This window comes from Xenopus tropicalis, chromosome 1 (genome assembly GCF_000004195.4).
Source record: "Xenopus tropicalis strain Nigerian chromosome 1, UCB_Xtro_10.0, whole genome shotgun sequence".
Lineage (NCBI taxonomy): Eukaryota > Metazoa > Chordata > Amphibia > Anura > Pipidae > Xenopus > Xenopus tropicalis.
The window spans coordinates 107,072,674-107,144,762 of record NC_030677.2 but is presented as its reverse complement, the minus strand read 5'-3'; the positions used below and the strand labels follow the sequence as shown (position 1 = coordinate 107,144,762).

The 72,089-nt window shown below is 37.8% G+C and overlaps 1 protein-coding gene across 1 annotated transcript; it reads left to right on the top strand.

The window, feature by feature from the left end:
- Window positions 1-23,692: 23,692 nt before the first annotated feature.
- comp (cartilage oligomeric matrix protein) lies at window positions 23,693-71,821 on the top strand. The gene is made up of 19 exons (XM_012965676.3): window positions 23,693-23,816; window positions 33,447-33,529; window positions 37,080-37,131; window positions 39,194-39,381; window positions 41,593-41,730; window positions 42,943-43,017; window positions 45,376-45,516; window positions 48,689-48,793; window positions 49,783-49,890; window positions 50,179-50,335; window positions 51,321-51,439; window positions 51,981-52,033; window positions 53,130-53,323; window positions 63,323-63,501; window positions 64,979-65,027; window positions 66,526-66,722; window positions 68,010-68,182; window positions 69,296-69,435; window positions 70,321-71,821. The coding sequence occupies exons 1-19, from the start codon at window positions 23,747-23,749 to the stop codon at window positions 70,371-70,373; spliced, it is 2,274 nt and encodes a 757-aa protein (XP_012821130.2). The 5' UTR covers window positions 23,693-23,746; the 3' UTR covers window positions 70,374-71,821.
- The last annotated feature ends 268 nt before the right edge of the window (window positions 71,822-72,089 follow it).

Sequence of the window (72,089 nt, the reverse complement as noted above, 5' to 3'; positions counted from 1 at the left end):
AGGGGAATGGTTTTTATTGGTTTATCTACTTTATTATGCTGATAGGATTTGTATTGAAGAAGTTTAACAAAAAGGCCTAATCTTTCTTCTGGCCCAAGAACTTTGGTTGAGAAACTAGGTAATTTTCTTAAGGGGCATTCAGAATTTTGCCTGACACTATAGCAGGCTATTGGTCTTGTGTTGATCATTTGACCCCCAACCATTCCACATATAAACTTCAAATAAACTAACTAGTAATTTTGTTTGATCTTAAGGAATTGGCCGTAATGATATTATCATCGGAAGATGTGGAACAACAAACTTTATGGCCCCAGAAATGTTCACAAAACCCTACTATACCCGAGTAGTGGACTGGTGGGCCTTAGGTGTGATTATTTATGAAATGGCTACTGGAGAGGTAAGTAAATATATCCAGTCTCTAAATCAAATAACAAATCATTCCTTTTGTTGACTGGAACAATGCTTTTCAGGGTTTATTGCTATAGACAAAAAAACATTTGCATCTGGGCACAACATGTCTAATGTCTAAAAATGAAACAATGCAAATTTTATTTAGATTAAGTTTTTCTGCACAAATATTAGCAATCCTGTTTTTCCAATTCTAGTTATCATATAAATTTTTAATTCTTAAAAAAATGCAAAACACCTTGAATTCAAAAACTGATAAATTCCCCTCTCCATGCTTCGATTTGTTTTGGCAGAACACTCGGGTATCATTCAAATCCAGAATCCATGCTAAGGGATGCTGGGAATCAGTCAAATCCTGTATTCTATGCATCCCTAATAATTTTCACTATATATTTATTTATATATGTATATATGTATGTATGTATTAGAGTCTTCTCAGAGAGTCTTGCTTACTAAACAAATATCTCTCTACTATTTCAGTTGCCATTTTACTCAGCAGACAGAAAAATATTGACTGCGAAAATTGTTTTTGAAGAACCATATTATCCTGCATACCTTCATGAGGATACTCGCAGTATAATTGAAGCAGTAAGTATAGACAATCATTATGCCGATATATTCTATTAGCAATATCTGAAACCACAAACAGTTACTGGTACATTATTACACAGACAACTTAACGGCAATCTGTAAAGAATAAAAATCTAATGAAAATGTAAAAAGCAAACAAAGTAAATTAAATCGCAAAACAGCTTATAACACTTTTTACTAAAAACTAAAAAGCTGGTTCATGTGACCAGTTAGAATGATTTTCAAAATAAGTAACTCCACTTTTAACTTTCACTGTGATTATAGATTTGGTGGGGTGTCAGATTAAGCGCTGAATGCAAAACTCCTACACTACATTAAACAGAATATTGTTTTCACTGCTCAAAGAAGTGTTATATATTCTGACAAGTTTAATAAATGTGTCAATTTCACAAAAATCTCCTGAGTCAGAAAAATTTTAGAAACTATGCTGCACTATCCGACTATGCTGAATTATTCTAATTGTATTGTTCATATTTTTGTAGCTCTTGACTAAAGCTGCGCCATCACGTCTTGGATCAAGCAGACGTGGTGCTGAAGATGTAAAATCACATCCTTTCTTTAAGGTATGTGATGAACTTCTGTAATATTATCTTTTTAGGAACAATTTACTTACATAATCCATTGGTTACAAATATTTGTTGTATATTTTGCATACATATGAATACTAATGTCAATCTTCTGTTTTCCAGAACATAAATTGGGAGGCTCTAACAAAAAAACAACTCAGGCCAAAGGTGCCACCCAAGCCTTCTGCAAAACATAATACAGGAAAGCCGATCTTAACAGACAATACAAATAACAAACCAATAGCAGAGGCAATCCAAGGAGTATTTAAAGAATTTGATGAGGCAGAGATTACTTGTGGCAAAGTAAAGAATTGTAAAAAATAAAAGTTTAGCAAGACCAACCTATCCAAAATGAAACTCGTGAAAACAGGAGCCTTACATAACTAAAAAGGTAAGCTTTTGTGATGGGATTTGAAAACTAAATATATAAATATGTTTATTTTTATACACACAGTAGCGCAGTTTCTCTCTATACATCAAACTATATTACTAGTTCTTATTCCTAAAAGATGGTATCACAGGTTGTTTGTTTTTGCACACTGAAATACAGTATGTCTGCCAACTGCAGAAACTGATGCAAATAGTGTACATTGTTGGGTATTCATACAACCCCAATACCTCCTTTTTAATCAAAAATTAAATCTTTAAAGAGCATGTTTACTTGCTCCTATTGCTGAAATGCAAAACATATCTTAGCATTGTGTGAGACATTGTGTAGTACAGCAATCATCCTTGTCACCTTAGGCCATCGCATTCATTCTATAGATGTATGTTAAACATCTAGCCATTTTATGGAGAGGCTAAGGGGCCCATTTACTTACTCACGAACGGGCCGAATGCGTCCGATTGCGTTTTTTTCGTAATGATCGGTATTTTGCGATTTTTTCGGAAAATTATCGCGACTTTTTCGTTACCAATACGATTTTTGCGGAAAAAAGCGAGTTTTTCGTAGCCATTCCGAAAGTTGCGATTTTTTCGTAGTGTTAAAACTTGCGCAAAACGTCGCGCCTTTTAAGTTTTAACGCTACGAAAAAACCGCAACTTTTCGCGCAAGTTTTAACGCTACGAAAAAATCGCAACTTTCGGAATGGCTACGAAAAACTCGCGTTTTTTCGCGCAAATCGTATTGGTAACGAAAAAGTCGCGATAATTTCCAAAAAGTCGTAAAGGCGCCAAAAAATCGCGAAAAAGTCGCAAAATGTTCGTTTTCCAATCGGAATTTTTCCAATTCGGTCGGAATTCGTGTCTTAGTAAATCAGCCCCTAAGACTAAACTGAGCAGTTAGTGACGCTTTTCCTGAGCTACTATTATAACAGTAAAAACTATAAATATATACTTATTCATATGGATATAAATATATAAGACCTGGATTGAGCAGTACATTTTTTTTTTTAGGGAGGGAGGGAGGAGAGCTCCTGTGCTGGCTATGACTGCCGAGGCAGCCGTAAGATAAAAGACGAGGAAGGAGCTAAAGCTAAGAAGTCACTGAAGGGAGAGGTAAGAGATACTGCTCCTTTACGTTTCTCTGCACAAACACTATGGGAGGAATTAATCAAAGTGGAGATAGCCCTTTTTTGGACTAAAAGTGGTGGAAAACACTTTCTCCATATTCACAGAAATCTACCTAAATTCCAACCCAACTGCCACTTTTTTTTACAGGCAGTTTTTTTGAATTTGTCTTTTAATTACATTTTTTACGCCATTTTTTCCTTCCATTTTTAAAATGGAGTAGCCATATCGGTGATCAGCAAGCAGCACATACATAATGGCACGCAAACTGGGATATTGGGGTACTGTGAATTCAAGGTTGGATTGTCCAACAGGGCCCTGGAAAAAAAGCCTATTGTGGTGTAATGCAGGAGGTGGGCCCTTGATTCACTTTTTCCAATGAAGAATGTATTTAGACCCTTAAATCTTGTTATAGAAGTGAAATTACACACAAACTTAGAAAGCCCGGTTTGTCCTGGAAATATATAGTTTTCCTAGACAACATAAAATCACTCTTCAGGAAATGCCCCTAAAGTGAAATGACAGCAAATGAAATGCAAAATCCTTTTGTAAAAATCCTTATACCAAGGCTTATGTTGATGTGGAATGGGGTTTGATGAGACACTGACAGTTTTATTATAAGCTAAAGACATTTTTTTTTTTTAAAAACTGTTGGTAAAATGACATCTAAAAAAAACTGTTTAAAAAACTGTCTGTTTAAAAGAAAAATTCACAAAAGTGGAGATAGAGGTTTGTGAATTAGGCAGAAAATTCAACAAATCTATCTCCACTTTTATTTTGTCTCCATATCACCACTTTTGTGAATTCCCCCTTTGTCATCTGGTGCCTAACAACAATGCAAGCAATGATAGTAACCATTTTACAATGGTTGTAAAAAATATGCATTGTAAATACTAGTTTATATAAAACAAAATACTGGTGTACTTCGTATTTAGTTTAAAACATTTCCTATGTAGGTGGGAGGAAGAGAAGCTCCTGAAAAAGATGCAGGTACAGAAGAAGGAGGATTTTGCCTGCATGTAGCCAGCTGAATGCCACTCACTTACCTAGGCAGCCCGTCATGTAACAGACTTGAATGTTTCAAAACTGACAAGCCGCCATGGGAAGGGTAAGGGATGGTGTTCATCCACACTGCCTATGCTAAGTGCTTTGACACCTATCAAATTCTAGGAAACTCATTGTTAAATAATTTTTTTTCATTTCATTTTTTTTAACTAGTTTTTTTCATTACACTATAGTCGTTTAGAACAGGCTTCGATAACTGCTAAGAACAGCCTTAAATACTTGGTTTTAAGTAGCTTTATACTTTTTAAAGTATAATATGAAGTAATATTTTTTTTTCTTTCAGATCCACTATTCATGGAACAATTGAAGTAACTATCTAGTATAATGGCAATTTTTGTCAGGGCTGCCAAAGTGCCATTGTGATTGGATTAGTGAAAAAGTATATATACTGAGGACTTCCCATACCAGTCAGTTGACCTGAAGAAGCTGCTTGGATAACTAGTGAAACGTCTTCAATTGTTACTTAACAAGTCCAGTTGCTTTAGATTTATTTATACTAGATATACCATGACCTGGATGAAGGAAAATCTTCATAGACAACTAAAGTAACATGTTGAGAATAAGGAATATACATATGAGATCCTAAAGCTCACTGATTTTGTTCAATATTTTTAATAAAAATATAGACTGACAATAAGTTAATTTGTTACATTTTATTGTATAAAACAGAATAAAAAACCTTGTGCCAACACCCTAACCATATAAGTTTGCAAAAAAATGTTATTCCGTATGCAAAAGTGTATAAGATTAATAGGATGCATTTCGGTAAAGCGAAAAAGGATAGATTAACTCATTACTATTATATATATTAATGTCTATATTTATGTAATAGATTTGCAAAATGAGTAGAGGCTTGTATCCCAGATAGCAATTCAATAGTATGGTTATATGTTAAATCATAATCTTTATGTACCTGTGTGCAGTAATTATGGCCACATTAGTGCGAGAGTGTGGGCTAGATACAAAATTAATACACTGCCATGGTCATGTTCCTATCAAAACCATACAACTAACATAATCAAATACATAAACAAAGAAAAGAAAATTGACACAGGAACCAATTCAACATCAAGGAGCAGATTTATCAAAATGTAAGATTAGAGCTTAACATAAAAACTCCCCCACGTTCTTCATACCTTTGGGATTTTTAAATTTTTTAAAATTTAGAACTCCCCATTTCATAAATACTCTTCTAAAAATTCCCATAGGAATGAGCAAAATGTTCACTGTGGTCAGAACTTTCATTGGGTGAGTTTTTATGTATGAAGCTTTAAACTCACATTTTGATAATTCTGCCCCTATGTGTAATTTGACATAATTTGAATGCTGATCAAATAGGACACAAAACCACAACAGATCTCCCCATAACTGCAAAAAAATGGATTTGACCAATGCCGCTGGGCAGTCATTTAGGAAGGGCATTGTTATCTTTGTATCTAGCTGGCACTCTTGCACTGACATGGCCATACTCACTGTACCTGGGTACTTAGAGTTTATGATTTAACATATTACCATATTGTTGAATTGCTTTTGTAATACAGGGATGACTTTGACATAGTCGGCCACAGTAAATATGGACAAACAAACCCAGTTTTGTTTAAAGGGGAGGGTATTTCTTAGTAGCTCAATGCACCAATAAAGACAATAAAAATAAAGAGAATCCAACAACCATGTAGCTGCAGGTATGGCACACACAGGCAGGGTAGGGCAGGCAGAGCATGGCACACACAGGCAACTAAGGGCAGGCAGAGTATGGCCCAAACAGCCAGCATAGGGCAGGCAGAGTATGGCACACACAGGCAGCATAGGGCAGGTAGAGTATGGCACACACAGGAAGGGTAGGGCAGGCAGAGCATGGCACACACAGGCAGCTAAGGGCATTCAGAGTATGGCACACACAGGCAGCATAGGGCAGGTGGAGTATGGCACACACAGGCAGGGTAGGGCAGGCACAGTATGGCACACACAGACAGCATAGGACAGGCAGAGTGTTGCCTGTATGTGCCATACTCTGCTTGCCCTATGCTGCTTGTGGGAGGTGAACCTGGCAGGGGTTTGTTGTGGGAGTTTGTTAGCAGCTGGAAATAGCCATTAAATGGTCCCTAAGGTGTGTAATTATGTACTGGGGGTTGCTGTGCTATCCACAGGGGAGGAGGAGGCATATGGAATTTAAGGGTATATCTTAATATGACATAATATAATTCTTTCACATATGAATGACGGTTGATATCCCCACAGTAAAGACCAAGCATTTGGGATTTTGCTGTGCTACCGCCATTGTGATAAAATAGGTGTGGTTTGAAGTGGGTGTGGTTTCAAAAAGGGGAGTGGTCAAAACTGGCTTCCATTAGCGGCCCTCCACCATGTATGCTAGAGAAATTCTGGCCCTCGGCACCGCAGAAGTTGGACAGCACTGACCTGGGGCATATAGTACAATAAATAATGGGACATATTGCCTAATGTGAATAAAATGAAGAGCAATGTGTGACAAGATATGGCTCACAATGTTCCTTATTTGTAGATCTTTAAAAGGGAGGGAACACTGGAATGCAAGCTGGGTTTCAGATTGTTAAGATGCAGATGGCTACTTCTGGGCATGGCGAGAGAACATTGGCATGTGGCCTATAGTATTCCAAACTCTGATATGCACTTGTTGGGGGATATGGAAATTTGTGACAAGTCATAGCTAACTGGTAATTAAGCAGTTAAAGGGGAAATCCACTCAAACACAATATTTTAACCTTTTCCATTTTGGTCAAAGTGGAACTTGTATTGCCAGACAGTTTTTGAACATTTTGCACTGTTTCACTTTCCTCGGGGGGACTTTTAGTTTACCCAGCGAAACAATACATTGTATTTTTTCAGAACAATCATCATCATACCAGAAACAAAAAGATTTCTCACTTGTATAGGTCAAAAACTCCCAGCAGTACACTTCCAAATTTCCAAAGCACTGCTCCAGAAAGCTGCATACTTTAGATTTCAAAGTCAAAATTCCAAGGACAAAATTCCACTAACAGATGGTTCATCCCAGAAAATTGTACATTTTTGGAAAGAACAGATTCTGGGAATCCAGAATAGGCTCAACTGTCTGTCTACTCCAAACTATCAAGTCGCAGTGCTTTCCTAAAGTTACATAGTTACATAGGGTTGAAAAAAGACCAAAGTCCATCAAGTTCAACCCTTCCAAGTAATCCCAGTACACACAACCTATACTTACCAATCTATACACTCACATACAGTACATAAACTATATATACAAACATTAATACTGACTGTAGATATAAGTATCACAATAACCTTGGATACTATGCTTGTTCAAGAACTCATCCAGGCCCCTCATAAAGGCATTAACAGAATCTGCCATTATAACATCACTAGGAAGGGCATTCCACAACCTCACTGCCCTCACCGTGAAAAACCACCTACGCTGCTTGAAATGGAAGCTCCGTTCCTCTAATCTAAAGGGGTGGCCTCTGGTGCGTTGATCGTTTTTATGGAAAAAAAGACCCCCCCCCCATCTGCCTATAATCCCCACTAATGTACTTGTACAGAGTAATCATGTCCCCTCGCAAGCGCCTCTTTTCCAGAGAAAACAACCCCAACCTCGACAGTCTAACGTCATAACTTAAATCTCCCATCCCCTTTACCAGTTTAGTTGCACGTCTCTGCACTCTCTCCAGCTCATTAATATCCTTCTTAAGGACTGGAGCCCAAAACTGCACTGCATACTCAAGGTGTGGTCTTACCAGGGACCCATACAGAGTCAGTGCCCCTTTTTATACAAGACAGCACCTTATTTGCTTTAGTAGCCACAGAATGACACTGCCTGGAATTAGACAATTTGTTATCTACAAAAACCCCTAGATCCTTCTCCATTAAGGGTACCCCCAACAAACTACCATTTAGTAGATAGTTTGCGTTTATATTATTTCTACCAAAGTGCATAACTTTGCACTTGTCAACATTGAACCTCATTTTCCAGTTTGCTGGCCAGTCATTGGTTTTTATCAAAATTTGTGAAATTTTAAAAAAATCGCTTCAAAGCTTCCAGTCTATAGTACCGTATATACTCGAGTATAAGCCGAGTTTTTCAGCACTAAAAATGTGCTGAAAAAGTATCCCTCGGCTTATACTCGAGCATGTACGGTAAACATCTGTTGCACTCTAACTAGATGCAATTGCGCGCCCCCCATGGACGACCGTAGGATCGTAGGATGCGCGCCAACATCATGAGCGGCGTTGAGTTTGTTGTGTGAACAGCCACTCCAACACCACTCCCCCCCCCCCGTGGGCAACCTTACCATCCGTGCAGACGCGCAGTGTGCACGACATCATGCATGGCGCGAAGCTTGTTCTCATTGCGCGCTTGTTGTGCTCGCTGCCCCCCGTGGCCCACCTTACCATCTGTGCAGACGCGCAGTGTGCACGACATCATGCGCGGCGCGAAGCTTGTTGTGCTCATTAGTGCTGGGCGGTATGACCAAAAATTTATATCTCGGTATTTTTCAAAATTATATCGGTATCATGGTATTTGACGGTATTTTTTTTTCCCCATGCATGATTAGGTGACCACCCCAAACACCCGCCACCCGCACCCCCCCCGCCACCCCAAACACCCCCCCATCCGCACGCAGCCCCCCCACCCCCCCATCCGCACGCACCCCCCCACCCCACCCCAAACACCCCCCCATCCGCACGCACCCCCCCACCCGCACGCACCCCCCCCACCCCAAACACCCCCCCATCCGCACACACCCACCCCACCCCAAACACCCCCCCATCCGCACACACACCCCCACCCCACCCCAAACACCCCCCCATCCGCACACACCCCCCCCACCCCACCCCAAACACCCCCCCATCCCCTTCACATAAATATAACCCCCCACCCCATCCCACCCCCCCCAAACACAACCCCATCCCCTTCACATAAGTATAACCCACCCACCCCCACCCCAAACACCCCCCCATCCCCTTCACATAAAATATAATTACTGGCCAGGCACCCCCCGACAGCTCACATTGGTATCCGACTCTGAATGCGTCCTAGCGATGGCGCTTTTGTAGAGTGTGCGCGCTGACGTCGCGTGCGCGCTGACGTCACGCGCGCACCCGGAAGTATTCACGCACACCGGTATGGGGGTATGTAGAAAATTCATATCAGTTTTAAAAAAAAAACGGTGATCGGTTTTTACCGGTATACCGCCCAGCACTAGTGCTCATTGCGTGCTTCCTGTGCTCGTTACCCTACAATGCGTGCCGACATCATGTGCGACGTTGAGTTTGTTAAGCCCATTGCGCACAGCCACTCGGGAGCAGAGCTGCACCACTGAGGGATGCATGTTGTGCTCGTCGCGCTCAGCACAATCTTACCTTCCCTGCAGACGGCTACTGGTGGGTGTTGATCTCTCTGGGTACTATACACTGGACCACAATAATTGAGAGGCATGGATGCATAAGTGAGTCAGCGTTGTTGCCTCCAAGCATCCCTCTGTCTCTGCCCAATGTGATATCGCTCCTACTAAGCAGTCTCCTGGGATGAAAGGGCATGCAAGGGCACGTAACATTAAAAGGGCATAAACTACCATGACCTTTATAACTAGTCCCTAATTGGGCAATGTAGTTCAAATAAACATTGACCTGAGCGGAGCTGCACCACTGAGGGACGCTTGTTGTGCTCGTTGCGCACAGCACCCCCCGTGGACAACGTTACCTTCCGCGCAGTGCGCAGGACATCATGCTCGGTGCGGCGCTGTACCCTTAAGGGACGCACACAAGCACAGTTAGTGCTTCTGATTAAGGAACCAATGGGACGGGCATCAAGCGCGGCGCCCATTCACTGTCAGTGCTTCTGATATATGTGCATTATTTCTGGCAAACCTGGAAGTTCGAGATGAAGTCACTGCAATAGTTGGGGAAACATGGGAACAACTCTAGATATGATATGTAACGAAGGTAAAGTGTTTGCTTTCTTTCTAATCTGTTATCCTTTAGTCATGCAAAGCACACAGCAGGATGGCAAGTACTTGATAATTAGTATGGAAGCTTCCTTAGCCTTCCCAAACTTGCTTTTGTCTGCTGCTGTAGCATTTTTATTTCCCTAAAGTTATCTATCATTTATTTATATGTTATTTGATTATTGAAACTTAGCAATAGCGGCTGCATTACCCACCCTAGGCTTATACTCGAGTCAATAAGTTTTTCCAGTTTTCTTAGGTAAAATTAGGTACCTCGGCTTATATTCGGATCGGCTTATACTCGAGTATATACGGTATTTTATCTCCTCTAGGTCATAAAGTAACCAAATAAAACACCCTAAATATGAATGCCAGGGGTCCACTGAACAGTTTGATGCCCAATATGTATAGGTTTACCTAAGTATGTGGCATGAAGGGGCCCCAATGTGAACATACCCCCATATGATGTGTCATTTCTGTCATTTCAGCTCCTGCAAAATCAACACATTTACATCATTATATGTATAAAGCTAGTAAAAAGTATGCTCACCCCAGAAAGTCATATATTTTTGGAATGTACACAATCCCCCGAATGGATTTTCTACTCCAAAGTACCAAGCTGCAAAGCTTTTCTAAATTTGCCAATTTTTATGACATTTCCAAAAATCTCCTCAAAGCTTCCAATTTGCAGCATCTTATCTCCTACATTGCATTAGGTATGAAGATAAAACACTCTAAATTTGAACGCCAGGGGTCCACTGAACAGTTTGATGCCCAATATGTATAGGTTTACCTAAATATGTGGCATGTAGGGGCCCCAATGGGAACATACCCCCATATGATCTGTCATTTCAGCTCCAGCAAAATCAACACATTTACATCCTTTATGTGGGATAATGCTACAAAAAAGTACACTCACCCCAGAAAGCCATATATTTTTGGAAAGAACATATTCCCCCAAATAAATAATGGGTATACATTTCTTTTTACTCCAAAGTACCAAGTTGTAAAGCTTTCCTAAGTTTGCAGATTTTTATGACATTTCAGAAAATCGCATAAAAATTATGCAATTTGCCGCATTTATCTCTCACAATTTCTTGATAAAGATCAGATAAAGGCAAATCCCCCCAAATAGGAACACCTAAGGTCTACAGTGATAGATTACAGTGATAGGTATATTAGGGGCTTCTGTGTTGTGTGGGGCTATTTAACAACTTTTGGTTTGGAGGCCAGAGTTGCGTTTTTACAAGGCCAGATTAGGTATTCCTATATATATGGTCCATTAGCAATAGCAATACTTTTGGATAAAAACAATTGATTCAAATGTATAAACCTTTGCAAATTATTACTTGTTAAGCTTATAATAGTGAATAAATGCTTGTTTTCCCCTTTTCTCCTTCTTTACTGGAATTGTGTCTGTTTCCTGGAGCAATGCATTCCAGCTTCTTGTTTTTATCTGAAAATGTTCCGCACACTGTGTCTCTGAATGAGGCCAGGGGATTCGTTATTTTGAGTGAGAAATTATTCTGTTTTAACTTTTATATTGGTCAAGTCAATAGTAATAAAAAAATAAGTGCAGCAAAACACTCCTAACGATTTCAGTATTAGCGTTGTCACTATGTAGCGTTGTCACTATGTAGCCTTTTCATGAGTTTTATGTAATAATATGGGTTGGAGCAGTTACCTAAGCATGGTCTCTAGTTCTCCTGCTGATCTTACTACTTTTAACTTGTTGGCTAGCTGATGTATATTGTGCTGATGTTTATAGGGCAAAACAAAAGGCAGCAGATCAAAAAGTTGCTGGCACAAAGAAGCTACATGTATAATCGACTATACCAACCAATCAGAATAAAAACATTTACGGGTTACATGTTTAATATCATACATCCTATTGGTTGCTATGGGGGGAATTCACAAAAGTGATGATATTGAGACAAAATAAAAGTGGAGATAGATTTGTGGGATTTACCATCTAATTAACAAACCTCTATCTCCACTTTTGTAAATTTGTCTTTTAAGCAGACAGTTTTCAGATTTTGTCATTTTCCCAACATTTTTTTATGAATTTGCCTTTAGCTCTTAGTAAATTTGTTGGTGCCATCAAACCCAGTCCCACATCTACACGAGCCTTGGAATAAGGATTTTACCAGCAGGATTTTGCATTTCATCATTTTTTCAGGACAATCTATAATTTTTTCTATATTTCTGTGTAATTCCACTTCTGTAACAAGATTTAAGGGTATAAATACCTTATTCTCTAGCCCCTACTTATTACTGATCAGCAGCAATCCGGCCCACATGCCATTGCCCGGTGAATAGAGCTCCAACAGGACTAGGGCCCACCGGATTTTTATCCAGTGCCCTGTTGGGGCCAGTCCAACCCTGTACCCCAATATCCCAGTTTGGGTGCCAGTGTGTATGTGCCACCAAGATGGCTGCTGGGAACAGGTTGGGACCAATGCTGTCAGGCAGCTCTGTAGTTCTGGACATTCTATGGGGGCACAGATAAGTTGCGGAAAGTGTCAGTAAAGTGATTAAAGACGGGGCACTGCTGCTGCTAAAACTAAAAATTTGCCTGGGAGGCTTTACTTTTCCTTTAAATAAAAATGTTTACAATATATTCACACAAAATGTTATTATTGCTTCAGTGATTAAGCTAAAATTTGCATAATTATGTAAATGTGAGGTAAAAACTTTTTATATATAAGATATAAATTGAACTTTTTTTAATCAGTGTTTTACTTGTTTATAAAATGTTAATGAGGCTTTTTGCACCTATTGTTCTAGGGTTAGAGAGAAACTTGTCCCCTAACAATAAACTGCTAATCCCCATTAATATGTTAACGATCCCCCCATGGGGCTTTACTCCATTTTGAAAATGTCGGAGAAAAATGTCGGGAAAAATGTCGTTAAAATGTCGTTAAAATGTCGTATAAATGTTGCTTAAACGACAAATTCACAAAAGTGTCTGTAAACTGTCTTTCTTTCACCAAAAACGGAAAAGTGGCGGTTAAGTCGGAATTTAGGCGGATTTCTGTTTGTGAGCCTGGAGAAAGTGTTTTCCACCACTTTTACTCCAAAAAAGGGCTCTCTCCACTTTTGTGAATTCCCCCCTATGAGTTATTACCCTTGGGCAAATGTTGTGCCTTTAATTACAAATGGGGAAATATGCTTAAAACACCAAAGAAAATTTCTGACACATGGCTTTAATAACTTATATGGAACAACAGACGGGAAACCCATTGATTGGATTTTTGCCCTGGGCACCACTTCTAAATTAAAACTACCCCTGCTTGTCTTTAGGTGTGCTTTTTCCTTCTGTAGACTATTATTTATGATAGTGGGGGTGATACAGAACTCTGCTGACCAAAATCCCATTTCACTAGGGAGTGCAAATAGGTAAATCAATCCCTATGTTTTTCCCTGGACCAGTGTTCCTTTCAGGAAAAAAAAATGCATTGGCCTGGAGAGAGTAATGCAGTACCACTATGTTTCTTACCTTCACCTGGCATCCCTTGGTAGACTGGCTTTTGTCCAATGTTTTCCTCTACTGCACACGTGTCTAAGTCAGCTATCGGGACACCTAGGAAAGATAAGAAACATATCAAGTGTTTTATACTCCAAAGGTAAACAATAATTCAACCTATACCTATACTTTCCAAGTCCACAAAATTACAATGTACTAAGAGCATATACACAGAGACAGAAATTAGAAAAACAAACATAATGACAAATGGCTTGCACCAAGCAAATCTTGCCAAAAACCGAGTTTTCAAAATGTAATCTAAATAATACTTTCAGTTATAGAATAAGCCTTCACGATTACAAATTAAAATGCATATTATGTTGATCTTTGCCGAAATAGAGAACACTGGAATGCTGCCTGGCTATTGTACTTTAAGTGTTCGACTGGGATCCATTAAACCAGTTAAACTTTCCCTTTTCTACTGTATGTCAACAACCCACTTAAAACTTGATTCACATAAAATACACATGTGGCATGGATGATTAATCATATAAATGGGGTTTATTACTATTAAATCCTTTATACTGGATGTGGAACATTTAAACTCTGGCATGAATAAAAAATGCATTGGAAAAATTGCCAATTCTACCAAAACTCAGCAGACTGGTAATACTCCAGCATGAGGGAAGGTAGGAGAGAGTGCCAAAGAAAATAATGGATTAAATGATTTCATGTTCTCGGAACAAACTGTTCCCTGTGTGACCCAGAGGAGAAACTATTTTGTCCGTATGTGATATTAACAGTTTTTTAAAAATGCCACAAAGAAAGTATATTTTGCTTTTCCAGTAGGGATGCATTGACAATAAAGAACTTTTTTGTCATTTAACATTTTTCTTGACTGAAAGCATTCAATGCCTTTTCTATTTATTAGAGACCTCCATCTGAGTACTTGCCATTATATTTTCTTATTTTTTTTATAATTCCAAGGGAACAGAGAGACTGGAAAAATTTGGCACCACTCACTTAGTTTGTTTCTGATGGCAGAAATGTTACAATCTTTCCCTTTTAACTTATTATCTAAATCTTGACTCATTACCTGCACATATTGATTAAAAAGAACAGCAATCACTAAGGGGACCAAGAGCTCTCACTGCCCCAGGTCTGTTGGTGCTATGCAGCAGATTAAAAAATCCAGGTCAAAACACAGAGAAGAGATTTGGCTCGAAGGCAGGATTCAAAGTGCGAATTTGCACTTGGTACTCTGCCTTCCAATTCGTAAAGTACATGTCTTCATGTATTTCAACTTTCTTTGTAGTGCCTCTGGATGCCCCACTATTTTAGAAAAGATTATTTTTCGGCCACTAGTCAAGTACATTGATCATTTCCTCTTAACCTTTGGTTCAACAAATGTATTCTTATAGACAAAATATAATATCATTGTTGCACTATGGAAACATTGATTATACCATCTTAAGCAATACTTAGATTTTATATTGTGCTCCTCCCAAATCAACTGCTGGCCATTACCATATTGTAGAGTCCTGCAGTGGGTCGAGTACCCACGGGTTACCCGCAATTATAGATGCAAGCCCGCAGGTCGCAGGTTGGGTTGCAGATCTTTACTTCTTTAAACATTTTTTAACATATTTTTCTATCGTGCTCACTTCTAATGATGTCATTTCCAGTTTGCTGCAACACCACTTCCTGTTTAATGATGGTCAGTGGGTTAGGTAGTGGGTCCAAGTCAGGAGAAATGTGGGTTGCAGGACGCGGGTCGGGTTTCAGAAACTGGCTCCACACAGGGCATCTAGTGAGAAAACATTAATTATCTAGATAGAAGTATAAATCAGCGACCACTGTACAAAAATGGAGACTAACCAAGACAGCTTTATTACGGCTTACCACACCATTGTCTATAGTTGTCCAAGGGGGGCATCTATTCAGTTTTGATGGGTCATTAGGTATAAATGCTACAGGCAAAGAGCAGAACTACAACACTTATCCCTTGCTGAAGTGTTCACCTCGAGGGGCTTAATTAAGTTGACCACTTGCAGAGAGCTTTATATTGCACTCAGGACATGTTGTATGCTCAAAAATACAAAATAATACAGAGATCAAATAACTTATATTTCACAACAGCTACAAGTATATTTTGACATAGGGCTTATTGCCAGCAAAATGAATTTTTAGCTTGACAGACAGAAATAATACTCAGGGATATCCGATGTTTGATCTGATGGAACTAGTGGCACCTGAATTTAACAGGAACAGGCTTTCCCTTGACTTACTTATGTCTATGTTTGTGTATTTCTAAGCACTAGTTCTAACACTATATGAAAGGATCTATGAAACACTTATAAATGTATAAAATGGTTTCCTGTTTTTTGTATTAACTCTTACTTATTTAGATCAACCTTATAAGAGCTCATCACTGTTGAAGTATTCCCATTCACTCTTCTGTACAGAAAATCACAAGCCCACTGAGCAGGGTTCAGTTTCATTCTGATTTTAGAGGAATATACAGAGAATGGTTTAATTCAATATTTTTAGTTATTATCCTAATTCTAATTGCACTTAAGTATCTGTGATATGAGGTTCAATTTGGATTATTTGTAAATTGTAATAATTATTACTATTGAAAGCAGTATCTGTTATTTGTAAATATATTTGCAGGTATGTTTGTGTATTTGTTTATCCCTTGCTGTTCTCTGGTTGTGAGTTCCCCAGGTCTGGAGTAATCACCTGGCTTGCGCATTGTTTTATGCGGTGCAGAGAATGTAAACAGCCAAATACTGTTTTTAGGAGCAGTTGTTTCAAAAATAAAAGTAAAACCACTGAATACCTTCAATTAATTTAGCAATGTATATTTTTTTTGGGTGTTGAATCCCACTAACACATCTAACCCATCTGTTGCCCACCTTGACTTCACACAGGACACAGCAGAAACATATTTATACACATGTATTATGTGGATATTGACCTCTTTAACCACTTAGTGATCAGTCAAGTTGTCATCATTCCAGTTCTACCTATTATCTTTCTTGTCCTCCTTCCGCATCTCCGTCTCTTACACCAAACCTGAAGAGCTCATATCTCTATATTTCCCCTTGGCTGCAAACTATTAATGCGCCCTGTTTCAGACTTACTAATCTCCTCTGTCACAAATCATCTTTTATAGCCTATGAAATTCTATATCTCAGGTGAAGCTATATATACCATATGGGGCCACACTGTGCAGGGCCCAAACATAATTTTAGCAAACAGGGCCTCTAATCTTTATGTGCCAGTATTTTGAAGTTAAAATCAGTTTACATCTGCATGTTGTAAAGCTCAGACCATATATCATTATTAGGGAAAACATGTGTTAAAGGGAATGCTAGAATGTTTGTTAGCAAATTATTAAGATCAATAACCCTATTTATAAATCACTGAGGAAGTAATGTTTACTAATGTGAATTTCCATTTAAATAGGAATTGCTTACACAAAAAAAACCCCAAAAAGTGTTCACTGAATTTGGAGGAACAGCAAAATAGTTGTCAAAACAGTAATGGAAAATCTGTTACAGTAGTAAAATATTATTGCCAAAAAAAGAAGTTCTTTACCCTCCGTTAAGAATTTCAACTGGTCTGAGATGGAGAACACATTTAATAGATATTTAATCAATCATGCCATTATTTCATAAATTATACAAACGTCCTTACAAAATAATAATCACACTCCAACTTTCCTTTTACCCTTCTCCCCTTTCTACCTATCCCACTAACCCTACCTCTTTACCCTAACCCCAATTAACCTACCACCCTACAACCCAATCAACTACAGCCTGACAGAAATGAGCAATAACAAAGAAAAGGAAAATGTACAAAACCATTATGTTATCACTATTAAAGCCCTCACTGCACATAAGAAAGCTGTTTGATTGTATATCAAACCTGTTGATTGTTCTATATTTTTTCTAAAAAATCAATAAAAAAACTTTCAAATTAAAACAAATAATAATCACAGCAGGAGAGAAACATTTCCACTGAAAGGCTTCTGTAGAATTGCTGGATATTATATATATGTGGAAGTATTCTGTGCATAAAATATAAAGAGGGGTCACACACTTCATAACTAGTCCCCAGCCCCTTAATTAATATTGCAACCACATATACAAATAACCCGTCAGAAGCTTGACACATAATCCTGAAGGCACACTGTCCAATATCATGGAGGCACATGTACACATAAAGGCTCATTTACCAACATAAGAACAGGTACGAGGCATAAAATCAGCTGGTGCAAAATCCTATAGCATATTGTTGACTTGTGCTGTGATTTTCTCTATGTTAACTCTGGTACCTTGGCAGAGTATGCTTGTCCACTTTTACAGCCATATATAATGGAAATTATTTTATTTTATTATTTTTTATTATGTCAGGAGACATCACAACCCTAAAAGCAAACCACATGCAGGGCAGGCACTATTCTGTGTGACCTAAAGAAAAAAGGTACAGAAGAGAGAAGGTGCAGAGACTGTAGCAAATGAACAGTTTGGCTTGCAATGAGAGGACAGGTGCTTGATTTTGAAGGATTGTTGGTGTTTTTAAGCAGTGTTTGCCAGAAGTGACACCTCATACACACAACAAACTACATTCCTCACAGGGGGATGCAACACACTCAATCTTGGGCATTATACTACGGGCAAGGCTCATTTTTAATAACACCATGCCCCCGTATTCAATATTTTGCGGCACATTCATTAAAGTACGACAGGTCCGATTGCAAAAAAAAATTATTTTTTCTAAAGTTTACAGATTTTGTGTATTTACTGCAATATTTTCGTTAATTTGCACACCTTTTTTGTACTTTGCGACAATTTGTGCGACAAAATCGTATTTGCTGCAACGAGTGCAAAAGTTTTGGATTCATTCAAGCTTCGGTATAGTGACTTTCCTTGGGCCAGGTTGGAGCTGCAGAGTGCCATTGAGTCCTATGGGAGGCTTCCAAAACCGGATCATACCACAATATTTTTGGACAAGCACAACACAACTTTTCGCAAAATTAACGCACATCAGAAATTTGCGTATTTAATGCGAATTTTTGCAAATCGTACTTGTAATTCGTACTTTGATGAATCTGGCCCTTTATGTGGTCTAGGACCACAGCCTAATCTTCACAGGACCTCCTAGACAATACTTTCCATACATCTTCAGTGGCTGGTCTGGTGCCCAAAGCAGTAGTTGTTATTACTAATTATTTACAATTAAGAAAAATATTGGACAAACAGGTATATACAATAGAAAACAGGAATATGAAAGATCTTAAAAGATCTAATAGAATCCCTAATTGAAAGCGGGCAAGGTTATAGCCTGTTTTTGTGCTTTAAATAAAAAAATGCCCCAGCACAAAATTCAGACTTCTGCACATTGTTATTAAGCACTGAAATGATCTGTACCCTGTAATAAATAACTATGAGCTAGCACTCCCTCTTTTGCTTTTGCAAGGTGTTTAAGGTTTTGTTTTTATATCACCTTATCTCTGTTATTCACACAACATTATAAGCAATTATAATCCCATGATAGTACTAGGACTGTTAATAGGACTGGACTTAGCAGTAATGCGCTTTGCCTTTCAGAGGCATTGTCGGTCTTAGCAAAACATGCAACATGTGCTACATTTGTCAAAAACAAATATGTCTATATGGTGCTGATCCTTAAAGGTTGGCCTTAAGGAACAAGTCATTTGAACGACGAAAACCAGAAATGATGCCAGACACAATTGTGCCTGATTTGCGATGAAACACACACACAGTTGCAGTCATTTTAGCATATTAGACCCAATAGTGGTAGGTATAGCAAAACTGGATCAAGAGACTCACCTATTTGTGACCTCAATGATGCCGGAATTCTTGGAAAAACACTGCATTGTGGGGGAAAAAAACATGTCAATTGCGCTCAAAATTGCACTTTTTTCCCTGCACTTGTGCAGACGTGTGTTTGCAAATCAATAGAGCAATGCTGTTTTTGCAATTGAGTTTATTTTCTACAAATTAACACTTTTTCTGATTTGACTTTTTTTTATAAGTATGTTAGTGATTGAGGTTTGAGTTTAGAAAAAGTTTAAATTAATGAATGAACAAATTGTCCTCACCATGTTAAAGAAGTGTTAAATATGACTGCAATGTATACATGTGGGCCTTTGGAGCAAATCCTTGTATATTTTTATTATTGCTTATTTAGTACACTATAGTGACTTAGGGGCTGATTTACTAAGACACGAATTCGAATCCGAATTGGAAAAATTCCGATTGGAAAACAAACATTTTGCGACTTTTTCGTATTTTTTGCGATTTTTTCGGCGCCTTTACGACTTTTCGGAAATTATCGCAACTTTTTTGTTACCAATACGATTTGCGCGAAAAAAACGTGAGTTTTTCGTAGCCATTACGACTTGCGCGAAAAAACGCGAGTTTTTCGTAGCCATTCCGAAAGTTGCGCAAAATCTGGCGATTTTTTCGTAGCGTTAAAACTTGCGCGAAAAGTCGCGCCTTTTTCTTAGCGTTAAAACTTAAAAGGCGCGAAGTTTCACGCAAGTTTTAACTCTACGAAAAAATCGCGACTTTTCGCGCAAGTTTTAACACTACGAAAAAATCGCCAGATTTTGCGCAACTTTCGGAATGGCTACGAAAAACTCGCGTTTTTTCGCGCAAATCGTATTGGTAACGAAAAAGTCGCGATAATTTCCAAAAAGATCGCAAAATACCGATCATTACGAAAAAAACGCAATCGGACGCATTCGGCCCGTTCGTGGGTTAGTAAATGTGCCCCTTAGTGTATATATACACCAATCAATTTTCCAGTAGGAGTACAAAGACAAAATATTTAATATTTAAAACCCAATAGTCTTAGTTTTAGACTGTTTGTACAGTAGGCCTATGGCAAATACAGTATAATAATTTGGGCTTTTTTGCCTGCCATTATTTTGCCCCCGCTTAATCAGCAGCATCAGGAGTACTACATTTTCTCCCTACATCAGTTTATTGCTAGTAACAATGAAAACACCACCCCTGGCATTTCTCACAATGCAATTCACATCTGAAAACACGTACTATATCAAAATCTCTTTGATTTTTGAAACCAAAACTTTATGTTCTGCCTTTTCCTTTTGGACTGAGCATTGCCAAGTAACTGTGCTGTAGAGTAGGAAAGTGCCAGAAAGCAAGACACGCCTAAATGAGTTGCACTGTAGCTCAGAGAGTAAGTACTCATTGTATGTATGTATGTATAACTTATAAAGCGCCACAAGGGTACGCAGCGCTGTACAATCTTACAGAATACAAAATTACACACAGGGAGGACAAGTGATATAATAAATAAATACAATAAATATATATATATATATATAAGTGCCATGTGGTATGAGACACAGTAGGAAGGAGGTCCCTGCCCCATAGAGCTTATAGTCTAAGTAGAGCTTACATTGTGGTCTAGAGAGCATAGAGCTGTGATCCCCAACCAGTGGCTCAGGAGCAACATGGATGTTGCTTCCAAGGGGTTGGGAGCAACATGTTGCAACAGGTGCTTATTTTTGAATTTCTGACATGGAGGCATAAAATGGAGGAATAAAAACCCTGTGTACAGCCAAACAGTGCCATCTGTAGGCTGCAAGTCCACATTGGGCTACCAAACAACCAATCACAGCCCTTATTTGTCAACTTTTTTTTTTCATGCTTGTGTTGCTCCCCAACTTTTTTTATATTTAAATGTTGCTCACAGGTAAAAAAGGTTGGGGACCCCTGACATAGTGCATAGATGTTCCAAGTAGGGCTGGGCGATATACCGTTTAATACCGAATACCGTTTTTTTTTTAAAACTATATTCATTTTTCAGATACCGCAATACCGGGGTGTCAGGGTACTCACCCGTGCGGTCCGGTCTCGCGCGTCCAGGTGCGCGTGCGTCAAAGCCCACTTACATGTCAAAGCGTGCACGTCCACGACGCGCCGGTTCTGCGCATGCGTGGGGGGTATTTAAAGCTATCAAACGCCTCCTCCTGTGCTATGTTGTCTGTGGCCTTGCCTGGGAAACTACGTCTGCCTGATTTACCTTACGACTTTCTGTTGCCAATCCTTCGCTTGCCTGACTCTGATTTTCAATACTGCAGTAATTATTCTCTAATTTATTAGGAAATGGGGTTAACACCTAATCATGCATGGAAAAAAAAAATACCGTCAAATACCGTGACACCGATATAATTTTGAAAAATACCGTGATATAAATTTTTGGTCATACCGCCCAGCTCTAGTTCCAAGTATGTTATATACAGCTATATCTAGGGGTAAGCAGAATAGAAACACACTGCAACAATAGGGGGTGCTAAGCCTTTACCTCTTCTGTCTGCTTAAAGGGGATGTTCACCTTTAGCATGAATTTAAAGAGCCCTGTCAGAAAAAAAACATATAGATCATATTTATTATTTAAAATAGGCAGTTTTGTAGCTACAGACCAGGACCCGCACTGCTAAAACTCTTTCTCCTTTGCTCTCCTCTCTGTCTGGAAGGGATCACAGACTCCAACTTGCATTCTGCCCACAACAAGAACTTGACACTAAACTGGTTCTACCCATGCCTTCCCTCTCCTGCTTATTTACATATTTTAATACTATTGGCTTGTAAGGTTCAGCCAATCTGATCAATGAGATGCAAATGAAGGAGGAGAGCATGTGCAGTAACCAGTTCAGTATTAACTTCCTGTTTTGGACAGAATACAAGTTGGACTCGGTGAACATCCCCTTTAGTCCAGGCCACTGTCTCACCACCACCACAGGTCACTTTAACTCTATCGTCGGCCACCCCGTGCGTCATCACTGTGTGTGTACGGTGACAGGGAGGGCAAGGCGGCAGGCTGAGTTGCCTAGGGTGCCTGGCCGGCTTGGATGATATATGAGTTCCAAATATGCTGTATGAGTATGTGATTCAGAAGCACAAGAAAAAAAGGTTACTTTCAAGAATTCCCTATGCATAGATGGATCTTTTTCTACCATTTCACTCCAGTTAGATCAGGGGTGGGCAAACTACGGCCCGCGGGCCACATCCGGCCCCTTGGCCTTTTTAATCCGACCCACCGACGACGCCAAGTCTCATCACGCGAGACTTGGTGTCATTGGCGGGCCGGAATTAAAGAGACGAAGGGGGCGTAACGCTGGCCTGGCCATGCCCGCCCTGGCCCGGTCCGGGGGTGAGTAAATGTGGCCCGTGAGCCAAAAAGTTTGCCCACCCCTGAGTTAGATAGATGACCACAAACTATCCATTGAAATTTCTGTTGTGTTTTATCAAAACAAAGTTTGTTTTACACAACTGCTTTTTTAAACAAAATATAAAAAGTTATATTGGGTGCATTTCATCTTGGAAGAGGGCATATTTTCTGAATGCACTACATCATATGCAGGCACCGCCAGTTCCATCGCCTGTTCTAAATAAAAAGTGCCCATGCCACATTCTACAGACATTTCAAACTCCAAAACGTCAAAAATCATTACATTTTCAAAGCTGAGAATGTTATTATCTATTACATCAAGTGATATCAACTGCTAATGTTTAGAATGAAAACAAAATTTAGGGATGCAGAGAATCCACAATTTTGGGTTAAGACAAAATCCAAATCCAAAAAAGATTTAGCTCAAAGCCAAAACAAACTTAAATCATAATTTATATAGTTCTGTTTTTGAGTAAAGTAAAAAAGATATATCATTTGTGAACAAAAAATCAGCAATTCCATTAGTCCAGGGTTATAAAGTCACATGACTTTAAGGGCTCTACTCTACCCAGCTCATCTTTTGATGTACATCTGACATGCAAACCTATTTTGAAGGCCAAAGGCAAGTTATGGACCAAAGCAATCGATGTTTGCACTGAATAAGTTTAATATGAGAACAATCTTTTATTAGCATGTTATTTGTACAGTTTCTACAATTATACAGAGATAAGTTGTTAGAACCCCTGGAGATTATCTCAAACACTTTGGAAAAAGTAATATGAAGGGGAAAGAAAATCAAGGTTGGGTTAGTGTTTTATGTGTTGTAGCCAAAACTTGACTTCCATCCAAGAAATTTCAGCAGTGGAATGAAAGTAACTTCATAAACAGAAGCAAGGAGACTTTGGGCAGGAGTTTCAGTCACAGAGCGAAGAGAACATCACACCATGCTCTCAGTAGCGCTCCTCTCATCTTTCTGTATTTTCTTTGGATCATGCCAGCAGTTATCTGGAAGAGGTATGTGGCATACAATGCATTTAGCTAATAATAAATTGCACATAAAAAGATTACACAATATGACTTAATGAGTGTACAGAGAAGTAGTAATGCAAATGTTTAGATTTGTTGCTTTAATTAAAGTGTCTATAAAGCATATGATGCTTAAATATGTATAATTAAGTGTTAAACCACATTTTCTTTAATATATTTACTTATGTTAAGTAAGGATAAAAGCCTAATTTTGCAAGACTGAATAATATTTCTAAACTCTTTTCACGTCCACATTTATGACACCTTTAAAATGTAGACATAGATGCCATTATTAGCTTCACCACCAACTTTAAATCATGCTTAGCAGGGGATACATCCAAGATGTATAAATATATAAGGGAACAGTACAATATTAATATTCACAAGTAGATATTTCCAGAGGACACCAGGAAATCCCTTCATTAAAAGAAAAGAACAGTACATTTTAAGGTCCAAAGAAATGTTTTTACCCTGTGAATTTTTATTCAATGAAGTGGCTGTACTGGCAAATACATTAGGTAGCTTTGAAAGTCTGAATGCTCTTTAAGCAAATTTAAGACCACACAATTACAGGTATTTGTTCTTATACAAAGTTGATACAGGGGCTGGTCTGATTTTCCCTTTTAAATCATGGAGAAACTTTTCCTCCACTAGACATACTGGAGATGGTTTCAGGGAGGGCTGTTTTCACCTTCTTCCAAATCAGCTGTCAGTTAGGCAGGTAAAGGCTGGTGGACATCTGTCTCGTTTTTTAACTTCATCTGCTATGTAACAGGTTGCCCTCAACCTCAACCCCATAAAGTAATACAAAATCATCAAAAACAGGAAAATATTTGGAATAATAGCATTTTGTATCAAAAGTGAGTCTTTAGAAATGTATATATGTCTTTCTGTCCTGAGTGAACTTTTTGCCCCCTTTATTCTACCAAATACAATTATGAAAAACACAGTTCAGGCTTTTCCTCAGACAAAAAACACACAATTACATATTTCTAGAAAATGTGGCCTTGTGATGTTTGTGAATGCAGAATTAGAATTCAAACAATTTCTTTGTAATGGGTATACACAATAGGTGTATTCAGCCTTCAGTTAAATGTTCATAATACGAGTTCTCGCAGAGAGGGCTTTCCATCCTTAAGTTTCAGTTTGGGTTTTTGTTTGCATTATCTCTTAATCAATGTACTGTACAGCGCTACAAACTGTATTTATGCTTTATAAATGAACTGCAGCAATTCTACTGCCTGCATCAGATAAGGCAGGCACAGGTCAAGGACAATACATGTTAAAGAAGAACATGTTTTGCTATAAACATGGAGCCAAATGGCATGTCTCATAAATAATTGTCAGGTAGACTTTATATACTTTATAGTTTTATGAGATATATTTGATTTATTAGTGTGCTGCTTTAAACATTTAATTTCTTGCTGCAAAACTCCCTGTCATACTACTGGACAATGCACATTAAAGGAATACTGTCATGGGAAAATCAGTTTTTTTTTTTTCAAAATGCATTATTCAATAGAGCTTCTCCAGCAGAATCCTGCATTGAAATCTGCTTTTTAAAAGCACAAACAGGGTTTTCACACAGGGCTAGCCATATTCTTCATTTCTCAGGGTGCAACAGTCATGTGACTTGTGCTCTGAAATAATTCAATCACTCTTTACTATTGCGCTGCATGTTGGAGTGATATCACCCCTTCCTTTTAGTAGAACAATGGGAAGTTAGCAAGATTGCAGCTACCTAACACCTGTATTAGTAAAAGTGGTAGATATCAGAATAGCACTAAATAGTAAAAAATTCAAGTCCGGCTTGGGACTCCTCCAGTTACATAGGGGTAAAAGAAACAATAGGTTACCTGAAAGCAGTTCTAATGTGTAGCACTGGCTCTTTCTGAAAGCTCAGAATCAGGTACAATGCAATGAGATGGCACCAATATTATAACTAAACAAAATCAATGGGTGCAGGAAAGATCAAAATTGGTATGTGTATGGCCACCTTTAGGCATATACCTCAGGTCAGTACATTTTAAAGTAAAGAAAAGCATTGACCTGGGGTCCAGGGCTAAAGATTGTATTCACTGGAGAAGAAGTTTAGCACCCTAGAGTGAACTGCAGTTTCCTTGTGCTTTAATGAACTGCTGGGTTAATATTTCTATGTACAGGATTGCTTTGTAGCACCAGTATTTCATCATCTTTGAAGGCCATGAGATCAAAACATTTGCTTTGGATCCCAGCAATTACTGAATTATGTGTATACATACAAGACTAAATATGCGCTCCCCAACTGTTTGTGGGCACCAGTGTTAAAGGCGACACTGATGGGCACTGTTCTACATTCAAGTGGAAAAAAGCCCCTCATAGTAGACAGTATTTTCAGAAAGCCTACACTGACATTTCATTTGGCTTGGCATGAGATCTGCTTATGTCAGATGTGGCAGTTTAGTGGAAATGTGTAAATATAAAGTAAATATTAGAGGGTGGATTTTTATATAACCACCTTTAATGCTTAGGGTTTATGTTATGACTATGACTGTCCTTTTGAAAATAATTTACACCATCACCACACATTATTGCCAATGTGGGCTCCTGGTTAAAACTTAAATGATAAATAAAAGTCAAAGACTAATGGTTTCCATTAAAACTCCATTCATGGAAAACATTAACCACATTGTTTTTGAATACCCTATCACAAGTCACCTTCAATCATTCAAAAACTGCACTCAGTTTCCACTAAAACATCATGTAATGGCTTTCCAAAGGCATGACATAAGCAGAAAGCATATTTGAAATATATATTCCCTATAACAACTGCAAAAGAATGTCTATAATCAGGTCTTTACATATTTTTACCACATGTGCACCATAACAGGTGGATGCTTGACCTGCTATTTACTGCAGAGACATAAGGCGTTTTTTGGCAAGTCCCCTGCCTAAACTTGGCCTGGCATTAGTCTATACTGGGTTATTTAGAAGCTTCCATTATTTTAAATGGAATGGTATTTGAGTCCATGAAGTAAAGAGCTGACAATTCAGCTGTAACTTTATATTTTGGCCATCATTAAGAATACAAGCCCTTAAAGTGAATAGGAGGTCCATTTACATGTACTTGGCCATATAAGGAGCTAGCACATGGGGTCCTTATACCATTTTTATATGTCATTGTGTATAAGAGACATTATTGCAGTGTTGAAATAGTATACAAAATTCTCCAGAAGTGCCCTGCAGAGTCCTGTCAGTTGAGACATAGGTAATGATTTAGGGCAGGGGTCCCCAACCGCCCTTGTACCATTTTCTACCAAAAAAAAGAGCACCTACTTCAGCTGGGGGGGGGGAGAGGTGAGTGGATTCTTAATGTTACTGCTGTTCTACTACAGGACAGTTTGCAACATGGATTAAAATGTACCAAGCTTCTGTGTAAAACAGGATGAAGAACTAAAGCCTAAAAATAAATGCAGCTGCAAGTGTTTTCTGGAGCAACATTCTCACCTTGCCTCATGGCTAAAATGCCTCATCTTATTATTTTCAGTGTCATGTGATGAAAGCAGTAGAAAAGCAGTAGAAAAAGCGGTTTAGACAATTTGAGAGCTATGCACACTTCCATAATTGCCATGGATTGAGGGTCATGACCTAAAAATGAGCAATAAAACTACAATTACGCTATTCTTTGCATCTCCAGTTCCTATGTTTCCTATTAATTACATTGAAAGGGAGAAAGTACAGAGCTAGACACAATGACAGCTTCATAATAACAGGAGGGCACTTGCTTGAAATTGTGACGCAAATTCAACTGGAGAGTACATACTAAAATAAGATATATTGGGCCTGATTCACTAAAGGGCGATAAAACGTGCGCTATTCTTATTGTGCGCTAAAATTTTTACCGCCGCTTAATTTTGGCGATTTTTCGCACGATTCACTATAAGCATACTCGCGCTTTTTTACGCGCGATATTGCATGCGTTATTTAACTCGCGAAAGACTATTTCAATGCGGTATTTGCCGGTACATGCGCTAAATTACGCAAATAATCGCCGAATATGAATGGTAGCATAGAAATAGTGTATAAAAATTGTCGAAGCATATAAATGGTGTATATAAATATTAGCCACATATAAATAGTAGATGCTTATAAATAGTAGCCACTAGTGATGAGCAAATGTGTTCTGGTTTCTTTAGTGAAAAATTAGCAAATCTTTCGAAAGATCCCCGAAACGGCAAAAATGTTGTGCGGGCAAAAAAATTGTTGCCCGTGACTATTATTTTTTGACACTTGTATCAATTTTTGGATGTGCGGTGAATTTTTTCGTGGCGAATTTTTTCATGCGTTTTGCCATTGGCGGATTGGTTTGCGAAACGCATGAAAAAATCCGCCGCGAAAAAATTCAATGCACGTCCAAAAATTCGCTGCGGATCCATGCCTGGCGAAACATTTCATCACTTGTAGCCAAATAGAAATAGTGCAAATGAACGCACGCCATGTTAGCCATACACGCCAATACTTGCGGAAAATTACTGTATTAAAAATGAACATTTCGCTGCAAACTGGCGGCTGCGTCACTCTGGGGGAAACACAGACTTGAATAAATAACACTGTAAGTCCATATTTTATTGCAAAAAATCATTTACTGTACTTTTGTATAATTTTTCGCCTGCCTGTAGTAGGTGTTAATTTTCGTATAGCCGAATGCGATATTTAGCGCGCAAAAGTTATAGTGAATCATGCGATCGTATTCTTTTCAGCGCGGAAATTAATGCAAAACGGTAAAACTAGTGCGAGAAATACCCCATGCGAAAATGGCGATTTTTCGCATGCGATAATACTATGGTGAATCGCGCGCAAGTTATTTTGCGTTTTTTAACGCGAAAAAGCGTGCGATAATTTTTATCGCCCTTTAGTGAATCAGGCCCATTATGTTAAATAAGGAAAATGGCAAAATTATTACTAAATACATATCATTGGCGAGGCGACACAAACTCCATCAGCCACATAACTCACAACAGCATTTCTTCCTTGGGGGGCAGTCTCTGCTTTTTTACATTTTTAACAAATGTTATGTGTGTTTGCGTTTGGTGTGTTTATATTGTTATACATTTGTAAATAAGTATGGTGAGTACATAGCATGAACAAGTAAAAGGAGGGAAAAAGTGAGGGCCTGCTCAAATGTTGATATATAGGTAATAAAAGAAAAGTATTTTAGAGGTTTTGAATAAGTTCCACTAACATAAAAACATATAAAAAGGCACAAAGTTACCATGAAACTCTTATATAGAAGTTGCATTAAGTCACGTGACAACAGGGACATCACAAAGCACCATATATAACTGATAATATATATATATATATATATATATATATACAGTGGCTTGCAAAAGTATTCGGCCCCCTTGAACTTTTCCACATTTTGTCACATTACAGCCACAAACATGAATCAATTTTATTGGAATTCCACGTGAAAGACCAATACAAAGTGGTGTACACGTGAGAAGTGGAATGAAAATCATACATGATTCCAAACATTTTTTACAAATAAATAACTGCAAAGTGGGGTGTGCTTAATTATTCAGCCCCCTGAGTCAATACTTTGTAGAACCACCTTTTGCTGCAATTACAGCTGCCAGTCTTTTAGGGTATGTCATAACCAGCTTTGCACATCTAGAGACTAAAATCCTTGCCCATTCTTCTTTGCAAAACAGCTCCAGCTCAGTCAGATTAGATGGACAGCGTTTGTGAACAGCAGTTTTCAGATCTTGCCACAGATTCTCGATTGGATTTAGATCTGGACTTTGACTGGGCCATTCTAACACATGGATATGTTTTGTTTTACACCATTCCATTGTTGCCCTGGCTTTATGTTTAGGGTCGTTGTCCTGCTGGAAGGTGAACCTCTGACCCAGTCTCAAGTCTTTTGCAGACTCCAAGAGGTTTTCTTCCAAGATTGCCCTGTATTTGGCTCCATCCATCTTCCCATCAATTCTGACCAGCTTCCCTGTCCCTGCTGAAAAGAAGCACCCCCAGAGCATGATGCTGCCACCACCATATTTGACAGTGGGGATGGTGTGTTCAGAGTGATGTGCAGTGTTAGTTTTCCGCCACACATAGCGTTTTGCATTTTGGCCAAAAAGTTCCATTTTGGTCTCATCTGACCAGAGCACCTTCTTCCACATGTTTGCTGTGTCCCCCACATGGCTTGTGGCAAACTGCAAACGGGACTTCTTATGGTTTTCTGTTAACAATGGCTTTCTTCTTGCCACTCTTTGTGCAGTGCACGACTAATAGTTGTCCTATGCTGTAGATCTCTGCAGCTCGTCCAGAGTCACCATAGGCCTCTTGGCTGCATATATATATATATATATATAGAAATAAGCAGTGTCGGCACTCACAGGATTTCACAATAATATTCACGAAGGGACTCATGGATAGATGCAAACGGTGAGGTTTATTAATCCTACGTTTCGGTACCGTACTGGCACCTTCGTCCCTGACGAAGGTGCCAGTACGGTACCGAAACGTAGGATTAATAAACCTCACCGTTTGCATCTATCCATGAGTCCCTTCGTGAATATTATTGTGAAATCCTGTGAGTGCCGACACTGCTTATTTCTATGTCGCTATCCTGCTCTGGCACCCAGGTATTGAAAAGAACATTTTGGTGTGCTCTCCCCTCTGTACTCTATATATATATATATATATATAATATATAAAATGTTATTCATCGTTCTTGTGAATTATAAATTTGATGGGTAAATTCTATCAGTATTGCAGAAAATCTTTTGAAGTGAAAACTTTAAAAAACTTTTAAATCCTTTAAAACCCCATGGAATAAAAAAAAATATATATTTTCCTTTTACCGAGGGCTCAAAATTACAGTTTTCATCTTAATGCTAACGGCAGCTGATACAGAAGTCAATTGCACAGATGTACAAAAACAACAGTTTGCAGAACTATCCAGCCTTTCTAGCTACTTTCTTATTTACTAATGGCTGCAGCAGCAAGTTTAACAACAGAAGAGTGTTTCCTAACCTTAGGAATCATGCTGGAGTAGCAATTATGTTGATAACTAAATAACAGGTTGAAATTGCCATATTGCATGAAATTACTGCCTGTTTGAAAGCACTCTCAGTAGATTATCAGCAACATGTCATTATTCACTCTTAGCTAACAGGCTGGAGGCGAGTGTAAGGGGAAGAATGGTAGATGATGACCTTAGGGCTGTCAGTTAAGGCAAGGATTTGTTGATACCTGCTTTCATATTTATCCAAGAAGACTCAACAAAATGGCTGAAAGTCACCAGGTAGTAGAGCTTATGGAAAATATATGCTTGTGTCTATGTGTGGGCCTTTATGTGCTGTACATATTGGGCAATCTGCCACGCCTGCTACCTGTAGTGAATTTTAAAATAACAAAATGTTGTACAATCTTGTATATTTATTTATTTATAATTAATAATCAACCCACAAAAAATAATTTGCTGTGATGTCTCCCTAACTTCCATGTTCATCCCTACTGCAATTATTGTGGTAGATGCAGGGAAGTATTAAAATCACTTTAGATCTTATGGTCTGGTCATCCCATCCAGGAATAGGAAAAGTCATGAAACCTCACTTGCAATACTAGGTGCATGAAGATGAATAATAAGATAACAGAAAATGCTGATTCTCTCTTACTTTTCAGCAAGCAGCTGAAGCTTGATTCTTGTTTTTTTAATCTTTCTTTCCATACAGAGACAGGTTCACCCCCAGTGTGGTCACACAATAGTGTGAGAAAGAGCAGCGGTGATAAAAGTCCCACAGTGGGTCACATAACCATGCATGTATTTAGCTTTTTTTTACTGTTTTATTATCTCCCCCTGTCCTCAGATATTAGGGTTGATTCACTAAAGTGCGATAAAACGAGCGCTATTTATAGCATGCGTTAAAAAATTGATTGCGTCTTATTTTTCACATCATAACGCACGATTCACTAAAAGGATACTTGCGCTAATTTAGACACGATGCTGTTTGCATGGCGTCGCAAAGACTATTTTTGTGGGGTATTTGACGCAACGCGCACTAACTCTGCACGCTAATTAACGCAATGCGTTAAAATTAAAGCATTCGGTTGCACGCTATTTAACGCACGCTATATGCGATTTAACGCATGCAATAATAATTTAGCGAATCATGCCCTTTTTCGCGTCAATTTTAACGCAAAAAAGCAAGCGATAATGCTTATCGCACTTTAGTGAATCAACCCTAATGTCTTTTTGTCTATGGTAATATTACTTACAGCTTTGTGGTGGCCGGTGTACATATGCAGACAAAGCTGTTGGTCAGCTTGAGTAGCCAGTCTGGAAGGGGATGAAGGCCACTGGTTGGGTGTAGGTGTGGGTCTACCCATTTAGACCAGATTAGGTCTTTAGTGTGTGTGAGACTGGTTATGCTTCATTGTGGGTGTGAAAGGCTGAATCTTCTTGTGTTTATGCTTTGGGTCAATTTCCCTAACGTCTATTAAAAAAATTCTATATATTAAAAATAGTGTCTAGCCAGCCTTTTCCATGTACTTTTTCATAAAACCAATATAGTGGCCTTATTATATATTCCACCTGTAGAGCGATAAAAAGGTACACATACACATACTATGAAACACATACTAGTGTAACACCGTTTATTTAAAGTAAAAACCCTGTACAATGCAGGATACTCACAATTGCCGGCACATATGAAGCTATAGTTTGATATGACTGCTTAGGACTTTGTACAATTGTGAGTAGCCTGGATTGTACAGGGTTTTTACTTTACACTATGTTGTGCTCCCTTTTATCTCTCTACATCACTGCTTGGGTTGGACAACCTCAACAGACCTTGGCCATAAAGGCATTTATTGTTTGGCGTTTGCTACTTTGGGTCTGGTGGGTGCATATACTTACCATATTGTGTTGGTGGAGGATTTTGTCAGCACATTGCACTTTATATTCTTATTTATTGTAATTGCACTTAGTGTATTACTTGTTTAAACTGTTATACTGTTTTAATACTACTAAGTCTGGCAAGTTTCATACTGTCAGCTTGGTTGTACCTGCAGGCCCAGATTTAAGGCGAGGCTACAAAGGCCAGGGCCTAGGGCGGCACAAATTTATAGGAGGCATGCTGCCCAAGCTGCACTGAAATTTTGCTCACATACGGAGCAATGGGGACCTCTCCCCACTGCTCCATATGTAAGTTTAAATAACCGCATGGGGAAGTGTGTTCAGGAATGCCCATGAGCGGGGGGGGGGGCTGAATGGGGGCAGCCTTGGGCGTCCGGATTAAAAATCCAGCGCTGTGGACCTTAAGTACAGGTTTCAAAAAGTTTACAAACAATATACATATCATTTCTGATGGTATAGTATCTGGACAAATGGCTCTGTTGACTTTTTTTCTAATAATGTCATTGTGTCTCAGTCTCACCACATTTAACAGTCTAAAATCCTATATTACTGTCATAACTAAAAGCAGAAAAAAGTTTTTTAACTTTATATTTAAATTGATATTTATATTGGCTGGATAAATTGTCTGCATGACAAAAACCTACACAATGTTATTTAACAGAGTACAGTATTTAATTTAAATACTTATAAATTCATTTTTATGATTATTTTAGGAGATGTTGGACCACAGTTGCTTACAGAGATGAAGGAAACAAATTCAGTGCTACGAGAAGTTCGAGAGCTTCTAAAGCGACAGGTAAAATTACTCCTAAAGAAATTATTTCTTAACACTGGACACAAACACCAGTGATGTTGCCCATGGCAACCGATCAGATATTTGCTTTTGTTTTCTAACTTGTAGGTTACCATTCAACTGGTTGGTTGTTGATGTTATGGGCGTTATGTTTGTCTCTAATGTTAATAAACACTCCACTCATGCATGCAAAACGTGTAGTATGGGACCTGCAAGTGACATCACAAAGGGAGAAAAGGCCATGCCACTGACTTTACTAAGTGGGAAGGGCTTTAATGGAACACTATACCCCCAAACAGTGTAGGCGTCTATAAAAATATATTGCATAAACAAACTCATAAGTAAAACCCTTCTTCATCAAACCTCTGTTGTAAAATATACTTTGTTAGTAGAATGTGCCATTGGGTAATCTTAAATTGTGATTTTAAGTACTAAGGTCAACCCCCTGGGATCGTATGATTCAAGGTGCACAAACAAACCAAGGGGATACATACATGCTAGGTCACATTAGCAGGGTCTGAGCTCTGCCTTTTACTCCCACACTTCTTCCTGTTACAGTCAGAGCTGCATTATTTCCTTTCAGGTGATCTCTGAGGGAGCACACAGACCATCACAAAATGGTGGCTAAATGTAAAAGATGTAAAAGGGCAATATGTACTGAGCTATATATATTCCATTCTGGTAACATTCTTTAATAGGTCACTAAAAATGATATAAACTATCTGTTGGTTAAGTATTCATTCATATAGTTTTCCCTTAAGGCCAAGGCAGGTGCAAGAGCTATGGGGCCATTTCTTACATATGGTTAATTAATAGTTTATTAAAGTGTTATCAAGCAGCTGAAGTCTGCTATTAGTAGATATCACAACACCAACCCCTATGACACACTTGCAAAACAAAGTAGAGATAGACAAATCTAGCAATATCCTGTGAATCATCAGTCCCATCTGGGACCAAAACGTCTTATTTTTTGTTTTTCACCATGTTGTAATAAATACACACTTTTTCATATCCATATGCAATCAATTATACATATTTTTTAATCAAGCACCTCACAGAACACGGTTAATAGAGTGCTGGCATACTGGGACTACCATTATACAGTATATATAATTTCTCTAAGCCTTCCATATTTTATCCTGTCTGTCCAAGAAATGCAAAAAAATAAATATAACTCTACCTGGCAAGGCATAACTGAAATCCAAATAGGAACTTCTTTGAGATTATATATTTCCTAAGTGTGACTTAATAATCATCCTACAAAATAACATGAAATCTATCATTTTAACATCTGTGACCAAATAGCTGAAAACATGTACCAGCCTAACATTCCCAACACAGCTATGTCTACAGGAATGTTTGAAAAGGGGAAAATTAGGTAAATATGACTCATCATGTAACATTTACTTTTACTCCAGGACATTATTCATTAATTCCTCAATTCCCGCACATTTGTAGACAGAACGGGAAGCTTGGAACTCTGGAAAACCATTTAGAATAATATCCTGATTCATTACCTAGTTTCATCATTCACATCTGATCATAAAATTGAGTAAGCAGATAGAAACTTACAAATGGCTCTGGGTAATGTGAATTAACTACCTTTCCTCTTTAAACAAGTATAACAAGCAAATAATTTTGTTTTTATAAATATTTGTCAACTTGCTTAATAAGTGATGATAGGAATGAAAGGCCCAATTTACTAAAGAGTTAAAAAGTGAAAATAAAATTGCAATTCACCTTGTTTTTGCCCACATTGTTTCATGTTTTTTTAGAATTGAAGTGCAATTGCAAATAACAGGAAATTATATCAGAGGCAAAAAGATTAGCAAATTGTGTGTGAATGTGTGCAACTTTGCTAGCAAGGGAAAGGGCATAATGCTAGTGTGACATGGCTATACATAAGCAAGGTCTTCAACGGCTTGTAATTCAGCTGGCACAACACTTATAGGCACAACACATAGACTCCTGTACTTACCATCTGCTTAATGCAGGTGTTAAGGTGGCGTTACATGGTAAGATTCTCCAGTTTGGAGACGTAAAAAAGATAAAAAGTCTTTCCTAAATGTATCAATTCATTAAAAACCTTTTCTGCCAGTTGGAAAATTGATAATAACTTTTTCAACTGTTAGAACAGTGGTTCTCAACCTTCCTAATGCCGCCACCCTTCAATACAGTTCCTCATGTTGTGGTGACCCCCAACCATAAAATTATTCCTAAGACCATCGGAAATATGTGTTTTCCGATGGTCTTAGGCGACCCCTGTGAAAGGGTCGTTCGACCCCCAAAGGGGTCCCGACCCACAGGTTGAGAACCACTGTGTTAGAAAATGGAACCTGAACATTTTGACTTTTTTTGTGAAGTATAGGGGGATCGCAATCTATCAGGAAGGAGGAAGTGATCGCTGCTACCCCAGGCTGGTGCTGTTCTCTCTGTACAGGGGCACCAGCCCGGGGTATTTATCTATTATTATCGTAATAACTCCGTTTGTATTAATGTATTCTACTGTACAGCGTACAGTACATAAGTAGCGCTTTATAAATAAAGATATACATACATACATTTATGTCTGCGTGGTACTCCAGTTTCCTTATACACTTTAATGATGGTTTTCAGAAGGGCTGGTTAAAAACTGCCTGTCTGGATTTCCAAATTAGGAAATCTGGACAGGGCTTTAAACTCAGTCATTGTCATGGGCCCACCCCTAATGCCATCTGCCCCGCGCCCTGCCGGACTCCCAAATGGCAAGAGGTAGCAACCCTACTTATACCAGATGACACCTATGGGCTTATTCATCAGTTTTCAAGTTTGTGAATTCAAGTTTATTTATGCCTAGGACAAGTCCTATTGACTTCTATATAAAGTTGCAAGCTTTTAGATGGCATTTTTACATTGGAGTTTTTGGGGTTTTTTTGCACTTAATAAATATCAAACATTTGAGTTTTTAATTCATAATTCAAATTTTTAACGCCAAAAAACTCAAATCGTGAAAAAAAAATCAAACTCAAACGTTGATAATTCATTCCTGTAATCTCTTTACACCAATTTAATATTTACTATTATATATTATAATATTGTCCCCCCTTTGTGTACTTTTCTATATTCTATATAAATAAAGTTATACATACATTTTACATACATACATACATGCCCTAGTTTGTGTGATAGGAGACTCCACTGGGGCAGGAACTGATGTGAATAATGTACAGTATAATCTCTGGAAAGTGCTGCAAAAAAAGTGTAGAAAAAAACCCCAAAATATTCTAGAGCTGTGGGAATTTATATGTGATTTTATACTGAACATTGCAATTGAAAAGGAACACTGTACTGTCATTATTTGACATCACCTTAGACCTGGTGTGATAGTGGCTGCTGTTCTTTAATACTGTGCTTTATAGTCACTTAAAAGTAATGTATAGCTTTCTAAACAGGCCAGGGTTTACAGATCTGTGCCCTACCTACCCACACAGGGAAATAAGCGCTGAACTGCTACCATTGGGCTAACAGCAGCTGAAAAGCCTTGTGTAGACTCATTTTTCCTTTGTTTTTGTAGATTGAAGAAATAACATTTTTGAAAAACACGGTTATGGAGTGTGATGCTTGTGGTAAGTAGCATACTCTGTACTATGCTAAAACATCTGCTTATTCCAGTCTCATCCTGCTAATTTATGAAGTGGTTTTGTTATTTTTTTACTTTTATTTAAAAGTTTTAATAACATTAATATTATTATCCCCTTTTAATACCCTTGTGGGTGTGTAATTGCTCCTTATTGTATTTGTTGAAAATGTCATTAACATGCTTTAGAATAAATACTTGTTATACTGTTATGACTCATTTGCAATGGAATGAGGTAGGGTGGTATCACTCACCCTGCTGGATGAGCGTGAAGAGTAACATCAGCTTGATGTGGAATATGGGCATCATTCCATCAGTTTGGAGAATGTTATTACTGGAAAATAAAGAGAGACTGTATAATCAGAGGAGACAGCAAACAGGAAATGAGACATGCAATTGAATAAAACCTCCAACCTTATGTATGTCCAGCTTACAGTTCTCTTTTGGTAAAAGGCTGCTGTACACTGGCAAAACAGATTTGCTGTCTTGCAGTCCTGCACATCATTTGCTTTCATTTTACCACTAGAGGTGCCAAAACAAAGTCACATAAACACACCCCTATTCAAAAACAATCTTCTGCCAATGCGAACTATGAATAACATTTTCTGTCCCTTGATACCAATATTCCAAAAAGACATGTGGAGAATAGTTTTACTGAATAAGTCATAACTTGTTATTACGCAGCATAGAGAGAATTGGCAATTCCATGAAACAGGAATTAAGTGTAGGATCAGCTATCAAAAAATGTTTATATTTTTTGTAATTCCATCTACGGGAACACTTCGATAAGCCTTACGGAAATTAAGCATTTCTGCAATTAGTTGTCTATTGTATTCCCTGGAGTGCTAAGATCCTGTTATGCAACTAGCTCTGTCTGTGTAGCCTTTCTACTGTACTGTACCCTTTCAGTCATAATATGAATGCTCGCTTGTTAAAGGTGTGGCTTTAACTTTATCTGTGCTCTCAGCTTAGCAATTACAGTGCTTAATCCAAGCATAACTTTTTTTTATCTGTGTAAGCCTGCATTCTTCAGTGCATGAGCTTTTCATCTTCATTCACTGAAGATGTGTGAGAGGGAAAATGGGCACCGGGTGAAAGCTGCTATTTGTTTTAGAAAAATGTGATGGTGCTGGCGAATGGAGGGGAAAAAGGCAATATAAATGGTGTGGTTTGGGTGGGGGAGATGTGCCAAACTTATATACATGGTAAGAAATGTAGGGTTTACATGTCCTTTAATTTAATAAGCATTCATTTTACAAAGCTTGGGTTTTGTTAACAAGGTCAAGAGGTTTATGAGGTTGAAATGATCTTACGTCTACAAGATATGTACCTTTTGAAGCCCTTTATAACACATTTGGCATTAAAAAAGTTCAAACATTGTAATTTTAACTAGTAAATGTTAAGCGTTTCACAGTGCCATCAAAAATTAAGAAAACTGATTTTTTTTACCACCCTATATTTTTTTTATATGTCTTTTGTTCTTGTTGTTTAATGAATTGAGAGGAAGCATAGTTGTATTTTTTATTAATAAGCCAAGTGCCCAAAAATGCTGTGATGCCACATGCCTATAACAAAAACAGAAGATCTGCAGGACTAAAAATCCTAAAAATGTTGGTGAAAGGCAGGTAAATAGGCCATACTAAGCAATATGTAACTAGAGCTGAGGGTACAGTTTGATGCTTGGTTTGACCACTTAGATTTCAGCTAGCTATAAGTAGTCACGTAAATATTGCACAGGAGTGTGTAAATGGAGTGACTTGGCTAAGCCAGTATGGGTGACATCCCCAGGGCATGTTGTACTACAATACAAAAAGACATTATCAGTACAGCTAAGGTATAGTTACAAAATGAAACACAAAGAGCAATTTTGTGTGCACCATTAAACTACTTTATGCTTCTGTATGTTTACAAAAATACAACATAGCTGCTAATAAAACTGTTCTTCCTATCCAGGGTGTGATAAGTTAAAGTAGAAAATATAGAGTACTTTGTTCCTGGATTGTGTTTTTAATAATTGTCACTACTGTTCTCTTCTGTGACGCTTATGCAAGGTCTGCACGGTTCCACAGGCCAACATTTCAGTGGGCCAGGAATTACTGTGACATCTTTCGGAAACAAATGCAACCCAAATCCCTGTTTCTCTGGTGTTACATGCATAGAGACAAGCTCTGGGTTTCAGTGTGGATCTTGTCCGGTGGGCTATTTGGGAAATGGAACTCACTGCACCGACATTAATGAGGTATGAAAAGAACTTTGATGTGGAAAATATCCAAGCATTCTAGAAAAATAAACACTCTAACTATACAAGTTTGTAAAGGTCCAAAAAGGTTTTGGTAATTTGTGATGTAACTGCAGAGACCCCACTGCCTCTTTTTTTAAGTAATACATTTTTAAAGAGTATTGCATATTTTGTCAAGTGTTTATATGTTATGCGCATGCATAATTCTAAGTAATGTGCTAAATATATCTGGATCCTCACAATTTCATAACTGCATGTGTGTCTGCAACAGCAGTATTAGGTACAATAAAACACTAGATACAACTGCATTTTATTACAAACACAGTATTGCCCCCACCATTTCATAACATTGTGGCATTTCCTAGCACAGCCTGGAACCAGGTATTCATGGCACAGCCTGGCACCCAGCATTTTTGACACAGAATAGCCCCAAGCATTTCATGGCACAGCCTGGCCCCACGCATTAGATGGCAAAACCTGGGCCTCAGCATTTCATGGCACAGCCTGGCCTCCAGCATTTCATGGCACCGCCTGAACTTCAGCATTTCTTGGCAGCCTGACCTCCAGAATGTCACGGCACTGCCTGGCCCCCAGCATTTCACGGCACAGCCTGACCTCCAGAATGTCATGGCACTGCCTGGCCCCCAGCATTTCATGGCACCGCCTTGCCCCAGCATTTCATGGCACAGCCTGACCTCCAGAATGTCATGGCACCGCCTGGCCCCCAGCATTTCATGGCACCACCTCACCCCCAGCATTTCATGGCACCACCTCCCCTACAAAATTTCATGGCCAAAAAACACACCTCAACAAATACTGATTGTCTCCAGGTGGCTGTAGGTCATGCCAGCCCTTATTATACTAGCAAGGAGTGACATCCCAGTCTCATCTAGTGTCGGACTGGGCCGCCAGAAAAAATCCCGGTGGGCCCTGGCTGCCTAGACTCGTCCCTTACTTGCGCTCCCCCTGCCTGACCGCTCCTCCCCTGACGCATTCAATTTATGCGCTCAGGGGAGGACGTCGGGTGGGGGGCCCTGCGAAGGGGGTTAGGGCGGCCCCTACAGGGGTGCGGTGCGGGTATTTGCAGGGCCCCTGGGGCGGGAGCCCTGGTCTTATCTTATAACACTAATGGCACAGGACATTTGATAGGAAATATGAGACTGTGAAAATAGTGCCTCTGTTGGCAATAGCCTTTACGAGTCTCTGCGCATTATAGGAGAATGAAATGCTCCATAAATATAGCATTAATGCACTAGCTTAACTTTACAGAAAGCATTCTTTTTTACAGAAATCTTCTTTCCCCAGCTTATATCTTTCATTAAAAATATGCGTGGGAACATGACGCAGGGTAACAGTGGGTTAGCTAAGTGCCCCAGGGCCCTCGAAAGATTTTTTTTCTGAGGGGGAGGGGCTGGCCGCCCATTAGTTACACCACTGCATTAAATTAATGCTTTCAGTCAATATGTGATTATGCATTGGCGTAACCCTTTTTAAGAAATACAGTACTAGTAGACAAAAGGTTCCCACTTTATCCAGTTTCACAGCTGTAATATAAGTCCTCTGTGGAATAGTAGGGGTTAATACTAGCATTCAGCTCCCCTTTCAACTAAGAGTTCTCTCTCATATCAGAGAACCCTCCTTATCCAGGTCTTCTTAATTCTTCTTCCTACTTCCTGCTAACCCTGGGAGGAGTCTTTCTCCCAGCCCTGAATGGGAACATTCAGATGAAGATGATTTCACTGTAGAGAATATTAAGCAGCAGCCATCTTGGGGAACTCATTTCTGCAGGTACAAACAGGTTAGATCCCATGTATACTATATTTAATCAAGAGGCCAGTAATAAATGTTTTCTGTTGATGATGGTGTCCATAGGGCTCTGCAGTCCTACAGGATGAAAACCTTTCTTATACAGACTAAAACATTAGTAGCAGTTAATACACAGGCTGAAAATGTTTTAAAAATATGATTACGTGTTGTGTATATGTGGTATCAGCATACAAATTCAAAACAAGTATTAAAATAAATATATAGTGGGAATAAATGTTACTTTTACCTGTCTGTTGTAATGAATAGTGTTTAACTGTGTAAAGATATGTAGTCAGTGGTGGGGCATTTTGTAAAACGTTATGGCCACTTTATATGGTTACATGGAGACATTCTTTTCCTTAACACAATACTATTAAACTTATATGAAATTATTTTTTTTGACAGTGCACAGTGAACCCATGTTTTCCCAGAGTACGCTGCGTCAACACATCTCCTGGCTTCCACTGTGAGCCCTGCCCTATTGGTTATATAGGAAAGAGGGTAGAAGGCATTGGGCTGGATTATGCAAGAGCTAATAAGCAGGTAATTATGAGAGAGTGGAATTTCTACACTAATTATTTAATCAAAGGGCAAAAATAACATTTGTCTCTGTCACTTCAGGATCAGATTTGATCATCGGATTATACTGTGGATAAATGAATTGGATATCTGTATAGCATAAACTACTGTGCATAAAATAATTCTCTTTATGTCACAACAGTTTTGATCTGAGGGCTTGCAGGGGGTACTCTGGAAATCAGATAGCGGTGGGTTTTTATACTGTAAATGAAAAATCAGTCAGATCATATTGTGATAAGAAAAGTAAATATACCACACACTCACACAAATAAAATCCCAGGGTAAAAGGGTAAATTTGCAAATAATTTGAGGAATGCATGAACAACTAAACTGCATAAAAAGCAATTAAACAAAATTACTAAGTAATTACAAAGCAATAACAAATGTGTATCACCAAACTTACAGATTACCTATAGGAAATTATTTGAATTTTAGTTTATCTGTATCTGTCAAAAGTGAAGAAACTGCATTTTGTCAGTGGATCCACTAGGTGTCAGGATGCAAGCAGTTGTCACAATGATAAAAAGCCAATAAGTATTTTTGCTTTTAATATTTTTGGCAGCTTGACTTGACTTGTAGGGGGAGCAGTAATTATATAAAATAAGACCAGCAAGCATTAATTTATTTATAAAAATATATCCTGCTAGTATTGGTTTTCTAAAGTGATATTTAAACTTTGGGACATATATTTTTACTGCATATATCAAGAATGCCCAGACTCAGGGGTCCTCAAACTTTTTAAACAGGGGGCCAGTTCACGGTCCCTCAGACTGTTGGGGGGCCGGTCTATAGTTTGGAAAAAAAAAACATCAACTGTGTAATTTAAAGTCATTATTATTCTGAAGGGCAGAGAATGGCTATAATAATTTGGACACCAACATTTCAGCTAAAGAAGAGCCAACTGTTTCATCACTCCACCAATCCCTTGCTGGATTTGAAATAAGTGGGTGCCACACCTCTCATATTGCATCAGTCCCATGATCCCTAGTGAGGGGTCCTAGAGGCCCTCTAAGGAAAAATGTAGTACAAGATAGTTAGTTAAACTGTTGTACACTACCATTAATAAAGGGACGCGGGATTCAGTGAATGTCCATGTTCTGCTCTTTCCCAGCGAGGCGAAGAGCAGATTTTTTACTTTTACTTTTTTACTTTTTTTTAATACTTTTTTTTCTGCAGATGTGTGATGATTTAAATGAATGTGAGAGTGGAACCAACCCATGTCCTGCAAACTCTTTGTGCACCAATACCAAGGTAACTATGGTATCTAAATAACATTATACAAATAACTTTAAAATACATTCATGTGCCACATGTGCTACCTGTTCTTTTTGTTAGATAAATGTTATATTAGGGCATTGGTAATCATAGGTAAGAGAGTTTGGCTGTTTGTGCAAAGGCATAGTCTGTATTTATTAATGGGTGAAATTTAGAATTCACCCATTGATAAATACCCTTTCTTAAAAACCCATAGGAATGAGTAGAACGTGGGTGAGTTTTTACGTATTAAGCTCTAAACCCACATTTTGATAAATCAGCCCCTAAGTGTGCTAAAATTCTTCCACTCATTTGTGTGCTTTTTCATGCAAATAATTTCTGCAGGCAAGGCATTACTTTCCAATGACACTTTCCAATAACATCAGCTGGTTAAATGGTGTTTCTAATTTATTTGTAGTAATGGTAAACATCATACAGTAACCTGATTTTAAGTTTTCCTGCATTTTACATTTTTTCGTACTCCCACCAATTTAAAATAATGTTTTCCTGGATTTTACATAAAAAATGTTTTCCTAATGTTCCCAAAAATGATGTTATTAGTTTAAAATACTAACCAGATGCGCATTTTGGCATGGTTCTGCCTGTAAATAGTCAATTCCAATAAGTCTGCCCCTTATTCAATCATGCACAAATCCCTTATTCCTTTAGGTTGTGCATCTGACTGTCAGAGAGCACATGCTCCCCAATAGTGAAACATTAATGCCCCCCCACAGTGTAATATTAATCACCCTAAACCACTCACACACCATGTACATTCTCAGTGGTGAACATAATTATGATTTATATGGAATGTAAGGTGTTCTGCTTGTATATATAAATGCATTGACTGTATGTACCTCTTATGATTTCAGTAGCTTTACTTTCTTGGCTGAATTCACAGAGGGACCACATGAAAAACAAGATTTATGTAGGGTTTTTCTCAGTGTGCAATCAACACATTTTATTAATTTCAGGTGTGTTGCCTGTATGTGTGTGGTCTAACACACAAGAGGTTGTTCATGAGGATGCCAGAGCAGAGAACATGCTGACACTTTTCTTCCACCTTGTTTCTACTTTACTAACCACAAACAGGAACCACAAAGTGTATCAGTCCACTGTGCATCCAATGAATAAAAAACCAATAGCACCTTTGATTTGGCAATAGTTCTACCTCATAAAAATGATATATATGTATATATAAGCTTAACATAACCTGCTTTTATTTCATGTGCTCAGGTGCACATGGTGATATATTGGAGAGCTAACTATAACCTGAAATACTTCTATGTACAAAGTAAGCCCTACTTAGAATGTCAGCATACACCTTGTACCTGAATATGAAACTAATAAATTGACTTTTATGCACTTAATATGGTCTATTATTATGCTGCTAGCTAAACGATTAAGGGATAACACTGCCATATCATCTATCTTAGAGATTCATTATCCTGTCAAACCTGACAAGGCTTATATATATAGTAGCTTTAAAAGTGAAAAGCACAAATCTTTTGCTATAATGTAAGGTTAACTGTTAACCTATTATACTCTGAATTCTGGGAGACTTATTTAGCACATGCAACAATGCCACTGGTTCGCCAACAAAGAGTAAGACAAGGTTTTTAATTACTATTAGGGCAATGGCACATGGTAAAATGTGTTATCCGCGAGTAAATCTGCCTTACCACAGGCAACAAATCTCTTGAAAATTGCATGGCATTGCCTGAAATTGCGATTGTCAAAAGTAAAACATATTACCGGTATGGGATCCCTTATCCGGAAACCCATTATCCAGAAAGCTCCGAATTACAGAAAGCCCATCCCCCATAGACTCAAAATAATAATATAATTTTAAAACTGATTTCCTTTTTCTCTGTAGTAATAAAACAGTACCTTGTAATTGATCCCAACTAAGATATAATAAATCCTTATTGGATGCAAACAATCCTATGGGGTTTAATTAATGTTTTATTGATTATTTACTACACTTAAGGTATGGAGATCCAAATTACAGAAAGATCCCTTATCCGGAATACCCTTGGTCCCGAGCATTCTGGATAATGGGTCCTATACCTGTACTCGCAATCTGGCTTAATCGGGGCAAATTGGCCCCCTTCGTATTTTTCTGCAATTAAACCAGGCCGCCGTGATTAATGTTTTACTTGTGCCGACTGCAATGTCAATGTAAGTATTTTTCTGGAGATTTGATGCACAGATTTCACCGCAGGTGACCAATCTTACAGTTTGCCATTGCCTTAAGACTTTTCAAGAAACTTATTAAAGTCTGCTTGTTTTTCTGTAGTTTCCTTTTTAAACTGTTCATATGTATTACTACTGATAAAACTTCTCTACATATAGGGTTCCTACAAATGTACCCCCTGCAAGGCAGGGCAAGGAGGAGCCTGCAAAAGTGAAAAAAGATGTCCCAATGGAGAGATAAGCAAGTGTCATGAAAATGCTGACTGCATCAAGGAACGGGATGGTTCCATAGTATGCGTGGTAAGCTTTAGTATTATTTTGTGTATATATAAAGAAACAACCAGCTGACATACCTCTCATAGACTGTTATATTTTAATTGCCAAACACATAAATGCATAGGCATGGATAGGCATGAACAAAATCACAAACTCAAAGAGGAATTGAAAAATAATGTTGTATAAGAACAGGAATGTAGCACAGACAAAGGGCTACCAATTGCTGCAGTTGCTTTCCTTGTAAGCATTGCAAGTTACTTGCAGCTTGCAATTAACACTTCAAAATGCAACAGTGCTTATTTTGGCCACAAAAACTAATTTTGATCCATCAGTGTGAAGCAACTAGATTTTCTTCAGTAAAAATGGGAGCTGTGAAATACTCCACAGCTTTAAAACAGAAGTAATAATAAGATATATTGGACACTATATTTGAATATCTCACTATAGGACCATTTGATCATTATGGCAGAGCAGCCAAAAGAAAAGTAAAATGTTTTTTTCCACCGAATCAGTGGAGATGAGGAATAAGGTTTGGAAATATTCAAAATCTGTGGAAATTTGGTGTTTCAAAGCTTTAGATGATTTAATGCAAATGTGGAGCCAAAACATTTTAAAGCATATTTGGAATAGGAGTCAAGAGAACATAACTGGCCTTGGCATTACATCAGTTGTACATGATGTAAGATTTCCAGCTCAACAAAACAGTTATTTTGGAATAAAAGCAAATTGGCAAACTATTATCTTTTATTTATATATATTGCCAATAATTTACACAATGCTTCACAGAGACTTACCCCTATTTACACAGGCCCTGTCCCCCAAGAGTACAATCCAACTTCCCTAAAACATTCACCAAAATGCAAACTTCTTGCCGACAGCTCCCAGCTTAAAATTAAACACAGACTCCAAGTCCTAGTGACTAGATACTCTACAATCTGGCTTCCACCCTCACCATTTCACAGAAACAGCCCTTACTAAAGTGTCAAAAACTTGCTCACTGCTAAATCAAAGGGCCAATCTTAATTCTGCCTCACATTCCTACCACTGTTGACACTTGATCATTCTCTGTTGCTTTATATTCTATCCTCACTGGAGTTTCTAGAAATTGCACAATCCTGAATCTCTTTATATATTTCTAACACATCCTTAGTGTCTCCCATATCACCTCCATGTTCTTAAATTTCCCTCTCTTAGTAGGGGTATATATAGGCTCCATTGCTGGACCCCTCATATTTTCAATCTGCACTACTAGTCTTAGTCACCTGATCAACTCATTTGGGTTTCAGTATGATTTACAGGCTGATAATGCTCAAATGTACCTCTCCTCTCCAGACTGTCTAAAAATGAACATGGACAAAATTGAACTGATCATCTTCCCCCCCTTCCACTACTGTTTCTCTGCCTGACATTACTATCAGTATGGAAAACAGCCATATAACCCCAGTTCGCTGCCTAGGCACTACATTTGACTTTTTTATTCACTTCCCACATTCAGTGCTCAGTAAATCATGCTGCTTTCACCTCATTTGACCCTTCCTCATGCATACTACCAATATTCACACCCATGCCCTCATCATATCTCATTTAGACTACTGCAGATCACTGCTCTATGGACTACCCCTGTCTAAACTGACCCCACATTTATCCATCATAAAGACTCATGCAACACTCCTCCCACTCCACAAGTGTTGCCCCTCTCTGCCGGTCCCTGTGCTGGCTACCTGTTATATACAGGATTCAATTTAAGATTCTTATACTTGCTCTCAACAGTGCTGCACCACCATATATAACCACTCTAATTAACAGTTACAACACTGATGTAACCTTTGGTCTGCACATGACCTTCTTTTCTCCTCCTAAAGGCCCCCATACACGGGCCGATAGAAGCTGCTGATATTGGTCCCTTGGACCGACTCGGCAGCTTATCTGAAATTGGCCAGATATCGATCGGCAAGGTTAAAAGATTCAGTTGGAACGGGGGCCGCATCGGCTCGTTGATGCGGTCCCCGAACCGACTGCCCCATTGCCGCCTACATAATCCGATTGGATTATTTTTTTTTTTTAACTTCAAGCTCCCCGATATCGCCCACCCGTAGGTGGGGATATCGGTGGAAGATCCGCTCGCTTGGCGATCTTGGGACCTTTACTCGATTTTGGTGCTATATTTGTCTGTATATTAACAATTTGGTCTTGTGTTTGTACCCCTTTACTCTGTAAAGCACTGTGAGGAACGATGGTGCTATATAAAGTAATTCTTTAACTTTTATACAGTAATTATACAACACTTTGGGGCACATTTACAAAAGCACGAACGCACGAGCGTTCATGCAAACACTCCGAGCGTAATTTTGACGTTTTTTTCGGGCGTCCGCACGACTTTTTCGTACGGCGCACAACTTTTTCGTACGGTGCACAACTTTTTCGAACGTTTGCATGAAAAAATCGGAACGGTTTTACCTCTGTTTACAATTGTTCGGTACGAAAAATTTCGTGACTTTCGGATCGCCAATACGATATTATCGTGATTAATACGTTTTTTTCGTAAGCATTTTCGTGATATTTGCGATCTTACGAAATTTTCATTTCCAATACGATTTTTTTTCCATTCGTGATTCGGATTCGTGGATTAGTAAATGTGCCCCTATGAGTAGGGTTACAGTTTGGAAATCTGTCTTTAAAAAGACAGGGAACTGTTGTAATATATTTTTCAACTTTTGACTTTCTTGCAGGCACCTGCAGCAATAATACAACTATATTAAACACCTCAAGAGAAAGTAAATAAGCTCCCAAGAGAACAAAAAATGTGTGCAAGATAGGGCCACAATGACAGCATGGGTACCAGCAAAATGACCAAAGAAACACAATGTATTTTGCTCAACCGAAAAAGTTAAAAAGTGTATTCCATATTAAAACAGAAATGAGCAGTAGTATATGGTTAGTAAGGGTCAATCTTTAAAAAAAATGGCCTATGCTTTATCATTATTGATGTGGCACACCCAGTGTTATTTGACAGTATTAACTTGTTCTTAGTAATGATGCTGTATTTAGGTGCCTGGCAAGCCTTGGATATCACCCTAGAGTGATAGATTTCCCATTATTTTTGCACAGATACATTGTTAAGAAACTGGTAGAATCAAGGATTTTTCTTTGAAAAGGAATTATAAAGAATGTATCATTTCTCTTTCCATTTGCACAGTGCGCAGTTGGGTGGGCGGGAAATGGATTATTGTGTGCAAAGGACACAGACATTGATGGATTTCCTGATGAAAAGCTGAGGTGTAGTGATGTTAAATGTAAAAAGGTAAGAAAGCAAAGTCTGTCATTACAGTGTGACAAATTATATTGTTAAGAGACAAAAGAAATATTGATACATTAATAATTCTACTCCTGGACCATTTCATTCTGTATCAGCTCCATAGTAGGTTGAACCACTTGTCTTAAGTAACAATACAATGTTTTTCTATAATGATCATAGATTTAAAGAACACTTTAATTTTATAAAGAAAAGAAACACAAGCATTTTTTCTGGTTGTACTTGTATTACCATTTTCTTACATAATGGACTTTAAATGGTTTGCTGAAAAAAATTAGTCATTAAAACCATATCTAAATCTGTAATTTCTTTCCATTTAACTTGTTTCTGAAAATTATTTTAAGAAAAAGTTTTTTATATTATGAAGAATTCAAAAATCAAACTTTAGATACTTAAATATACTTAACAGAATTTATCATCATAATAAGTTACCTATTTAAGAATCTTACCAAACTGGCATACAAGTATCATTAAATATCACCTTTATACATATTTTAACCTGAAACATCATTTCATGATGTTCTGTGTGTTATCACTTGACAAGAAAATTATCCAGGTTCTGTAAGAGGAAGAGATGTTGAAAAACACAGCGCTGTCCATTCATTGTCTGTTATAACCAACAGTGTATGTGTGTCCTTGGTTTGTGTGAGAGCACAGTGCCTCATAAGACCAAGTCAAAAGACTTTAGTACTTAAAGAAAACAGAAAGTTAAAATCACCTTGGGGGGGGGGGGGGGGGGGGCAATTTGTTAGGCACCCCCTCAGCAATTATGGTTTCTACTCTGAGACCCTGGGTTTCACTTTTCTTTACTGAAAACTGCCACAGTCCAGGATGACACTGTAGAAGTGCAGCTTTGATATCTATCCTTACAGATGAATTTCATTTTTATTTAATACAGGATTTTTAGAGAAATCCTGTATTACATTTGTAACCCTAAATCTCCCAGACATGCTCACATATCTCATTTTATATTTCAGGACAACTGCGTAACAGTCCCCAATTCTGGTCAGGAAGATGCAGACAGAGATGGTATCGGAGATGCTTGTGATGATGATGCTGACGGAGATGGGATTCCAAATATGCAGGTTTGGAAATGCTGAATTTCTATAATAAAAAAGATCCTTTAGTCAGGTAGGGTTTAACATTTAGATATTAGATCTCTTTGTCTAACCCAAGAGTTTTGTCTTTGCATAGCTAATTTTGGTTGAAAAACTCCATCAAGTTCAACTATACTAATTGTAGATATTAGTATCACAATTGCCTTTGATATTATGCTTGTTTAAGAACTCATCCAAGCCAATAAAAGAATAGAATAAGAGACAACATCACCCAGAAATATATAGAGTGAATTTCTTTTATCATTATTAATACAGGATAACTGCATTTACGTTCCTAATGTGGACCAGAAAAATGTTGACCAGGATGACTATGGAGATGCTTGTGATAACTGTCGTAATGTTAAGAATGATCAGACGGACACAGACCGGGATGGAAAAGGAGACGTCTGTGACGATGATATGGATGGAGACAGTATGTTTCTTTCTACTTGTAATTGTTTGGAAAGTGTACAGGAACATAGGTAAAACAACTGCAACATATTAAAAATTGTCGGTGAACTTTGTATAAAATACTTGTGAAAAAAGTTTTAGCTCTTAGTTGCTACTCTGTGCTGCAACCAAATACAATTGTAGAAATCCCAAAATGAGGAAAAAAGCTTCAGCAGGTTTGCTGCAAAACATTTATTATGGGTAGTGGTAACACAACATGTTTCAGGTCCATACCCTTGATAAAAGGTATTGACCCGAAACATGTTGTATTACCACTACCCATAATAAATGTTTTACAGCAAACCTGCTGAAGCTTTTTTCCTAATCTTTGGATTTCTACAACTGCAAAATATCTGCAAAAAATATATGGAAAATTATTGAATAATAACTAAACTTTAGATGCTAGCAGTGAAAAGAAAGAACCATTTTGTCACCAAGCACCAAAGATGCCTTCTTAATGCCTACAACATTTGTTTGCCCACCATACCACTTTTTAAGTCCTTAAAAAGCATCACTAAAATTGTGACATTTCAAAGTTAAGTGTAACTAATCATCATACAAGAGTGCTGACTAAATTGCTATTTAATATAAATACTAAGAAAAATGTATATAGTAGTGACGAGCGAATTTTTTCACAAGGCATGGCTTCGCAGCAAATTGTTTCACGAAACTGGGCATCATATTGAGCTTGGTCGTGTCAAAAAAAGACGCGGTTGACAAAAAAAAGATGTGGGCGACAAATACTTTTCATGGATTTTTTGCCGTTTCCTGAATTTAATGCAAAGCAAAAAGGGACAGATTTGCTCATCACTAGTATATAGAAATAATTTTATAATAAGCCTTACTCATGCAAATATTATTTGCTTTCAGTGAATTAATATCTTCAGAAATAGGATTATTCACAATTTCACATCCACACTTTGGAGAATATAGCATTGATTATCTAATGTTTTTATGCTTTTTTGCAGAAATCAAAAATGCAGTAGACAACTGTAAGAAAATTCCCAACTATGACCAGAAAGACACAGATGGAGATGGCGTAGGAGATGTTTGTGACAGTTGTCCAACAATCAGGAACCCAGACCAAGTAATCACACAATCATTTAAAGTGGACCTGTCACCCAGACATAAAAAGCTGTATAATAAAAGTCCTTTTCAAATTAAACAAGAAACCCAAATTCATTTTTATATTAACACATCCAAACCTATTATAAAGACATTTAAAAATCCCAGCTGTCAATCATATATTGCCAAGTACTTTAACTTTCAATTCAGCTCTCACTTTCCCCCTCCCTCCTAACCATCTAATTGTGTAGCCAGTGCATGGGCCTGGGCATCTGGTCCCCCGTTCTGGCACATACACAAGATTTTGGGCTGATACAAGGCTTGCCTTAATAACAGTGTCCACAAAATGGCACCTGCCTATTTGATGTGATTGTGTAATTCCAGGACTGAAGGAAACAAGATTTATATTACTTATATAGTATCAGTGAAGTTTATTTTGCTTAACAAACACAATAGAAAAGAATTTTGAATTATTTCTTGTAGTTGTAAGCCCTTCGACACATGCAATAAGGTCAAAATAAATGTGTGCAACAAATTAATATTCTTCTTATTTTTTATTTTAGTCAGATGCTGATCATGACCTAGTTGGTGACCTCTGTGATACCAACCAAGACAGGTAAGGTAATTTTTTTTTTTTTTTTTTTTAAAAGACCAGAAGATGACATTAAGTTAGTTACTATAAATGCTTAATAGCATTTTTAAATGGGCATCATTCTCTGTTTGTTTTCTTATTTACCAGTTACATGCTTCTTAGGTGCAGATTTTCTGCTAGATGATTTGCTTTATTAGGTTGAGTTGTTATATTTTATAGATCAATTGGGAAACGTTCTTCTTGATTTGGGTGCTGAAATCCTGCATTATAGTAACTTCATTATTGCAGTGCCTTTAGTGTATTGTATAACTTTTATCTGCCCTGTTTCTGAGCAACACAGGTTTTTCAATGGTTAGCATTGTTTCCAGCTAGGGAACTATTTGCAAGGAGCTTATATTCTCTCCTCATGCTTGCAGCAGGTTCCCTCTAGATATTTTGGTTTCTTCCCTGCAAAAACATATAGGATGGTTATCTGGCTTCTGCTAAAAAAATGAACCTAGTGTATTGTTTGAATAGTATAGAGACCTTTGATTGTAGCGTATTGTGACTGATGTGAATTGTGTGGTGCAGAATACTATGTTGGCAATGTATAAAATAAGTAATATTGCAATTCCTTTACTAAAGGCAATATGATAACAGTTTGAAACTAGATGCTTTTCAGTATTCAGAGGAAAAAATAATCAAAAGGCATTTATAAAAGTGGACATGTTCTTCAAATTATTAATTCTATTTTCACCTTCTCTTTAACTGTTGCTTTATACTCTATGGGGGTTATGTAATAAAAGGCACTAAGTTTGACCAGGAGCAGTAACCCATAGCAACTAATCAGCAGGTAGAATTTACCTGTTACCTTTTTAAAAGCAAACATCTTATTGGTTGCTATGAGTTACTGCTCCTGGACAAACTTAGTGCCTTTTATTACGTATGGGGGTATGATTCTTCATTGTCTCCTGCATCTTCTCTATTATTCTGTAAGCTCCTACTTCAGTGTTATAATTTAGTTGCAGCAGCCATAATGTAAGAGACTGTAAGATTTTTTTCAGGTAAGAAAAATCATACTAGAGAGTTAATATGTTTGTGAGTGCCTCATGTGAGTTTGTTGTCCCTGTTTTCTGAATAGAGACGGTGATGGTCACCAAGACACAAGTGATAACTGCCCTTCAGTGGTCAACAGCGACCAATTGGACACTGACAAGGATGGAGATGGAGATGAGTGTGATGAGGATGATGATAATGATGGCATTCCAGACACTGCTCCTCCCGGTCCTGATAACTGTAGAATTGTACCTAATCCTGACCAGGCTGATTCTGATGGTAAGTAAAGATGGTGAAAAATGTAGACAAGGTTTGATGTAGTAAAACATTTCCCTTAATCTAATAATCGATAGGAACCAATGAGATATTTACATTTAAACAGCTGACCTATAAATGCTACCTGCTGATAGTTTGTATGGGTTACTGAACCTATGATGAAACTTTGCACCTTTTAGTTGATTATACTGTATCCCATATTTTTCTTTATTAAATCATGCGAATAAGGTTACTGGAGAAATAAAACAAAAGTCGTAAATATGAAAAACTCAAATAAGAACAAAAATTAGCATTAGTATTTCACAACATAATATTCTTTATTATTACACTGCAAGTTTGAATTGTGGTTTTTTTTGGCATATAAATTAAGACTCTATTGCACATGTGAAATGAGCAATTTTGTTCCCCCTGGCGCATGGGGTCACTAAATAGTTTTGATTTGCAAAAGGCATATTGACTTTGTGCAAGAAATCCTACTGTCAGCCAACAACATTTATCAAGCACTACCATTTATTTTTCAATGAAACTCAATTTTTGCAATGAAACTAGGAAGCAATTGAATGTAAACCATTGATATCTTAATTACAGTTCCTTAAAGAAATTATTTTCATAGCTTTTTCTCTTCTAATATTCCCACAATTTTACATCACAGCTGACAAACCTAAAGATCCAGTAATTTTCACTTATTTAAAGTTTTTGAAAATTGTGCATTCTGCTGAAAAGATGTTGTTTTACTTCAAATATATTTGATATCATTTTTCATGACCCTTTGGCCCAAGTCAGAAATATATGGTATCCAGGAAACTCTGAATTACAGGATCAAAAAGCTAAATGCAAAATGAATGACACAAGTTTAACCATTTTTACTTATAAAATATATTGGAATAAGGAGAGAATAAGAACATAAACAGGGAGTAAAAGTCAGCAGTGTCTGTGTATTGAGAAAGCACTTGTAAGTTCTGTAGAGTGATTAAACTGACTCACATACAAAAGTAAAATAACCATAGAAGATTTATTGATACTTAGCACCATCACTGAGTAACTCCTTCCACACCCAAAATGGCTCAATAGTAATTCCAACATAACAAGAAACCAGGCACTTAGAAGTCTAGGCCAAAGTCAAAGTGCTTCGTCCCAAACCCAACTTTATGTTTCCCACACACAGAATACCAGAAAGAAAAGTACACATTTTATCAGCTAGTATACTACACAGCATTATTGAATAGATCTCTATCAGTTAGCATACTATATAGTAAAATACAGCATATATGAATATACATTAGCAGTTAGCATACTATGGGGCCGATTCACTAAATTTCAATAACACTTATCGCATGCTTTTTTGCATTAAAAAGCATGCGATAAATAAGTACCGATTCATCAAAGTCATTTTGCATGCGTTAAGACGCATATCGCATGCGAAAATAACGCATTGGCGATAAGTGTAATTTTTAACTCATTGCGTTAATTAGCGAATAGAAATAGTACTAACACATGATTCACAAAAGCATATGAAGTGTTAAACACGTAAAATATCGCATTAATCTGTGCGAATATTATTTAACGAAAATTGCGGTTCCTGAGCTTTTGGCAACACAACATGGAGTTTGCAATCGGTTTTTTTCAAGTATGTGTTGGCCCTAGAGTGATGCATCCTCCAGTTTTCAGGGAAATGGTAATTTTCAGAACAGTAGTTTTCAGAAAGTATGTATGTATGTATATGTATATATTTATTTATAAAGCGCTACTTATGTACGCAGCGCTGTACAGTAGAATTCATTAATACAGACAGGGGGTTAAAGATAATGGATAAATACAAAAGATAATGGATAAATACAAAGTACAACAATAAATACAAGGTGCAGTTGCAATAAGAGTCAGAAACACAAGATGAAGGAGGTCCCTGCCCCATAGAGCTTACAATCTATATGGGAGGGGTAACTAACAGACACAAATGGGCAAATGTAAGTGCTATAGGTCACAGTGGGTGACACTACAGTATAAGTGCCAGTTTCCAGATCAGGTGCTGGGTGAGTGCTCCAAAAGGTAGTCTTTAAGTTTAGTTTTAAAAAGACTGAGGGAGGATTCTCTCCGCAGGACATCAGGGAGGGAATTCCAAATGTAAGGGGCAGCAAGGCAGAAGGGTTTAAGGCGGGAAACAGCAGTAGTAGTGGGGGGCGCAATCAAACGGTTGCTCTGCGAGGAACGAAGGAGTCGGCCAGGAATGTACGGAGACACCAGGGAAGAGATGTAGCGAGGAGCAGAGGAATGGAGGGCTTTGAAGGTTAAGAGAAGGAGTTTGTAAACTATTCTTTGTTTAACAGGAAGCCATGATAAGGCCTTTAGCAGGGGAAGGGCCTGAACTCTCCTGGATGAGAGGAGGAGAATTCTGGCAGCGGTGTTTAATATAGACTGTAGGGGGGAAAGAGTTAGGGAGGCCGGTTAGCAGCAGGTTACAGTAGTCAAGTCGGGATAGGATGAGCGCGTGCATGAGCAGCCTAGCTGTTACAGTAGAAAGAAAGGGCTGGATTTTGGCAATATTGTGTAAGAAAAAGTGACAGGTTTTGACAGTGGTGTTAGTATGGTCAGAGAAGGAGAGACTGGAGTCAAAGATCACCCAAACAACGCATGGAATTGACTGGGTTGATGAGGGTGCCTTCAATAGAGATAGAAAAGGGGGAAGTAGGACCAGAAAGTAATGGTTACATGCGTAATATCGGAAATAACGCAAGAAAATCGCTCATCACGAGTTAAATAACGCAAAGAACGTTTTTTAATTATGACACGTATCCTTTTAGTGAATCGAGCGTTAAGTCGCAAAAAATAAGAAGTGATAAAATTTTGAACGCATGCTATAAATAGTGCTCATTTTATCAACCTTTAGTGAATCGGCCCCTATATATGGCAGAAAATCAAGCATTAAACGGTGTCACATTCCTGGAATAGCTAAAAGCTATCTTTAAGGTGTTGCTCTGTTCTCTCTATCTTTTGCTCTGTGAAACACTTATTTTCCTTACATACCACCCCTTGATTCACAGAGACAGTATGATAGGAAAGCAATACAAAAGCATTGGCACTAATGGGCAATACTTGATGCTTGCCAGATATGGTACTAGTCTTGATGCATTTAAGCAGTTTCAGAATAAAATAAAATGCAAAGCACAAGCATAAAATCAATAATATTGGTTTAAAATGCATTATATTGTTTAACCAGGATCCTATTGATCCCATCCATTTGAAAGGGTTTTGATAATCTTTAGCAATATCTCAGACTCTTTTCTGCAACAGTTTAACCTGTTCAATATGGCTCAAGATGACATCCTCATTATCAGGGATGAAGGTACAGGCCTCATCAGCATCCACCCCTTTGTTCGGCCAGGATATCATCTAAAGTCAATCTATTTTGTAAAACAACCTTTCTCATTTGTACCACTTCATGGGTTAGAGCTGATAATTCAACACTGGTATTATTAACTATCTCATCCATGACTGACAAAAAATTATTCAATCATTTCATTAATTCCATGCCCCACCCTGTCCAAGATCGAAACCGAGCCCATACCATATCATCAGTAGTAAATAGTTCACATTTTATTCTATGATGACTTCATGTTTATCTACCAAATCTGTATATTTAATAGTTTGTCTTACTGCTGGTATGACCAGTATCCAATAGCTACCTTGCCCTCCCATAGGTATCCAAGCAAAAGCTTTAAGACCACAGATAAAATACAAACCCTTAGGTAATGTTTTAAGGAGCTGAGTTCCATGAGAGTCAGCTAGAGTGGCAAGAAACCCAAAATTTTCAAATGGCCCTTTTTTGACCAACAACATATTGAATCCTCTGCAAAGGAGAATAATGCATTGGCCAAATCTAGAACTCCATGCTGCACACCCATTTGCTCACCCATTTGTACTTATGAGTATCACAATGTCTGGTACCGCTGCAGCCAAGAGGGGTGCTACATTATTTAACCCTCTATAATGAATCGTTAGGTGCCATGACCCATCAGGTTCATTTCCGCCATACTGGAGCATTGAATGGACCACATCTGGTCTAAATACTTCAACCTCCACTAATATCTTAATTGTGCCTGTGATTTCCAAAGGTAAATGCTCCCAATTCTGTCATTACAGATTGTCCCCTTAAAATGTCTATCCCTACAATATTATTGGGCAATGAAGAGTATTTGCCAAGTAATTTTGTAGTAAAAATAGGTCCCTTCCCCAACTGCATTTTCAGGGTCACTGGTACAGCAATAATTGGCTTACCAATCATCAATCATCAACACTGGCCCATGTGATTTTGGCTGAGCTGTACCGTTAAACAAACTAACATCATCCCTTGTGTCTAATAATGTCATTACTCGCTGTGCTTGTCCATGTCAATATAAAGTGACTGGTATGTAAGGACATGGTTTTTGTTATGAAAGGCCCTGGGGATCTACCACCCCTTCAGTCTGTTGTCTGTGACAACTGCCACCCCTTCCCCTCTGTGTGTCATGTCATCTAACAGAATTTTACACTCTGCATATGGCAAAAGAGTTAAGGGAGTCAGGCTCAACTCCTCATCTAGTTCAATTAGAGGAGGAGCCGCTAAGGGCAACCTTTTTCAGTTTAGGTTGGATGGCCTCAACTTTCCCTTTGCTGTTAGTTCCCTAGACGTAGCGAGCAGAAATTTTGTCTGCTTTCATCTCCTTTGCGTCCATAATTTCTTTTGGCACACCACTGTTTAGCAAATCTAGAAAGATTTGTCTGCAAGTAATTCTAATGTGTGTATCCCCCCTCCTGGCCCCCCTTATCTACACTACATTGCTGTTTCCTTTTACTTCTGTCAACATTCATTTTTCCAATTTGACCGAGGCACACAGCTGCACCATAAATCATACTTCCCTCTTCTGCTTCTAAAGCACTTAATATAGTAAAAAAAAAAAAAAAGGGGCATTTGGCATAAGCAGTTTCTTTTTAATCAACTCAGTAAAAGAAGCCATGTTGGGACCCTCTAGTCAGCTACTTCATTTCCCACCCCTCTGTCGGGTAAAGGATCAGCAGTAATACCAGACATTAATCCCATTGCTCTCTGCATCCTCCGATCTGATTTATTAATTCATAGAGACTGTCATTTGTGCAATAAAATCCCTGTGTGAAAAGGAGAACGTCCCAGTTTCATGTACAGACGCATACGGGGATCCTTAGCTACACTTTCCAATCCCACCTCTTCTCTGTCCATCAGCATAATACTATCACCTCCTAAATCCAAAACCTGTAGCACCCATTCCAATAATTATTATTATTAACATTTATTTATAAAGCGCCAACATATTCCGCAGCGCTGTACAAAAAGTGGGTTTCATGTATTGGACATACAGAGTAACATATAAAGCAATCAATAACTAATACAAGCGGTGAAGAGAGCCCTGCCCAAAAGAGCTTACAATCTACAAATAATACCTTCTGTATAAATTTTTGTCCCATTCCAGTTAATTCACTAGCTGACCATGACCAAGTTTCCATAGTTAACTGTTGCTCAGCCAACACATTGCCTCTGGAGGATGAAGAGGTATGTTCCGCCTGTTGTCCACTTTTCTCTGTCACTTCTCTCTTTTCTCTATGAGTTACAATGGGCCTGACCTCTTTATTTTCTAAAATGTTTCATCATCCCGTCCCCTTTTCTGACCCTGACCATGACCTGAGATTTTCCAGATAAGGAATCTTTTTGTAATTTGAATCTACTAAAAACTAATTTAAATATTAAATAAGGATTAATTATATCTTAGTTGGGGTCAAGTACAAGGCACTGTTTTTTTTACAGAGAAAAAAGAAATCATTTTTTAAAATTAGAATTATTTGCTTATAATGGAGTCTAGGGGGGATGACATTTCTGAAATTTGGAATTTTCTGGATAACAGGTTTCCAGATAATGGATCCCATACCTGTATCTTATCAGCTAACATACAATATATGGTAAAAAATCAAGCATTAAGCAGTGTCACATTCCTAGAGTTGCTAAATGTTCAAAGCACCATCTTTAATATGGTGTTTTGTTCTCTCTATCTTCTCTGCTCTGTGAATCACTTATTTTTCCTTAAAATCAGGCTGGGGTCCAAGGTAACCATAATGTGTAAAATAAATAGTGTAAAGTTTAAAGAAAAAAATGAAGGACCAGAAAAATAATTAAAATTGTTCAGAATATTTTATATTTTAAACATTAAGTTGATGCAATAATTTGTTAGAATTTTTGTACATGATCCATATTTGCCATATAGCATTATGTTTCTCTCAGTGAAAAAATGCATTTCCTGGATGTAACCAACCCTTGAAATAAACTGTACCAATGAAAAGTTTGGAGACATCCAGTTCAGAGGTAGTGTATAAACCAGTGGGCTGCAGATAGTTGTTCCAATAAATTAGTTAAGTATTAAGGAAGGCCTGGGTAAGGGAAACTTAACAAAGAATCTCACTGTTTGGGCTTCAAATAAATGAGTAGACTATCTACAAGGAAGTGCACAAAAAGTGAATATAGTGTAGTATATAGTTTGTAGGCTCACCGCAAACACAGAGTGTTCCAGTAAAATAGCACACAAAAGAATTTAAAGTAATTGTGTAAAACTATAAAATTCCTTCTCCACCAGTCACACAGTAAGTCAGCCTAGTTCAGAGTTGTCAACCAACCCTCATGTCATGAGGGATGATGATCCATTTGAGTCCTTATTTCATGTTATCATTTAGTGTGAAGAGGAATTTTGGTTTAAAAAAAAACAGAACTGGATCATTATCTCCCTTGTCGCATGGGGTTGGATGATAGCTGTGCTACTTACCAGGGATAACATTGGAAACATCAACAATTTCTGGTATACCCGTTATCCCTTTTAAGATTGTTCTGATATTTCAACGAGAGACAGAGGCCTTCCCGTTATACTGGATATTGTTGATGAGCTTTGTTTCCAACTTTCCAGTCTAGTAAATAGGCTGACTGCCTGTTTAAATGGCGGAGAAAGAATTTTATAGCTTCAGAGGAGGCATTCATTTTAGTAATGATGTTACTTTAAATTCTTTTGTGTGCTACTTCACTGGAACACTTTGTGGGTGGTGATCCTAGTTACAAATCAATACACTGCACTATAGAAACATTAGGTAAATGCTTTTGAATTGATTTTCATACCATTGGTAACCAAAAAAATTTGAATTCTCTTTCCCATGCTGTCAAATAAAAGGTAGAGGTATCCAAACTTCCGTCATCTGTGCATATAATAAAAATATATATATATATATATATATATATATATTTTTTTTTTTTTTTTTTTTTTCAAAAAAAAGTATTTCCTTTTTCTCTATAATAATAAAACTGTACCTTGTACTTGATCCTAACTAAGATATGATTAATTCCCATTGGAGGCAAAACAATCCTGTTGGGTTTTTATTAATAATTAAATTATTTTTTAGTAGACTTAAGGCAGGGATCCCCAATATTTAAATGGAAAAAGTGTTGGGGAGCAACGCAACTATGAAAAAGGTTCCTAGGGGTAGAAAGAGGAGCTTTAATTTGCTACTTAATAGCCCCTATGTGGAGTGGCAGCCTAAGGCTCTGTTTGGCATTATACTTTATGCAACCAAAACTTGCCTCCTAACCAGAAAATGAGCACCTGCTTTAAGGGCATTGGGAGCAACATCCAAGGGGTTGGTGAGCAACATGTGAGAAAAGGTCCCATACCTGTACATAAAAAGTTTTGACCTAGAGTGCACTTGCTGTCCTTTATTAAAAGAACTGCTTACCCATAGCAACCAGATGTAGTACAGTACAGTACTATGGATGACATACACAATAAGCTCTTATCCTTGACAAACGAACATATTCTTCATATTACATTTAATACCATTTACCCTCGCAAGCCTCTTCAATGACTATGGTTTAATATGTTTTTATTTCTTTCCCGCATGAAATTACAACTCACAAACAAAGAAAGCAAGAAACAAGGAAAGGAACTAAATGGGAAAAACAGCACTAATCTCAATAAAAAACAAGTCTATGATACATCCACCATTCAGTATTTTAAAAAAAGATGACCATAGGTTACTTTGCAGGTTTTACATTAAGAAAACAAGTTATCCTTTTAGATCTAATATATAATCTTTCAGACTGAGGAAGCAAAGAACAGGGCATTCTTTTTGGAAAAAATAAGTTTACTTAAGTATGCAAATACTTACAGAGACAAAACAGAAGGTGACTTCAATTCATGGACAAGAATCAGAGACTCTATTTATCAAACCAGTGGTGTAACTATAGAGAAAAAAGACCCTGCGGGGGGTGGAGAAGGGGGCCTGGAACGGAGGGACTACTTCCTCTATAACTGTAGAGATAGCATCTCCTCGCCCACTCTTCTACCTTAGAGCAAGCGGCAAGGAGCAAGGCATACTAGCGGGTGGAAAGGGGTGGTTAGGGGTTTCAATATGCGACAGGTCCCTCTGAAGATTTTTCTGCAGGATGGGGAGGGGGTCGCTCCAAGAAGTTATGCCACTGCAATAAACTCAAGTTATAGGAATGAATTAATAGTCATATTAATAGTCATAAATAGGAATTAGTAATAACAATGAATATTAAAATGTGTTTTTTGCGATTCTGAGGAACGTTAAGAAACCATGCTTTATTGCAAGAGGTTGCATTACAAACAGTACATAAACTCCTATAGAGAATCAAATTTGAAACAGAGTAGATGGCACCCATAATATTCTCCCCTGTGCTCCACCCTAGCAACTGGATTAGACATAAACTGTGAGGTTTGAGGGTGATGTGCTTACATGATGTTAGGTCTGTGTAGTTTTTTAAAGATAAAACTGGAGAGTTTAGGCTAAGCCATATCCACAAGGGAGAAATTTCCATTGGAAATGAGTTGGCTGAGGAACACTCAAATGGACAGTTTACTTATCCTTTTGAATATGAGGTTCATCCTCAGATGGACATCCCCCTCAGAATCTTTCTTCTCACAGAAACAGTATGTTCCTATTTTTATTGAAACATCTACCCAGGTTTTAGCGGAAGGTTCGGTAGTAGAGGCATAGACTAAATATGTTTTCTATTCTAGGTCTGTTTCTGGGTCTTTAAGCTTGCTTAATGCCTATGTGTTTTCATTTTCAATTATAAGGCCTATATTTAAGAGTCAAGTATTGCCTCCATTTTCTTAAATCCAAACACGTTTCCCAAAGTTGACACTTCAAGCAAATCCACAAGTAATACCAAGAATTATTTCTTAAAGCAGTCACATTTTCTTTATAAAGCAGTTGTCACAGAAACACTGTCTACCAAATTACAATGTGATTATACACCTCTAAATTCACTGTAATGTAGCTGAGACCACACCAATTATGATCACTACGTATAGAACTAATCCGCCACAATTTCTGTACAATGCACTTGTACCATTAACATTAGCTCTGAACTGCAGTCCAGCTACCCGTTTATTGATCTGAGCCACAAACTGCTACTTTGCCTTATGCACCTGCCCACTGTTTATGTGCCCATGTGAATATTATACGGAGCAAGAACATTGCTGTGAAAGCTTGGATCTGTTACCAATAGGGAATAATAATAGATGGTATAAATTCTTCTTAGACCCAGTTTAAGCTGCATAAATATATTTTGTTGATGGGGGGCATGGACACACATGGTCACATGGACATATAAACATTAAGACAGATAATTCTTTCTTTCTCAGTAAAGAATGGGTGGATGGTGAAGCAGGTAAGGAATATGGCTTAGTGTGCTGATTGAAAAATTCCTGTCTGATTTGTTTAAATTTACCATTAAAATGAGAGATACATTTCTCTGCTGGGTACTGGCCACCCCCTCAGTGAGAAGGAAGACAGGCCTTGACTGATGAATATGAAGGCAGAGGAAAGAGAATTCATCAAGAAGAAAATAGGGGAAATATTAATTCTACTTAAAGAACCAAAGAATTTTCTTTAATTTGTAAATAATCCAATCAAATCCCAATATCTGTTTTTCAGGCAACGGTATTGGGAATGCTTGTGAAGGGGATTTCGACAAAGATTTAGTTGTTGACAAAGTTGATGTTTGTCCAGAAAATGCTGAGATCACTCTGACAGATTTTAGGGCATACCAAACTGTTGTTTTAGATCCTGAAGGTGATGCCCAGATTGATCCAAACTGGATTGTTTTAAATGAGGTAAGATCAGTTGAACCTAATGTTATGTTTTTGTGCAGATAGATAGCATACAGCATATCAAACTGTTCTTATATGAAGATTATTGATTATTTGAAGATACTGACTGTTCAAATAGACTTAAAGGAACAGTAACACCAAAAAATTCAAGTGTATAAAAGAAATTCTAATATAATGTACTGCTGCTCTGCACTGGTACAACTGGTGTGTTTGCCTCAGAAACACTTCTATGGTTTATATAAAGAATGTAGCTTTGTAGCCATGGGGGCAGCCATTCAAAGGAAAAAAGGCACAGGCACTTAGCAGATAACAGATAAAACACTATTGTATTATACAGAACTTATCTGTTATCTGCTATGTAACCTGTGCCTTTTTTCCAGCTTGAATGGCTGCCCCCGGGGCTACACAGCAGCTTATTATATATAAACTATAGTAGCTTTTCTGTAGCAAACACACAACTTTTACCAGTGCAGGGCACTAGTATATTAGATTTTATTTACTTTAAAACTCTTTAATTTTTTGTTAATAGAAAGAAAAAAAAATAAATAGAGAGAAGCCAAGTGGCCGAGGCTAAAACTAAGGGGCTGATTTACTAACCCACGAATCCGACCCGAATTGGAAAAGTTCCGACTTGAAAACGAATATTTTGCGACTTTTTCGTATGTTTTGCGATTTTTTCGGATTCTGTACGAATTTTTCGGATCCAATACGATTTTTGCGTAAAAACGCGAGTTTTTCGTATCCATTACGAAAGTTGCGTAAAAAGTTGCGCATTTTGCGTAGCGTTAAAACTTACGCGAAAAGTTGCGCATTTTTCGCGTAAGTTTTAACGCTACGCAAAATGCGCAACTTTTTACGCAACTTTCGGAATGGATAGGAAAACTCGCATTTTTACGCAAAAATCGTATTGGATCCGAAAAATTCGTAAAGAATCCGAAAAAATCGCAAAACATACGAAAAAATCGCAAAGTACCGATCATTACGAAAAAAACGCAATCGGACTCCATTCGACCCGTTCGTGGGTAAGTAAATCAGCCCCTAAGCCTCAATTCTATGAAATTGGCCAAAAAAATTATAGTTATAATGATGGCTAAGTTGATGTTTATCTGTTCCTAAATGGTGCAATATATTTGGACCCAGAGCTTACTTACTGCTGCTGTTACTTACAAAGGAACCAAGTGGAGGTAAATTTCTGGCCCATGCGCCATGTATATCAGAGGAAATCCAATCCGTGCATTGGGGTAATAATTATCTCTTGGATAATCTGGTTAAGAACAGTGGCAATAGGAAAGCTCCTTACTTATGCCATTGAAACTAAGTGGATATTATTTGTTCTTGGTTAATGTAGCTATGACCTATAAGTATCTGCAGAGGAATAAGCACACAGCTAATTTTAAGATCCACTACTGATTTCTTTTTTATGAAAGTAGGTCATTTTGCAACCATATCTTATACCTACCGGCATATATGTATGTTTCAGGGGATGGAAATTGTACAGACAATGAATAGTGACCCTGGACTTGCTGTGGGTAAGACATTTCCTGTTTCCTACATTTTCTTGACTTGTATCATTTAATAGACGGTATACCCCTAAAAACAGCTTTGCTAAAAATTAACTCAGTAAATAGTACTGGTGTTGAAATTACATTCTGCCTACTGTTTTAATTTTAAAAAATCCATAGTTCCCTATTTTTTAAATAAAGCACTAATTTGAAAGTTGGGCTATTTTCACCTTAACTCCTCCCTTCCTTTATAAAAAGGGTAATTTGTCCAGAGCTTCCAATCTACCTTTGCACACACAAACCCTTCCCTTATCTAAGCAGCAGCCTTTGAGCAGCTTGTTATCAGGGGCTTTTTAGTGGACTGGACTGGTTTTATCAGCTGCCTTTAAGTTTTTTGGTAGTGACAGGAAGTAGTAAAGTGAAACTGGCTTCATATTCTTTTTTTAGTGCCAGAAATAACAAAACCTTAGGTATTTTCTATTGAAAAGAGTAGACAAAATGTTTAGTATGAGCCCTATTCATATTGAAATGGGGTGTATACTGTCCCTTTAAGAACTATAGCAAACAGTTTGTGCACATGTATTTCAGTTTACGTACATGAATTTAAAATAAACATGATTATAATAATGTCTTTTCTTACCCTGTAGTAACTGTAAGTTATACTGCTATGCAATAACAGGAGAAGAGAAATTTCCACTATTTTCTTAGCAGTGGAAACTTATGCAATAAGGATGCATTTTAATGTGAATAAGTTCATCCTGCAGAGGTGCATAATACTGGCCTGTGCTCAACAACAAAAGGATGTCCTGATGAAAATGAGGCCAAAGATGCAAGTTCACAAAATCAGTCAAATAGATACTTTGTAGAACATGCGAGAGAGCACATGATTCTGTTTAACAATGCTTCTTAAGAGTGGGTAATTGGGTATATTTTTATCCTAATACTTTGACCCACCCTGGGACATCTGGATCTTACCCATTGGCTTGTATTGCTGTACAGGTTAAAGGTATTATTAATGTATCATGGAACACTCCTTAAACACTATATGGTCTACAGTAGCAGCCTGATTAGAACCAAATCCAAGTTATCTCTCCCTCTCTAAGACTGTGAGACCCATTAACTTTTTTGTGCTTGACTTCGGCAGTGAGCCTAACCTAATGTGTGCCTACAACACTGGTGCCTCGTCATGTTGTTTAAGCAATATGTGCATCTGACAAAGTGCTTGTCCCATCAAGGGGAGTCCTAAGTTCAGTTCCAGGCAGAGCACTATCTGCAATGAGCTTGTATGTTTTCCCTGTGTTCTCCCACATTTCAAAAACATACAGGCAATTAATTGGCTTCTGACTAAATTGACCATAGTGTGTGTGTGAATGTGATAAGTACTTTAGATTTTAAGCACCTTTGGTGCACGGATTAATGTGAATGATGAATAATCTCTGTAAATTGCTACAGAAATGTGTTGGGGCTATATAAATAAAAGGAAATAAATGAAATAATAAAGTATGCTTCTATTTCCTGTATTAAGGTTATACTGCATTCAATGGAGTGGACTTTGAAGGAACGTTTCATGTCAACACAGAAACAGATGATGATTATGCTGGATTTATCTTTGGCTATCAGGATAGTTCTAGCTTCTATGCTGTCATGTGGAAACAAATGGAGCAAACCTATTGGCAGGCCAATCCATTCCGAGCAGTGGCTGAACCTGGAATTCAGCTAAAGGTAACTCCTCTAAAAAATCATAATCCCCTTTGTGCTCACTATGCTTGAAACCCCCCTCCGAAACACCTCCTCCAAAAAGCTGATCACCACACTATACTCCCTGCTCCTCTCCACCCTACAATCTCCCTTTCTCACAGCTAAAAAAGCTTGGCACCAAGACATACCGGAGCTGGACAGTGAAGATTGGGAGGAAGCAACAGACAAGGCCTATGACTATCTGATCTGTACAAGAGACAGGTTAATCCAGTTCAAAATCATACACAGGCTCCATTTGACCCCTTTACGATTATATCGTATGGGAATCCGGAACTCATCCCATTGCCCTAAATGTGGTGCCCCCGAGGCCAACTACTTTCATTTAATGTGGTCATGCCCACAAATACATCACTTTTGGAACCAGGTCCTAGACCACATCCAAAACACAACATCCCTACCTAAAATACTCAATCCCAAGGTTTGCTTATTTGGCATTGTGGATGACATTACTCCCAAATCAGCATCACGCATCCTTTATAGAACATTGCTGTTTTATGCTAGGAAAAGTATCCTCTTTCAATGGATGGCACACTCTTCCCCGACAATTGCCAGCTGGCTCAATTTACTTAAAGCCTTTCTGCCACTGATACAACTCACATACATAGCAAGGGGATGCCCTCAAAAAAATATGACAAGGTATGGGGAACATGGGCTAAAGCCAAGGAATAACACCACACGATCCTCCCTGGGAATATACAAAACCAAGCAAATTCAGCACTCCTTAGCATAAAGTTGCTTGACCCGGGTGCTACCACTTAAGCAATTAAATACAAGTCCATAGGTATAATGGTGCACACCGGAGATCCTTTTAAAAAATAGCTTCTATTAAGAAAATAAAATGAATACATGGTAGAACAGGTCGACGTTTCAGCCCTCATCTAAGGCCTTTCTCAAGACCCCCCGTGGTCTAGAGAAAATGGAAAAAATGGAAAATTATCAAATTCATTAATGAGCCCTAAAGCTTCTTGATGATAATTTTTCATTCTAAAGTATTACTCAAACCTGAAAGGGCCACTAAAACGTAATATCTTACTTCCTTTAGCCGAACATACTATTATTTTTCTTTTATTTTGTCTTTACTATTTTCTTAGCAGTCCAACCTAAGACTACATCATTCACTAGCTGATATCAACAGAGTTTCTTTTGAAACTACAAACAACATTGTTCACATCTGTATGCATGGGTTACCCTTGCATCTAAATATTGTTTGTTTTATTCAGTAATGTTAGTAATGCTACCTGCATTTGACAGGCTGTTAAATCAACAACAGGACCAGGGGAGCACCTCAGAAATTCATTATGGCACACTGGCGATACTGTCAACCAAGTCAAGCTGCTGTGGAAAGATCCCAGAAATGTGGGATGGAAAGATAAGACCTCATATCGTTGGTTCTTGCAGCACAGACCTTCAGTTGGGTACATTAGGTAAGGTATATGGCAGTGTCCACACATACCAAGAGAATGACTCCCTTTATCTCTTTTAGTGCTGTGCAACATATCTATCACTCCTTTATAGAGAGACTATAGTGCCATCCCCATAGATTCCAGTTCAGGGCAGCTCTTTACTGTGTAAACAAATTTGTGCCATAATGACCAGCACACATGAAAAAGCCAACAGCAGGCACATAGAGTTATGCATTGCAGGGTCCACTGGTAATTTTACCTAGCACTGAATTTATTTTCTAGATCTATACTATCTATTCTATACTAGTTCAGTTCTACCCTTAAATCCCCTGCAGTATGTTCTTAGCTATTCAGTCTTATTCTAGGTCTTGCATCCTGCACCCCTATTTCTTTCTTCCTAATTTTTCCTGTAGTTTCATTTGCCATTTCAATTTTTAATTTGCCTTTCCGTGTTAGTCCTTGTTTTTCCCTGACAAAGTCAACAAGTAAATGCATACTTTCTTGGAGCAGTTTCATTTTGTTGAATCCAACCCAGTTTTAGAAACAACCTAGGGCCATTTGCTGATCCCTGCAGTTTCAGTGCTGTAGGTAACAAAGAACTGTCAGGTCTTGCCTTAAGGGAAAGGCTGATTAGCTAATATTAAACTTTTGAGGGTGTTGGTTGGTGGATCTCACTAAAACATAAAACAAAATTTATATCACGGAAATTCTTCATATTCCTTCACAATTTATTCATGCTTTCCCCGTATGAATAGAAAAAAAGAGATTTCACACAGATTTGCTTGCCGCTTAGATGTGATAATACATTATTAATTATTATTAACATATATTTATAAAGCACCAGTATATTCCCACTTTACAGAATAAGGGTATATACATTGACCATACAGGTTACATACAAGTATTGACTGAGACAAGAGGCCCTCAGGCAGATATAGCCCACTTCAAGATCTTATCATTTGCCAATCTCATGTGACTTCATGCTTTATTTTAAAAACAAATCTATTGTAGTTTATTTGAGCCTTAAAAATGTTTGCACTTCTTCACCATAGTGTTATTATTTAATGTAATGGCTTACCAACAGTAATTTGTGTGCCTCCGGGTCTTTTTAGAATTATGGCTTGTGTCTTCCAGGGTGAAGTTCTTTGAAGGTCCTGAACTAGTTGCAGATTCGGGGGTTGTCCTGGATACCACAATGAGGGGAGGGCGCTTGGGAGTCTTTTGTTTCTCCCAGGAGAACATCATTTGGTCAAACTTACGATATCGTTGTAATGGTAAGAATTTGTACAAATCCATAGTTACAGGCTGTGAGATAGAACAGGTCTGTTGAGAAGGACATTGGGTGGCCAAATAAATGGTAAATGGTGGGAGAAGATGATGAGGGGGACTCTGGGCAAGGGTAACAAAACTGGTTGTAATGCATTTCAGTACAAGATGTCATGTTTAAATCATATTTCTTTGTTTGAGAACATGTGTTGAAGCAGTAGACATTTGTGTTTTTTAACAAAAAAAAAATTGAAAAAAGGAAGAAATGACCAAGTAATAAAAACAAACTGAAAGAAACTAGAAACAAAGGCCTTGACATGCTCTAGGCAGTCTGATACTAGAATTCCTGGATAAATGAGAAGGAAAGGTAAAAATTAAGTAAGCTTTATCTAAAATACACCCAATTACACACATAACTGCTGCTCTGAGTTCTCAGTGAAAAGTAACACCACATTTCTTTCCTTCTTTTCTGTATACATGATCTTCTGTGTCAGACTTCCTTCTCTCAAAAAAATCCTTCAGGGCACGGCACCAGTCTACTTAGTTTTCTCCTCTCTCCCCGTCCCTTCTGCTCTCTTCTTCTCCCCCTCTCTGCTGCAAACTCAGGTGAGAGGTGTATACTGCTGCCTGGAAGTGAAGTCAAAAAGTTAAAATGGTTGCTGCTATCTTAAAAAAAAAAAAAGAGCCTCTAGGGCTTTTTAAACAGGTACAGTAAAGGATTCTGCTGAATAAATATAGCATTCTGGCTTGCACTATTGTGGCTAATCTATTGGCAATAAAATAGCTTTCCTTCTCCTTTAAGATCTCCAAAATAGTTACTTGTTTACTTAACTAAAAATGATAATTATAAGGCAATGTCACAGTGTTATTAATAGAGTTTTTTTTCCCCACAGATACCATCCCCAATGACTATGAGGCATTTAAAGAACAGCTCAAGAAACTGTAATCATCTTACAACCACTCACAAAATTGCTTCATTTCTATTCTATGATAGTAAATGTGGGTAAATGATTTGATTTTCATCAGTTGACTTTACACACCTCCATCAGTTGCAAGCACCTACATTTAAGAAACCATCAAAGCTAAGTAGGAAGTTTTAGCAAAATGAACGTGGATAATCTCACTTTTAGTTGACATGGCACACAATGTTTTGCACACCATATTAAAGGTGTTGACTATTGCAAAGCTGTCCTCAGGTAATGCTCTGTCATTACCCTACCATCTGCAAATGGAACACATTTTGTTAGCTATCTATGGCTCAAACTGTTACATCCTAATGAAGCAGAATGATATCATGTGATGGTTTATTAATAGTTTCAGTATTCTGTGAAGCTTTTAACATCGTTATGACTTCTGTGTGTAAAGGGGAAATGTAACTATGCCATTCTAATGCCTATTGCAATGTGTGCACCAAGACTAAATTGTTACATATGGGAGTCATTTACTTACCAACAAGTGCAAAGTGTAATGTATTAATATGCATGCAGCTGCGCAAAACGGAGAAAATGTTCCTTGTAAAGATGTTATTTCTGGCAAATGCTGTCTGCACATGATTATTTAGAAATAAGTGCACTGCATATTTAGAGGCAGGTTGATGTGGGAACCCTGGAGCTATTACCAGCTTTAAGTGATGTCTAAGCTTAGACAAAAGTAAGTTTCATTTTTACACTACAACTGCAATGCAACTGCATTTGCAGGTCATAAATTACCTTATAAACTTACTAAAGGGTGCACAATTTGACCTATGATGTAAATAAATCCTAGTTGAAAAAATGTGAAAGAAAATTTGAAGGTGTGACCTTTTTAAGGCTTCATTGACAATGGTTCATTTTGCACCATTTGTGTAGAGCAGATACAAGATGAAAGCAAAAGGTTTAAGTGAGAAGTTGCAGGAGGCAGAAGGGAACAGGAAAAAAGAAGGAAAATATGAAAGGGTGGTAAGAGAAAGAAAGTCAAAGGGGCTTTGAATAAAAAAGTGAGGGAGATGGTGGAAAAGTTATAAACAAAAGAGTAAAGAAAGAGAAAGGAAAGTTGAATCAAAATATTTGTATGCACTCCATACAAATTGGCTGTATCTTAGAGCTGTATGGCAAAGAGAGCTTAAATAAAAAAAAACTTCTTTTAGTTTTACCATAACAGAGAAAGATTTCCATCATAACATAACTAAGGCTATTCTGACCTCATTTTTCATTCTAACAAATATATCATTCAAACCAGGTGCTTGGATGTAAGAAATGTACAATATATAGTCTTGTAATGAATAAAATGCTTCTAGATGGTTTGTATTATTTGTTATGATGCTGTATGAATTCATATAACATGTATGTATGTAGACACTGAATAGTTCATGTGTACAGAAATAAAAATATAATTCTTTCATATTAAGAACCCTGACTTGGTATTCATGTTATTGCAAAAACATCTAAATATGGCAAATCAAGCATAACCAATTGTCTTGTACTAATAAGTCCTAAAACACCGGAAAAGCCTAACATGATATAAATATTTATAGACTAATAATGAATTAGATTACACAGTTTGGTACAGGTGTCTAGGAAAATGAGTCAAAATTGTTTTAGAAGTGTTAAAGGTAAGAAATAGTGAAAGACCTTGCCCCTGGCTAAAATGTTTAACATTAATATATAATTTGTTCATACATAGT

Coding starts and splice junctions, on each gene's coding strand:
- comp (XM_012965676.3), top strand. CDS start 23,747: ATGCTCTCAGTAGCGCTCCTCTCATCTTTCTGTATTTTCTTTGGATCA. Junction 33,530..37,079: donor GAGAGCTTCTAAAGCGACAG/GTAAAATTACTC, acceptor TTGTTTTTGTAG/ATTGAAGAAATAACATTTTT. Junction 45,517..48,688: donor ATGGTTCCATAGTATGCGTG/GTAAGCTTTAGT, acceptor CCATTTGCACAG/TGCGCAGTTGGGTGGGCGGG.